At 40.7% G+C, this 72,089-nt stretch overlaps 1 protein-coding gene across 2 annotated transcripts; it reads right to left on the reverse strand.

Moving 5' to 3' along the window:
• Positions 1-4,315: 4,315 nt before the first annotated feature.
• npy2rl (neuropeptide Y receptor Y2, like) lies at positions 4,316-58,413 on the reverse strand. Of its 2 annotated transcripts, XM_016679695.1 has the most exons (7): positions 58,093-58,413; positions 45,804-45,914; positions 28,512-28,759; positions 28,249-28,381; positions 13,901-14,066; positions 8,046-8,199; positions 4,316-6,839 (listed from the first exon to the last, which is right to left on the reverse strand). In XM_016679695.1, the coding sequence occupies exons 3-7, from the start codon at positions 28,698-28,700 to the stop codon at positions 6,264-6,266; spliced, it is 1,218 nt and encodes a 405-aa protein (XP_016535181.1). In that variant the 5' UTR covers positions 28,701-28,759; positions 45,804-45,914; positions 58,093-58,413; the 3' UTR covers positions 4,316-6,263. The 2 variants fall into 2 exon arrangements, with proteins under 2 accessions (XP_016535181.1, XP_007568129.1); XM_007568067.2 differs by lacking the exon at positions 45,804-45,914.
• Positions 58,414-72,089: the final 13,676 nt, after the last annotated feature.

A 72,089-nucleotide genomic window follows, 5' to 3' on the forward strand; every position in this document is an offset into this window, starting at 1 on the left:
ATTAAATCAGATGAAATCAGATGAAAAGCCAGATGGAACCATATTAAACCAGATTAAATCAAATGAAACCAGATGAAACCAGCATTTAGCAAACACAAATGAATTTAATTATTCCAACCAAAAATAGGAGCCATTTAACCTGATTTAATGAACATCCACAGCTTTTATTCTCACCACTCCACTCAACATAAAATAAACCCTGTAAGTTCATGAACTTGATTTAAGACACCAGTTATAAATGTGTGTGTGTGAAAACCAGCCCCACTAAACCCTCCGGTGTTAAATGTAATGAAATGAGTCGGTTCTGCTGGGTTTAAAATGTAAACAGGCTCTGGGATCTGAAATCATCATGAGGTGGAAAACAAACTCAACTGGATCTCAAACACTGTTTGCATGAAAAGTGTCTAGAGAGAGTTTGTTCTACGGGCCTGAGGACTTATCCGTCCTAATTAGGATCTGCTGAGAATGAACCGCAACAGGAAACCATGGAAACGCTCTGAATCCGTCTCACACTCGGTGAGGTTTGGGCTCTTACGTTTTCAGAGCTGCAATAGATTGAAATTTACCCAAATGAATGTTGAGTCCTTCATGTTTTATTCTAGAAATCTCAGACCAGAGAGCAGCTCAAACCACCTGACATGAACGTTAGGAGCCAGAGTACCTGGAGAAAACCCAGCTGCAGACGAGGAGACATGCTACCTGCTAACACAACCAGCTCTCCATTTGTGACTTTGCTGGTAAAATAAATATTTCTGTTCTATTCTATTGTCTTTGTTAATATTAAACTGTTTAATGCATCCCTTCTTGTTATTTATTTTGTAGATCAATACCTCTTTTTCCTTTTTCTTAGTCTGTTATGTTTGTTGTATATTCACTAATTTGTGAATTAAACATTTGAAACCATTTTTAATTTGGCCTTCATGTTTTTCTTGAAGGACAAAAGTTTGGCTTTGAGGAAAACATCAGAAATTAGCCAGCAGATTGTCACAACAGATGCATTTGAACGTTTTCAGGCATATTTACAGAGTCCTAAAAGAAGCAGTGCATTATGGGTAATCATCCTTAAACTTCCAAGTCATTCAAAAGTGTCCTTTAGACGTATTTTAATTAACCGTTTTCCACCACAATGGATGATTTTCATACAGAACAAAGACTTTATGATTAATGACCAGAATCGTTCGGCGTTTCAGTCATAATAATTCGGGGCTCATGAAGCAGCGTCCTGCTGCACTTCGTCAAAGTCAGCCCACTTTTCTGCTTTTGATTTCCATCAGCTCAGAATGACTTTCAGCTTGTGAGGAGAAAAGTGGAAGGATTTGTGTCCAACTGTGAAGGTTGAATTATTACAAAGTGAGTCAAGAAGGTCAAGAAGTAATAAAGTAACTAACGGTTCTTAATGGTTCCACACAAAGCTTCTGGTCTCGATGGCTGGAATCCAGCTCCAGTTCTGAGATGAGACCCTGAATGATGCGACACCGCCGTGTTTTAAACCGCTAACTGTAAAACTAGATAGTGACAAAACCAGCAACAACTTTAATTCAAAAACACTTTTTGCTGCTACATTATTGAATAAATTGACATGTGAGCTCAATGACAAATATATTTATTGTTTTTAATGTTATTTAGGTCCTTCAACCATCATATTGGTGCAGAGTGTTTATCAACCCATTAGAAATGTTGGCATTAGCGTTAGCATGTTTAGCATTGAGATGCTTCACTGATTAGCTAACTCCTTTTAGCACAACTTCAACACCATAGTAATCTTTCCCAGCATCCAATCAGATGGAAGCAGAAATTAACCCCCAGTGTGCCAAGAAAAGCCGCTCTGCCGTCCATCGCAGCTTGTGGATGTTATGTGTGCATCAGGTTTACCGGCGTACCAGAAACACGTAAATACAAAGGTTCCCTCCTGATGTCTTGTATGTTTGAGAAATGCAATTAATTGTATTAAAATTTTTAATGTTTTAAAGTCTTTGTAATGTCAAAATTAATGTTAAAAATTCCAGTCCTACTGAACACATTAATATATTTAAAAAACAAATTTTGTCACTATTTTCAGAAAGCGAAACTCATTTATTAATATTTCAAGCCTTTGTGTCTTTTAATTTTGATGATTATGGCTCATGGATGATGAAACGAAGTGTTTTAGAAGTTTTAATCTACCAAAAGATAAATAAAAACAGGATATTTTAATCAGATCTAGTTTAAAAAGACTGGACAGATTGATGGACTCTGGTATACATCTACTTTTGTTTAATATTTCTTTTTGTTTTTTCATGCATTGTTGCATCTTGGGTGGTTGTATTAACTTATTACGAAGCATTTTGTGATTTTATGTCTTGGAAGGTGTGAAATTTATAAAGCTTTAGTTACAATAACTCCAGAAAATGTCAATAAAAGAGCCGAACGCAGAAAGAAAGAGCCAGGAGACGATGCTGTGCTTGACAATAGTACATCTGTTGTTGGACACAAGTAAAGGCCAACAGGTTGTGCTTGATTACAGTCGCTCACACAGTTCATATTTACACACAACTTTACAATAATGAACTTTACAACGTTACAGCCATGTTACAAAGCGGTTTACATTCACGTCTGGTAGAAGGTCAAGCAGCATCTGTGGTCATCCTGCCACAAACCTCCGAATATTTCACATCTGCAGAGACAAGATGAAACGTTTCACTTTAAAAACAAGAGCAAAAACAGCAATAAAAAAGAAATTATAAAAGTTTGACTTCCAGTCCTGATCCAAAAGAAGGTTTAGAAGTCCAACAAAAAAGAGAGGATGTTTATTTATAGCAACATGAAATAAAAATACAATAATTAAATGTACTGCATTATTTACGGTGGCCCAGAAGGGTCAACAAAATGCAAAAGCCACAATGAAACAACAACAGCCAAAAGTCACAACCAAGGTGATGCTAAATTTACTAGCACAGCTTTTATTTTAGCATCACTTCTGTTGCAGCTCTTGCGTTTTCTTGACCCTTCTGAGCCACCGTAAATGTTTCCATACAGAAAGCATAAAACAAAGCAGAGAAACGTGGTTAACGTGTTATTATGGACCCAATAACCTGCATCAGGTTGGCTTGACAGGTCACTTTTACAGTTTTCTAACTGGAATCGTTAAAAGGATAAAAGGATTTTATCTTAACTTCAGTAAATCCTAAAATAAAGAGAAAAATCTGACCAAATTCTCCTGCTTTCAGACACAACAGGCAAACTTTACAGATTTAACCATCAAGGTTTCAAGAGTTAAACATTTTATCAGTATTTAATTAAAAAAAGGTTTTCAGATTTCTGTCAAATCAGATTTTATTTTTCATATAATCCTAATGTGAACATTCATCAGATAAAATTTTACTTTTGAGTTTCAACACTAAATGTCTTTGCTGGAGATGGAGATTTATTGCATCCTTTACTATTATCATAAAAGTAAAAGATTGTTATTTTCAGTACGTTCTAAAATATTTGTCTGATGAAAGTATCAATAAATCTGTTAAATTCAGTCGCTGTGCAGCTGGGTGTCCTGAAGATGCCTGTTTAAAATGTTTTATTTAAACTTGGTTGGCGTCATGCAGTCACAGCCATGCAGCTACTTAAAAACACTAAAAATACATAATAAATAGTTTCATTATCATGATATTACAAAATATTGTGATGCAATTTTAAGTCGATATCACCAACTTATAGTTGCTGCTTTCTTTAACTTTTATTTAACATTTTAGAGACAATTAGGAAAAAGGAAACAAAAAATCCAAACATAATTATTTCTATAAATGGTTGATGAGATTTTTAGATTTTTTCTAAAGATAGTTTATATCTGGGAAATATTTTTTTTTGCATTTTGCAGTAATAAATCATCTAAACATTACATAGAGTATAAGTAAATGCTTTGGCAGTCTCTTTTGAAATTATTTTTTAATAATATTCATAGTAAATATTAATGTCCCCACAGGGTTTCCTCCTTTTTCTGTGAAATTGTGCTTTAAAGTATTCCAAAAAAACAATATATTAAAAAGATAATGTAACATCAAAGGCTCAAGGAACTAAAAATGAGCAAAAAATGTAAAAACTTTTTATTTTATTAAATTAAAAAAGAAAATTGTTTTATTTTTTTAAAAGTAAATTTTAAACTAAAGCACTTTGTGGTACAGTATAATTATTTCAGCCAAGAAGACTCTTTACTTTCCATAAAAATAATTTCTAAAACACAAAGGAGTGAAAATGAAAAGACGAGTTCAGGAAAATCAGATTTTTTCTCTTTTGTTCTGGTCGCCTGAACTTTTCTTTTATTTCCCTTTTCTGTTTCTGATTAGTTTATCTCCTGAAACGCTGATTTCACTCATTCATGTTTCTATTTTACATCCATTCATGATGAATGAAGCAATTAACGCTTCAACTCATAATTAAATCCGTCTGTTAACATTTGGAACAATGGAGCCATTTAGAGATTAAAACTCAGGCAGGGAGCCGTGTTTCTGTGTTCAGCAGTGATGAAGACCGTTAAGGAAAACATCCTCATCATCCTCATCATCCTCATCGTCACACAGCAGGTTGGATTCAAACCCATTAAAATCCTCCCGACGTCTCGTCTGAACAAACGAATGAAGGTCACATTCGTTAATATTTTACATTATCATCTATCTTGATATTAAGATTTTTTTTTTTTTAATTTAATCTCTTTTTTTTTTGCAATAATTTATCTGTGCTTGTAGATATAATGATGGCCAAGAACCTGGATCGATAAAAATATTTTTATTATTTTAATACTTTGTGGTGTTTCAAAAAAATATCTGCATCTGAGATTATTTACATATTTGTGTTACTATTTTCTGAAATAATTTATTTTAGTTGTTCTTGTGGGTGTAATTTCTGCCAAGTTAGAAACTTTAACTGGTGAAATATTTTCAAAAAACACGTCAGCTTTGAAACAAAAAGCTAATTTAACTCGTATTCATACCCACTGCTCAGCAGGGTGGAGGATGTGTGATGCTGCGGGCCTGCTTCTCTTTTAAAGGGACTTTTCAGTGCAAGAAATTACTACATAAAATAAAACAAACCTATTTAAAGATTTCTTACACATCCTGACACTACTTTAATATTTTCTTGGAATAAATAGAAAACTGATCAGACGTTATTTTGAAATGTTGCAAATCAGGAGTTCTTGATCGATGCAACGGGAAAAATATCAATAAGCTGCAGAGAATGCAAGAGGATAATATTGTCCAACCATGTAGGTGTGTTGGGGAAAAAAACAAAATGTTGTTCCTCTGCCTCACCTGAATGCTTCAACCGCAGGATCAAAACAGGAAGTAGAAAAAATAACTGAAAATGGACAGAAATGATCGTGTAAGATCAGAGACGTTTGGTTGCTTCCTGTCCCTCATCCAGCTGCCTGCGTCTCGGCCACATGAGGGTCGGCCAGCCATGCATATCAATCAGCTCTGCACCAAAAGCACAAACCTTTTCAAAAACTGGAAATAATAAAAAACACTCCGGCGCTCACGTTTCTTTAACAAGCCGGACCGAATCACAAATTTACAGCAGAAATTAGCAAAACATTTTATCAAAAATAACGAAGCTGCGACTGGATCAGCCGCGTAAGCGACAGTCTGGTTGAACATTCATGTGTTGGCGGAAAGCAGGGATCGTTTCCAGCTCATTTGATGCAAAACACATTTTTCTAAATGACACAAACCTTTTGTTTCTCCTCCTCCGTCTAAAAACCAAAACCCTTCTCCCTCAACGTAATCCGTCTAAATTTGACCAGCTTTCACGTATCAAGCGCAGAGATTCGTGTTTCCTCCTGCGGCGGGAAGCAGCCTGGTTGCTGCGGGACTTTAATAAGCCACTCGAGGTTAAATGAATGCTTCACAGGCAGAGTTCAGCCCTGTTCCCAGAATGCATCACCAAGCTGAACTGTTTCACTCATGATCTTGTCTGATGGAGATGAATTTGACTTGAACCGACGCCCCAGAGGACGCCTCTTCCTCCTCCTCCTCCTCTTCCTCCTCCTCCTCCTCGTCGTTTGGGAGTTCTCCATCATGTCGAGGTCACGTCTTCAAAGAGACGCCGCTTCAGTTGTTCCACAACTCGGAGTCATTCATTCACTCTCTGTTCTTCTGTCTCTCTAATCCTCCATCATTTCCATGTCCTCCTCTGTTTCCAGATAATAAAATCTTCTAATCCCTCGTCCTCCCCGGCTTGAGGAACTCCCTCCATCATCTCCGTCCGTTTCTCCTCCGTCCTCCAGCGAGCGGTCGTCACACGTCGGTGGCGTTCAGGTGCGTGGAGACCGGGTCCTGCGTCTCCAGGACGATCTTCTTGGCCCTCGCCGCGCCGGCTGCCCCGCCGCCGACGGGGTGGATGCTGTCCAGCCGGCCGCCCCGCCCGCGGTCCCTGCGACACTTAAAGACGGCGAGGAAGGCGGCGCGGTAGTTGCGGTTCATCCAGCCGTACAGCAGCGGGTTGGCGAAGGTGGAGCACATGGCGATGACGTGGAAGATGGTGTAGAGCAGGCGGTAGTCGCGCATGTCCAGCACGGAGCTGTCGATGTCGGTGGCCAGCTGGAAGGCGTGGATGGGCAGCCAGCAGACGGCGAACACCACCACCATGGTCACCAGCATCTTGGTGGTCTTGCGGCGGCGGCGGTGTCGCTCGGAGCTGGCGCTGCTGTTGACGCCGCTCTCCGCCGGGCTGACGTGGCCGCGCAGCTTGGACCAGATGCGGGCGTAGGCGAAGGAGATGATGGACAGCGGCAGGAAGTACTGCAGGATCAGCATGGAGATGCTGTAGAGCGTGCCGTCCGTTCCTTTACCGGGCCACTTCTCCCGACAGAACTGAGGAAACAGAACCACACGTTCAGTTCAGAAGGTTCAAAGACAAACAGGAAAAATCTGTAGCAAAGTCTGGAGAAGCAAAACACTTCATTTGACATCATTTAGACATTCTAGGTTTTTTAAATCTTTGGTGAACTTCTGAATACTTGTGGTAAACAATGTAAAAAAATTAGAAAAGTTTTAAAGTTCCTTCTAAGCCTAACAGACTCGTGTCCCTGGTCTTTGTCACTTTGTTTCAGTGAAAACCAACAGAGACATTTTTGACAAATATCTGAGTATTAAAAGCATAAAAGATGTTCAAAAAGTGTTGATAATGTAGATGAAAACCAAAGAATGTCCGTCTGTTTGGCAGGAGAATATACAGAAATGAAGGTTTGATAGAGATTCTCATTCCTAATCAAGCCGCTCTGTGCAGCTGCTACGATCGTTACATATTTCACACTTTGATGAGGAAAGTGACACACGGCAGTTCCTTTTTCCAGGAAGATGAAAGGAAAACGTGAAAAAGTGATGCTCTGCAGCATCCAGGTGCAGGAATTACGCTAAGTGCAGAAATCCACGGTAAAAAAGATAAAAGCGAGACAAAAGGAGGCAGCAGCTGAGAAGAGGAGAAAAAGTCAGAAAGGGAGAAACGGAGGAAGAGAAGGAGCAGCAGGATCAAAGCACAGGGTTGAGGGGAAATGTTTGCTGCTTAAGCGTGTGTGTGTGTGTGTGTGTGTGTGTGTGTGTGTGAGGGGAATCACTGGCAGAGTTGGATAGTAACTAGTTAAATTTACTCAATTACATTTACTTCAGTAACTTTTTTTATTTACTTTTAGGAGTATTTTTACTACGCTGCACCTTTTTCTTTTACTTGAGTCATTTAACTCTGAAGTATTTCTGCTCTTACTTGAGTTAAATTACTGGATTTTCTACCCACTGAATGAAGAACAAACATGTTTTAACCAAAAACTCACCACACAGACACACAGCTGCAGTTTTTGTTAAAGTTTCTTAACTTTTTTATTGATAGAAACTGATTTGGAAACATTTTCTTTTGCCTGATTTTGTAATTTTTTTTGTTACACGCATGTCTTACATGTTGGTCTGTCTGATGATGTAATTTTTAAATATTAAATGATTTGATCAGTTACTCAGAGCTTGAGTCTTTTCTTGTACGGCTACAGTTTACTGAGTAAACCCTCTGCCCTCCTGGGCTGACGGTACCTGTAAGGTGTGGCCCGGGTCCAGCACAAACGAGCCGTACTCTCTGAAGATGGCCATGGGGCTGGCCAGCACGGCGCTCAGCACCCAGGTCAGCGCTATCACCCCGAAGCACACATCCTTCCTCATCCTGGTCTCCAGGTGGTACACGATGCACCTGAAACACACACACACACAGGGCTGAGTCCAGCTTGTAAAACACACACTGACACTAATGATGGCCTCAGATTAATAATGGATGCTGGAGCTGATAGGAATTTCATGAACAAGCAGCAGGAAAGCGCTCCACCCTTGTAATGTTGTCACTTAACCTCCGGCCCGCACCGGGAGAGCAGCAACAAAAGCGGTATGGATTATTCAGGCTGATGTCTCTGTGGGAGCAGTTTGTTATTTAAAATGCATCCCAGCGGTTTTATAATCCAGAGCGGAGCCCAGGAACAGCTCACAACTCACTGTGTGGTTTTATTTAAAGCACAACGAAGACCAGAAGATGTCAGATCAAAATGATGGAACATCAACTTTCTTCATGTTCCACAATCTTAACCCTTTCAACAAACACTCAGAACCACATAACCTGAAATTAATAATATGGATTCTAAGATTTCAATGATGTCAAGTACATGGAACAAAAAATAAGTTCTTTATTTCCAAGGGTTGTGTGCAGTAATAACAATTTACTTGTAATTTAGAAACACAGTTAAAGAAAAATAGACTTGACTTGATTTGGCAGAAATAAAAATCATCTTCTGAGCTAAAAATGATCCACCCATTTCTACCTAAGGTATTTATTTGCCAATCAAATAATTTCTAATTAAATAAAAATAATAGTAGCTGTTGACGTGCTAGCAGAGCATCATTAGCGAGCAAACTCCTAAAAATCAGATCAGTTCTCACCAACTGAGACTAGTTTCAGTACAGCAGGTCTGACTCAGCTTCCTCTGATCATATAAATATTTCTGCTGTTGTTTTCTTTCCACCGGTGTGGAAGCCATTTATCCATTATTATTTTTTTAATACAATCCTTTGGTAAGCTAGCTGTAGCGTCGCGCTTTGAGCTGACGTCACGGCAAATAAACGGTCGTTTACATGCAGTACCTCGCGAACCACTAGGGGCGCCCACGAACCATCAGCAAGGCTGTTCCAGAAGAAGCAGACTCCAGCTGCTGAGTCACTGGTTGCCATGGAGACTTCTGCCTTTTCTGGTGCAGTTGTTTTCAAAGTTCAAACCTCAGTCACAGTGTAAAAAACCATAAGTCCTATCAAAGCCATTGGAAGAAATATGTGGTGGTTGAAAATGTGAATTTTCACGTCTTTACAGACTTTAATTCAGCAGATAGAGGAGGTTAAAGACGCCTGAGGAAATCAATTACTGATCACCGATCACAGAGTTTCCAGTAAGAAAATGGTTCCCCTCTTTCCTTCCAGTTTTTAGTTTTGTGTTGGACGGTTCTCAACCCATTTTAGAGGAGTCCAGTTGGCAGTGTTTGTTGGGGATAGTTAGTGTTCATTCAGTCAGTTAATCAGCTTTTTGTGACTCATTGAAACTTTAATTTTGCCAAAAGATCATTAGTCTGGTTAGAAGGTAATTTATATGACCAACAGTAACAGTCACATCTATAACAAGGTTTCTAAAATATCAACTTTAATCTCTAAATGTAACATTTTTCCTCATTCAGCCAAAACCCTTTCCACTTAAGCTCAGATCGTCCTGCAGACTCCAATTATCACCAACTTGGGAAAACTAATGAAGCTCAACTATTAAAAAATATTACTATATCATTATATTGAGCCAGAGCTGCAGGTCTGAGCTGATGATGTGATTCCAGCTGCAGCCTCATCAGGAATGCCAAGTCATTCACTGTCAGCGTTTCTGCGAAAGGTTGGGACTCTGATGCATACATAAAGAGCAGATGAAGAGGTGCAGGTGAAAAGCTAATGAAGGACTTTAATGCAACTCAGTTCCACTCACAGCTGGAATCGTGACTCCATGACATGTAATGGAAAACCAACAGGAAATCCGGTAATGGGAAGACGATTGGACGCATTTCAGTGAACTGATGCCTGCTTGGATTAACAGTTTGGTATTTTTATAAGTTATAAATTAAAGAACAATCCTGGAAGAAAAACATGTTAACAACTGGAAAACATCAAGACTGGCCAGGTCTCAATTCACCATGACAACGACCTGAAGGGTAACCACGACAACGACCTGAACCGTAACCATGACAACGACCTGAACCGTCAAACAACAGGGACATTTTTTCTACCCCTGTTGTTTTTGAATTTTTGTACTAATGTAAGTGATAATTAATAAATTCATTCATTCATTCATAAAAGGGACAAAGACTCCAAAATCATCCTGTGATCAGTAAAAGCTTCTTCCTTTGCAGTGGTGCTTCTTTCTGCTAATGCGCTAATAGCAGCGCTAATTTTTCATTTAGTGCTTTTGCTAGCTTTGAAAAGCGCACTTCATTTCCTCTACAACAATTTTCACAGATAAATTTGAAAACCTCTCAATTACTTGGCTGTTTTTGTAAAAGTTCGACATCATTGTTGAAGTTTTAGTTGTCAGTTAAGATTTATTCCATTTCTACTTATGCTCTTATTTTGAAGTATGTCCTCATCTTTTCTCTCCTCTTCCCCAATTAACTGGACAGCAAAGAAGAACAGAACAAAATTAAATTGGTGCTCGAGGTTTGTAGGTTTTCTATAGCAGATATGAATTGAAGTTAGCAATTTAGCATTAGCTTCTACTAAATACTGTGTTTCGCTTCAGCTTTAGCAGAACTAATATTTATGATTAGTGCTTTACAGTTAATGCAGCTAACATTTTGGTTCACGTTCTCACCACTGCTCCTTATTGAAACATAAACAATTTCAAGATCAGATCTCTTTGATAGTACCTGTCTGACAACATGAAGTAGGCTAAAAGATCTTTAAAAGGCCCAAATGATGCCCCAATCTCAGGAAACTTAAAAATTAGTTTTCAGATTTGAGTTTTTCATATAAGTCCTGGTTGATTTTGGCTTATTAAATGAAATCAGAGCTGAATCTTGTTTCTATCTGGTATATTTTTATAATCTGTCATATTTAAATGGGTCAGAAAGCAAAAACAAATTAAATCCATTAGATAACTTCATCACAATGCTGCAGAAGTCTAAAGCAGGAACAAACTTCAACATTTGCTGCTTTAATATACTTTATTTTGACAAAATAATGTCAAGCAGATACATTTAAGTAAACGATTCCCAGCGATCTTTCAGGTCATTTCAGTCAATCAGCCTCTTTGTCATATTACTCAGAACCAACTGCTGACACAATCATTTAAAATCCCACAAAGTGAGAAAACAAAACATTTCGTCCCAGTTTGAGTTTTCTGTGTCGGTAATTTGGGAAGAAATCCAACAACAACCCTGGTTATGCCGTCCCCCGAGGCGAGAGAGAGAGTGCAGCAGGTAAACTGAAGCCAACATGGCAGCTCCTCCCTCTGATGGCTAATTAACCGCCTGACTGAGAAAACTCGTTTAATCTGCCTGATTAACAGCCTAACTGGATCAATTCAATGCCATCAGAAAGTCTTTTAGTCTGAGGTGACAAAGTCTCATTCTGTGAAAATGCTCAAGAATTTCCAGTCATTAAATTATTAAACTGCTGGACTGGATCTAAAGGCAACAAAATCAAAGCCTGAACCCTTCAGTAAACGTGTCCGGCTGCTGCTTATTTTGGAGGTGAAACAAAGACAAACTGACTTTGTTGTCCTGATTTTTAGTTGTTGCCTCCAGTGAGCAGTAAAGATTAACACCCGGAGTCGTAATCGTCTCCGCCGCTCTTTTTCTGTCTTTCTTTTTATTTATATTCGGTGAACGCACCGTTCGTCAGCCAAGTGCACCTCTGCGGTCTTCTGGCAGCCATCTGTTTGCTGAGGATTAAAAGCTAGCGCCGCTCCCTTTGGAGCCAAAGCTGAAGCACAAACGCGCGACAACACCTGAGCAGTGGCCAGAGTTTAACCTGTGCAAAGGTGAGATTAAAAGTTTCCTCTGGCCTCCGGAGCTGGAAACGGTTTAAAGCTCAACAGAAACGATTCGGCTGGTGGAGCAGGTGCTGGACATCCACAGCATATGGTCACACAAGAGAAAAGCTTCCATTTTTGGACAGATTTAAATCATTCTGCACGCAAATCGTTAAAATATGTTTTGATTAAGAATTAGAGAAAGTTAATGGGCTGTGCATCAGAAGCGTTTCTTGGCCAGCTGGTGAACCTTCTGCAGCATCGCTGGGAACGAACAACGTCCCAGCCAACTAAACCGAATCCATTTTATTCAGTTCAAAGCATTTTTCTTCCAAACAAGCAGCCACACTAAATACAGGCTCAAATTAAATAGAACTAGAATGTTTTTATTTTCCCGATCTCAATCCAATAAAACAGAACTCAATAGCTTTGTGTTAAAAAAGCCAAACCAACTTAATTAAGTTAAATTACTTCTCTTTTTACCTATTATGCCACTTAAAAGGCAATTCTGCCAGATGAAGAAAGTAAAATATAAAACAAAAATATGTCTCAAGTTACTCAGAATACAAATACTTTTAATTCTCATAGTTTCCTAGAAAAGCAAGAAGTTGTGTTTTAATGCAATGCATGTAAATCTGGTTTTAACTGATGATGGAGATTTAAAAACATAAGGAATGTAATGGATGTGAGACTAAACCCTTCAGAAGCGCCACTTTTATTGAGCAGAACTCAAAACTGCAAAAAACTGAATGAATTTAAGAATATTTAACACATTAATTCAACAAAATATGATGTTATAAAACCTAATTTGAGTAAACTTCAGATTACATCTAGCAGGATTTTCATTTACTGGTTGAATCTCTGCCAATATCTGTCCATTTTCTCAGTCTACATGCTTATTAATAAAACTTTTATTTGTGGTTATGTTCTAAATATCACAGCAAGGAAATAGAGAAAAGTAAAACTAGCAAATCATACAAGATGAAAAGAAGAAATATGTGAAAAAACAAAAGAAAACAAAGAATAATATGCATATATCTCATAAAAATGTAAGTAAGGCCTGACTCAGAAACAGGAACACCAGGGATTTCTCCCGACCAGAAAGAAGAGAAGAAAACTCGTCATGACACTGCCGAGGCCCTCAGGAGAATCTCAATGGACTAAATGTAATATAACAGTGTTTAAAGTTTAATCCTTTGCTGTTTCCAGGATTAAAATTTAACTCTGGATGCAAATCATGCAGCCTGCAGCGCTCCACATGTCCGGCAGGTCAAAATCCTCCATAAGGTAGAACAGATTTAAATTATGAAAATCAGATCTTGTTCAGATTTTTAAGTCAAAATGAGTAAAATATGTTTCCAGGTTTCCTGCTGTTCTGAATAATTTATTATTGTGACCAGAGTTCAGCCAATCAGACGAAGGAATGCAGACGACAACCAGGAAAAACGATGAAATTCAAAATATTTATGTTTCACCTCTGTTTTTAAAATGAAAAATAACTTAAATAAAATTATTATTAAAAGTAAAATTCTGAAAATAAATGTATCTATATTTGTTTCATACCAGATCAGATTTTAATATAATTTTCTAGATTTAAAAAAAAAATCATTCTTTTCTTTTCTACAAAAGACATAAGGTATTTTCAAAAAGTGGATTTTATTCTAATCATCTGATCTGCGAGACGATGGAGAATTCACTCCATGATTTTAGATAATTGATCTAAAATCAATGAACAGGTTTATTGAACCTTTGGAGGTTTTCAGGTCTGAATTAGGCATAAAGGTTTGAAGAATAATTTTAAAACCAAAGCAGACGACGACGTCTGACTGATGCTTTAAGCTCCACCCACCTGTGGCGGTCCAGGGCGATGACGTTGAGCGTCACCGTGGAGACGTGCACGGCGAGGACCTGGGCGTAGGGCAGCAGGAAGCAGAGCGTGCTGCCGAACTTCCACTCGCCCTGCAGCGTGTAGACCAGCGTGAAGGGCAGGCACAGCGTGTTGACCAGCAGGTCGGCTGCAGGACCAGAACACACAGGTCCACCGTTAGTTCAGTCACAAAACAGCACAGAACCACAGGATCTGGACTTTGACTAGGTCAACATGGCATCTCGATCAGTCAGTCTGTTGTGGATCTGCTGCTGTGATCATAGTTCTGTTGACCCGGTTTGGTAAACAGACTCATATTTAACTCTGCAGAACTTCAGACGAGTTCACTGCTGCTGGACCAGCTCAGATCATCACTCCTCCAGGTGTCTTACTGGTGGCCCAACGGGTCGGTTCTGATGTTAATGCAGCTAAAATAATCATAAGGAAAGATTACATTTCATTAGACTTGGATAACACTGATGTTTTTTGTCAGAAAATTCAATTCTGACATATTTTAGGCTAAAAAATATCTGATATCATCCACGTATCTTCCTCCAGTCGTTCTGGTGATGCAGGAAAACTCTCCAGTAGCAGTCAGTCCTACAGTGAATCTGAAGTAACCTCTGACTGAAGACTTGCTGTGCGACAGTCTCTGGCTCTTGACATGATAACAGCTCAATATCCAGGCAGCAGAGACGATGTTCCTGGATGCCACCATCATTTGTTCTCAAGCTCTGCTAATCCACCTCATTTGTTTTTGCTGCTCCTCTTCAAATCTCCATCTGGTCTTATGGTTAGAAAACCTGGCAGAGACTCTGGAGTGAAGGAAATGTTCTGTTTTCCTGCTGAAGCCTCATTTTAACTCCTCTGAGATCCAGGGCTGTATTTGGGGTATTATCTAAGCTGTTGAGAACCTAATTAGCTGCTCCCAGTTGTAAAAACAATGCCGTGTTGCCACGGTTACACATCACAACAACCATCCAAAAGTAAAAATGTAAGAGGAAAAATCCTTCCAGCTCCACAGCATCCAAAACCAGAGAGTAAATGTCCAAACATGGAATCTATCAACCAACAAAACAATGAACAAATCAGAGAACGTTGCTGCTCCAGTGATGGAACCAGGAGCAGCTGGAGGAGCAGAAAAGCAGCTCAGTCACATTTATTCATTCAGATAGTATCACTGGTTCAGTATGCATCTATTGTCATGAACTTTAACTTTTAGGATTCTTACTGCAGTCTGAACGGCTGTCAGAAATGTTTTCTACTACAGTGTAAAAGTATCTTTATTAGCCTCTGGCTGCTTTACTGCCTTCATGGATTTGATCCCTCCTGGTTGCTGCAGCTCTTCGAGCAAAGCTCAATGGACAAAAGGCCGGCTAGCAGCCATTAGTCTAATTCTGTCTGATTTGGGAAGGATCAGATATCTAAATAGTTTACAAAGCATAATCAGACATTCTGCTCTGAAGTAGCTCATCTTGCCGTCATTGGAAACGTCTCTCATCCTCCTCCAGTTAATGTTTTCTGAAAGAGCAGCAGAAGTCGCTGAGCATCAATCCTCCACCAGACCTCTCTGGGATTTGCATCTTTCCTTCATGGCGGATAATTAATCGTTTCAGCTGGGCGAGGATGATTGCTCTGATCGCTACGCAAACTGCATCCATCCTGGTAACAACGAGGCCAACGCAGCTCAACAAGCCAAACGAATCATTTCTCAAGCGCTTAAATCCGAGACGCAGACTCGTTTTTTCAGATAAATAGAAACGCTCGTTAAAGATTTATGAGCCTCCATGAAGAGGAAGAAGTGTGAGTCGGATGACGCAACATTCTTATTTCAATGTGGATATAGTAGGTCACAACTTTAAATGTTTGAACAGGAATGTAACTGAAATGGACCCAAATCACCACAAAAAACAAAAACAAAGCAGTTTCCTGTTATTTCCAAACAGGCAAAGTTAAAACAGCCAAATCCTTTAAGCTGATGTGGTTTTATTCCACATCAGGTTGAATTTGTCTGTTGTGCTTTTAAATCCCAAATTATTTCCCCCCTGATCTTTATTTATCATGACGCTCCTTCAGGCCTGCTCTTATGTCACGATCCAGAGATTGTTGTTGAGTCAGCTGAGGACGCGCAGAGGCAGAACCGGGCCTCAGAGTCCAGCCCGACTCGGCCGGGGAACCGTGACACCATCTGCCCAGAGACAGCAGGTCACATGACCTCTGAAGCCCCCATGAAGCCAAACATCATCTGCAGCCCAAACCAACAATCAGCTCATGACTCAATGATGCAAACTTCAGATTTTCCTCGGTTCCTGTAACTGAGTGCAGCCCGGTCCAGCGGTCCAGTCCATACGCTGCTCTTATGTTTTAAGCCATGAAAGTAATCCTCTTGGATATGTTTTAAAATAATCCCGATACTGGGAAGCAAAAAGATTAGCTGGAAGACGAAGCGGACAAGACAAAAACTCAGTGTTGCTATGGAGACAACAGCTGAGCGCTCCGAGTTTTAATTCACCACTGGTCCTGAAGTCCATCCTGTCCATTTGTCTCCGTGTCTTCGTCCAGTGTTGGAGACAGTGAGACTGGACTTTGTAGTAATGGAGTTAATTGCAGAATCTGTAATTAATTGCAATCGATCATATTTTAATCAAAAGACATATAACTGACAAAATAAACATTTTCAATCTGAAAGCAACACAGATATTGTTTTATTTATCTGTTATTTAGGTTATTAAACCATCAGACTGGTGCAAAGTGCTGCTCTATTCATTCAGCTTCACGTCATGAGACGTTTTTAAAGATGTGGATGTCTGTGAGCTGCTACTTTTGTCCTAAACTTTGAACCATGCGGCTTGTAGCCCGGTGCGGCTTTTCTGTGGATTTTTCTTCAACCACCAGGGGGCTCTCTAGCAGGAAGTGAATCATTGGAAGTCAAAATTGTAAATCAAAGAAGAACGCACTGATTTTCATTTAGAACAACCACATGCTAGCAGCACGACGGATAAATGTTTTCAAACTCGTATGATGCAGCTTCTAAGTTGAGGAGTGTCGATCTGACAGCACAGGAGGGAAATAAAGCCGCTGCACGTAAACTCGGCGTGATCAAAACCGGATTTGGAGACGGAGAACTGCGTCCTTAATATATCCAGCAGTTATTAGGACGCAGCTCTCTGCTGCCCTCTGCTGGGTCCTTATGGGAAACAGAGAGCGGCAGAGATACCAGCGGCCTGCAGCCCGGTGCGGCTGATGTATGTAAGTTTCTGTAAGTTTCCAGGGGGAGTTTCAAAAAATTTGAACATACGGTTTATAGCATGGTGCGCTCGTAGTCCGGAAAATACGGTAATTGGTCTTAAAAGATTTTTTTTGAAAACGAATTAATTATCTGCAAATGATGCCATCTTTGAGTGTCTTTGCTGTGGTAGTGACTAGTGGCGTAATCATGTAATTTTCTTACCACTAGATGGCAGTAGGTACAGAGCATTTTACATTAAAACAGGAGAATTAGGACTGGACAGTGTTGTGGCTGTTCAGGTGTTCAGGTGTATTTCTGAAGGGGACATGTTACGTGCAATTTGAAATAAGAAATGTAAAATATGATCAAAATAAATGTTTGTGTTTATTTGATTCCTATTCAAGACACTTTGATCAGAATGACTATATATGTAATATATAGTCAGAGTATCTTTGTTTACATTTTTGGTTGGTGGTGTGCCTCCAGATTTTTTCAATTAAAACAATGTACCTTGGCTCAAAAAAGGTTGAAAAACGCTGCTGTAAACTGAAAACATACGACGTCTGGTCCAAAGTAAATTCAGCATTTAAAGGCACAAACAAACAGAAACAGATGTTTCTGAAGACGCTACAGATTCACAGCATCAGGACTCGTTCAGACTCCTTTCTCATCAGTAACAGCAGCTGCAGCTGAACTTTTCCTCTGACGAGACATTAAATCTGCGGTTCAGAAGGTCCAGTGAAACCGCTTCTCCACAAGGCGGGTCGGGTCAAACCCTGCAGAACACAAGGACTTTAGATGACTAAGTTTTCGATAAGCGCATTCTGTCGGGGCGGATTAGACCAGAACCGAAGCTCTGCACCGAGTCGGCTGCAGTTTGGCTTCCCCTGTTTTTAATGCGGCGCCTCGAGGCGAAGACTGATGGAAACAGCAGGAGGAGAGAAACCAAGAAATTAGAAGAGACAAACCAGGATGGAGAGGAAAAATCAGCCTAATAACACAAACACCTTATGAGGAAACACATTTCACATTTATAACTAGCAACTGGTGAAAAGGTATTTTCTGGTTTTGCATTTTTTTGGCTCACTTGTATTTTTCAAACTAAATCAATTGTAGTATCAGGAAAAACTTTACATAGGAGATCCAAACTAACCTGATATTACATGTTTTGGTTCTACTTCATAAAATAAAATAAAAAAAATCACAAAGAAGAAGGACAGAAACATTTTTTATCAGGATGGAAAAAGTTACACTGCGATTTTTGAAGATTTGGACTCGACTGACCAACTCTGAGAGCTTTTATCTACAAATAAAGAAAACATTCAACCTTCCCAGGAGCCACCAAACTACCGAAAATTACTCCAGGAGTAACAATCCAGCACAAGAGCTTTGTGAAAGATTGCTGCAACTCTGGGCAGAAAAAACGTGGCATTGTCACAACAAAGGAAGCCATAATCAAAATGTTTGACTCTTTTTGCCAGGCAGGTGCGTTACAGTACAGGAGGAAGCAGCAGCAGCAGATGTCGACTATAAATGCAAAACTTTTATTGATTTAAAGAAGAAGAAGCATCTGCTCTGTGTCCAGGCTTCCTAAGTCATGACAGAAAGGAATCTTTTGAATATGTGAACCTTTCTCTCTGTTTCATGTTCCTTATTTAACCTTCAGCTGAAAAGAAAAACCAAGACTCTGTCAAATAAAAGTAGATCAGACGGAGCATGATGTTCCTTCAGCTTCATCCAGAAACTTTTAGCAGCAACAACAAATCAAGTCGTGTGTCTGGCTGACAGAAAGCTCCTCTAACGGCGTGTTTACTTCCACAGAGGACGGCAGGAAGGGACTCTTCACGTCAATTTCTCCACAAGCTGAACAAACAAATCAGATGAATATTTGGGGCTGCATGAGCTGAAACCTCCAAAACAGAACCAGCAACATCAAACGGCAGCAGTTCAAAAGAATCCAACCTGCCACCAAATAAACTGAGAAAAACTCAAAAACACAAGCTGAGCTCAAATCAAAGTCCCAGCAGGAAGCGCTAGTTTCATCACTGAGCCAAACCCAAATAAGTCTCCTTCATCCTCCATCATTCTTATAATTTGATAAAATGCCAAATGCTGGGCTGGACAGATTTACTCCAGAAGTTGATCCTTGTTTTAAGGAAGAGCAGATCTGAGGGTCAGAAACAAAGTGCTGGGATCCGTCTGCCTTAGTTATCGGGGTGCTAAATATACGCCTCATAGATAAACAGAAATATTCAAGGTTAAACTTTTCAAACGTGCATCAGCAGATTTTCACAGGTTAAAAAACGAGTTAGTTCTCCTGAGGAGGCAGCGTTTCCAGAGCAGAAGGTTCCTACACGTCATTTCAAACTTTTCAGTCTTTTTACCAAAACAGGCCTGGACGGGCGAACGATCTGCTAAATCAACCGTTTTCTGTGCAGAGCCTCAGATGACTCCAGTCTATAAAGCAGTTGTTGACTTTCACTGAGTCGTATTTCTCCCTTCATTCCTTCAGATGTTGCCTCTGCTGCTGCTTTTCAAACGTCTCCTTTTTCCTCCTTCCTATTCAGCTCTCAGAAGAAAAATGAAAGGCAAGAAGTGCCAGTTGTTTTAATACTTCAGCCTTGTGATAGCAGGTGAAATGGCATCATTTGTTCAGGTTCATTTGACAGCCGTGCACTGGACTGATTTCCATTTCAAACTCAACCCTGCAGTCGTTGCTTCAGCCCCACTTCTGGGATCGTCCTCTGAAACCGGGCCTGTGGCACAAAAGGCTCACGGCCTCGTTCACATTATGTACCTCTCAGCAGCATTGTTGCCTTTTGTCATTATGCAAGAAGTGCTGAAAAAGTACAAAATGGACGTCTGCCACTTCTTCTCCATTACGGTTTGTTCACTCGGCCAGAAAAGATGACATTCTGGTTTCCTCAGACGACTCTGACAGAGAGAGAGAGAGAGAGAGAGAGAGANAGAGAGAGAGAGACAGAGAGAGAGAGAGAGAGGGAGGGAGAGAGAGAGAGAGAGAGAGAGAGACAGAGAGAGAGACAGAGAGAGAGAGAGAGAGAGAGAGAGAGAGAGAGAGGGAGAGAGAAAGAGAGAGAGAGAGAGAGAGAGAGAGAGAGAGAGACAGAGAGAGAGAGAGAGAAAGAGAGAGAGAAAGAGAGAGAGACAGAGAGAGAGAGAGAGAGACAGAGAGAGAGAGAGAGTGAGAGAGAAAGAGAGAGAGCGAGAGAGACAGAGAGAGAGCGAGAGAGACAGAGAGAGAGACAGAGAGAGAGAGAGAGAGACAAAGAGAGAGAGAAAGAGAGAGAGAGAAAGAGAGAGAGAGAAAGAAAGAGAGAGACAGAGAGAGTAAATGGAGACAGAGAGAGAGAAAGAGAGACAGAGAGAGAGAAAGAGAGACAGAGAGAGAGAAAGAGAGACAGAGAGAGAGAGCGGCACGCTCAGCGCAGACATGGGGAAAATACTTCAAAAGGGAAGAAGCTGCGTTACGCAGCGGGACGGGATGTGGGGACGGAGACACAAAGCAAACATGACGAGCCACTCGTCTCATGTCTCGGGTTAAAGCAGCTGGAAGCAACGATGTTTAAAGAAGTCACATTACAGTTTTCTGTAATTCAGCTGGAATCTGACCTAAACATCATGGAGAGACACAAGAGGAAGGAGTTTAACAAACACAGGAAGTGTTCAGCTGCACAATGACTGAATAAATGTCAAACATACGAGGAGAAGCAGCAATCAGGATCAGTGAAACAGCAGAAACGTTACTGAACGTTTCAGGACTAAAGACTGAGACCAGAGAAACTCATCCAGGGTTTAGTGGCTCAGACTGACGACCCAGAAGCTGCAGCTGGAGATCTGACTAGAACCAGGAGGGTAGAGACACCACCTGGTTCTACACCATCTGGTTCTACACCATCTGGTTCTACACCACCCGGTTCTACACCACCTGGTTCTACACCACCCGGTTCTACAGTTCTTCACTGAGAGAAGAAACTTTAAACTACTGCTAGCAGTTCAGAAATCACTGAACAGATTAAAGATCTGCTGCTTCTGGACCTGCTGACCTCTCAGGTTCTGGTTCTGCTCTGCATCCAGAACCAGAACCAAACATGGAGAAGTAGCATTCAGCTTCTAGGCACTGCAAATCTGGAACAAACTTCCAGAAAACTGTAAATCTGTCCCTCCGTAGCTTCTCGTTGGCTCTCTAGACTCCAGATTACATCTAAAGTCCTTTCAGTTTTTCACAAATCTGCAAAATTCACACAAAATCAGCAAATCTCCACATTTTATTCTAGTTTTACTGCAAAGTTTCTCAAATTGTTAAAAAACATTGAGTTAAGTGACCGCTCCCACAGCCTGAGACTGTTACTGATGCAGCAAGTAATAAAAAGTCAGATTTATTATCAAACATTACCACAAATATAAAATTCCTTACAAACATTCCTAATTTGAACCACAAAATCTGTCATTTTGATTGCAAAACCCACTAAAACAATCATAAAATCCTGGAGGAACAGTTATTTATTTATTTATTTATTGATATTTTAACAGTTTAATTGATTTAATCACTATATTCTGGCACACCGGCCCTTTAAGAACATTCGGATTGTTGATATGGCCCAAAATGAAAATGAGTTTGACAGCCCTGACCTTCGCCATCAACCCATAACTGGGGGTCAAATCTGAAGCAGCAGTTCACCGGCGGCTGAGAACGCTGCAGGAAGTCAGGCAGCACAGGCATGTCGCCCTACAGAGGACCTACAGCGATCTGCACACCTTCCAAAAACATCAGCTTTTGTCCTCAGATGGTCACAATCTGAGTCCTGAGGCGTTTTGTAAAACCCAGAATCCTCCAGAATATGCTGACATATCACAGGACATGGATTAAGTTCCTCTTTAGTGAATCTTGCCTTGCAGCTTTCATGCAGTCTGTGCAGAGACGGATTAAACCCAAACTGTAAATGGGTCATTGCATTGCTGAGTTGTTTTTGGTTAAAATGGATCCGTCTATTTTGAATAAAACGCTCAATAAACAAAAAGAGTTTCTTAATTTGACAACTTGGACGTGGAATAATCCCGAGTCTGGCTTTGACCCTGGGATGAACCGACTCAAACACCTTCTGTCAACACATGCAGGTTGGGGATGGGGTGAAATTAAACATCGGTGAAGAAATGCCACATGAATCAGACAAAGCGCAGGAGGAAACGTGAACAAAGTGAAGGCGGGAAACAACCGGGTCCTTCAGGCAGAAGCTGTGAATCCACCGCCGCTGCAGGAGCTTCTTCTGCATGACGTCCGGCTGGCACACAGACGAGGATGACAAAAACATTTGATACGGTGAAGACATTTTTCACACCAGCTGGTCATTTACAGAGGCATGTTTTCTTCGCTGACCAACCTTAATCTGACCTGTGAATCACTGAGGGGAGAGAAAAACTCCAACACCTCAGGAACGAACCAACTGCACCATCCACATCCTCTAATACAGAAAACTGATGACAGTCAAAGGAGACCAGATTATGGCTTCCTTCGGTTTGATCTTCAGTGATGATCCTTTGGTCATGAAGAGCTAATGTTGCACCCAGTTGAGTCTTATTGTCAATAAATTCAACTAAATGCCCAGATATGGCACATTGTGCATGTATCTCTTTCAAATTGGTGTTACTAGAAGAAAAACTTTCATTTTTGTCTTTAAAACTGTTTTTTGGATGGTAAAGGAAACAAGCCCAATGAATTGAAGATGATCTTTTTCTGCACTTACAACATGGAAACATGTTTCCTTTCATAAATCCTTATTTCTAAGATATTTGCACTAGAAACTAAACAAAACATACTTGGTAAGATCTTGTGTTTTAATGAGCTCGCCAACTCAACTGCCCCTTGTTGAAACCCAGCCGAGGTCGTTCAAACTCCGGATCCGTCCCGATTACTTTTCTTTCTGGGTTTTCCAGGTAAATGCTACTGGAAGGAGGACCGAGGGAGAATATATCCCCTGTGGCATCCGATCAGACAAATGAAAAGCAGTGAAAACTAACCGGGAACCGAAACCAAAGTGGCCTGCTGGCATCATCCCAGCGATCTTATCTTTAGATCCGTGTTGAAGCCAGCAGTTCATTTCACATGAATCAGAAAGGCAACTTTCAACGGCGCCGATTCCTGAAATCATTCCTCTGTCAACCGTAGTTTCCTTCAAGAAAACAGACTGTCAATGTGACTTTGCATCAAAAAGGCAAGAAAACTGCTGCAAGCCAGAAAATCCCAACCAACCAGTAACTGAATTACCAACACAAAGTGAATTCAGCTGAAGGATTGGAGCCACCAGTGAAGAGCTTGATAAAAAGGTCAGCAGGTCAAAGAGTTTCTGCAGGGACAGCAGGGATAACAGAGGAAAACACTTTCCTTACAGAAAAACACACTGTCCTTGAGGAGGCGGCACAGAGAACTGAGGGAGTTTATTTTCTGAGATGAAGCATCCTAAGAAATCCTGATAATGAGAAGAAACGGTGAGTGCTGCGCTGAAAGCATCCTGAGACCATTCAGGTTTGGAGTGTGCTCACTATTCTACCTAAAAACATCAGAGTGAACAAAGAGCGGGACCAAAACACAACCCACCACAAAATGCACCCAATGTTTCAGCAGCACTTTGGACACGGCATGGAGAAAGGAAAATAATGAAATCTGAATATTCAAATCATGGTTCCAAACTTTAAGAACCTTCAAAAAGGCATAAGATTTACCGTAAATAGTCTCTGATTTCATTAATTACAGCCAGCAGTGAGGTTTGCTTTGCATCTCATTTTCTTAACATGTCTCAGAACAACACACACTGGAGGCCATGAAAATATGTCGTTCATTTCACACACACACACAGATAAACTCCTACTTGGGGAAAACAATGACGACTCCATGTGATTTCTTGTTTCTGCGGCTCGTTAGCTCGGTGCGACAGATGGAGCCGGCCGGCCGGCTGCAGAGCGGGTCGGGACGCAGCAATCCGCTCGCCTCCTTTCCTTTTGTTTTCCTCCAGTTTGGTGAAAAGATCATCCTGATTTCTGCTGGTTGCTCAGCCACAGTTGAAACAATCTTAGTTGATCTTTCTGTTGCACGGAGACGTGGAACGAATGTTTTAACTTTAAACAACATTTAGAAACTTTTTGCTGCTCCTTCCTGCTCTGCTGGAGGTCGGGGTTTTCTGACTTGCCTCCTGCAGTTTTTCTTATTTCTAATCACATCGTTAGCAAAGAATAATTAATCTTCCTGATTAAAAGCTCACATACCAAAGCATTACTCTGCACCTCATTACAACTCATTATCTGTGCTACATCGTCAAACTCCTGGTGCAAATTTATGCTTCGTCTTACAATTTTTATTGTTTAGGCGCTAATTACTAAGTACTGGGATTTAGTTTGGCAGGTTTTAATCAATTAGTTTCAACTTCAAAATCTAATTTTATAAATTACCGTCATGTCTATTGTTCAGAAACACTTGTGAATTGTCTTGAGATGAGTCAGACTCTAGTGTCACCAAAATATGTGGGTCTTTATAGAGACTTTAAATTTAGGCGGTTACATGCGAGCATCAGATGTAGAGGTGTGGGATGTGCGAATCACTCCTGTTCACACTCAGATAAATAAAGTGGAGGTGAGATCGCCCGCCATGTGCTGCAGCAGATGACGGGGAAAGTGTTTGCAGCTCTGAGGTTCTGGTGGCGTTTCTGAATATTTAAAGGTTTTCAGCCTGAAGACTCAGTGGTGACTTCACTCCTCTGCCCTTTCACGGATTCGGAGTTGTAGGCAGTGCAGGCTGATCACTTTGAATCTGAAGGCACTTTGTTCAAAATGTAATAGTTACACAACAAATTACAATTACTGACTAGGTAATTACTCTTCTAAACACAATATTAACTATTCTAAAACTGTGGAGCAACTAAAAGCAGCATTTATTAGTAATTACAAAAGAGGGAAGGAGGCATCAGCTGACTCAGGAAGCAAAGGAACAAAATAACAAAGAGGAGAAATAACAACCTGACCACAGGGTTCAGTCTTTGGTGCATTTTCCCCTTTGACCAAATAATGCTCTATGCTGATGACATTCAGCTCTTCTCAAATTTTAGGAAAACTGAGTATTTAAAGCTGTTCTTCTTGATTAAATGTATCAAACATACAAACAGTGGCTCTGTGAAAACTACTTGCTTGTGAACGATGAAACTGAAACTCTAATTATTGCCTCTGAGACCCGAATAACTTATATCAAGCATCGTCTTGGTTTATTGGCCTCTTCTGACTCTGTCATGTCATTTTAGTGCCAGTCTCATGGATTAATCAGAAACATTATAACAAGGTAAACGGGGCACCGGTAGTGCCACCGGTGCTACAGCCACCGAGCTCCGTTAGCATTTAAAGAGCTTCCAGCGCTCTGGTGGCAGCGGGGTTTAGGCGCTTTGTGGATAAAAACTGTCAGCTCGGCATTTGGTTTTAGCTCGTTAAGGTAACTATAACCTGTTAGAGCCTTTGTTTTGCTCATACAAATGACAAAGTCTTCTGGAGAGAAATGTTGAGGCCACAAATGTAGGTCCTTTGGAAGTTGTGTTCGGTTTTCTCACTGCGCTCCTTTTTCTTTCATGTGGGAAATTATCACTTTTTTTGGCTACCTCCATGGGTGGAAAATATAACAAAATACAAACATTTTTGAAGTAGTTATGAGTTTTGGATTATCACAAACATATTTTTTTTAGTTGATAGGAAAACAACATATTTAGGCCAACATGTTGAACTAATCCTGAATCCCTTTAAGGGCTGGTGAATGGTAATGAAGGCCCAGGTTGCTTTATGACAACCTTCTGCATTGCTCTCTCATCTCCGTATGTTCTCCATGGCGTTCTGGTCAGGCCAGTTTTCTGTCCAATCAACCACCGTAGCACGACGGTCAGTGGACCAGCGTTTGTTACGTTTGGTAGTGCGGTAAAGTACCAAGCCCTCCTGGAAAATGAAATCAGCATCACTTAATTGTGAGGTTTTTCTGTAACAGTTTCTCCCTCCTCTCGGCTCTCTGGTAATTTGCTCAGATTGAGCGCTCGGTGTGCAGCCAGCTTCGGTAACAATGACACTTTGTGCCTCTGTATTACCTCTTAAATTTGAAAATCAGATCAAATTACGTGAAATTTCCTGCATCGTATTTGAATCTAAACCCATGTACCCAACCAACACTCTGGTGTATTGTTACACCCTAATGGGGTTGTTTTTAATCATATTTACCGTATAAAACATTTTCTGTTGGTTTAACCTTTAAGGGTCCGGATGGAGACGGAGTTCTGTTTCTTGGCAGAAAACCTATTTAACGCACATTTCTGTCACCTTTTGTTAGCTCCCGCTTCACTTCTTTGGCGATTTTTTCTTTAATCACATTTGATCTGATGCCATTATGATCCGACTTTGAAGTTCAAAGCGAGAAACGAACTGCAATTATAATCAACACACAGACTGTATTTTAGTGGTAATGACCACTCTGTGTCCTCCTGGCAGCAGGAGTCAGCGGAACGACGGCTTCCCGTTCCCTGAGCCGCATCCAGGAAGCCTCAAACACAGTCCAACAGAAATCTGTATATTAAAAGCTTTAGCAACAACAAACGATAAAATTCAAATTCAGAAATACTTTATTTATCCCTAAGGGAAGGCAAATGTCATAAACTGTCATCATATGGATAAGCATTAGAGTCCTGATGCATGTAGGCAGATGTTCATGTTAATCCATGATAAAATGCTGATAAAATGACTTATTTTCCTCATACAATGCATCTGGTTACCATTTTAAAGCCCACAGTGAGTCACTTTTTATCTTTGTCTTACATATTTTTCTTTTGTTCATATTAAACATGAATGTGGCTCATTAAAAAGAAGCAATCAGGTTTGTTTGACCAAACAAAAACAGAAAAGTGAGGTTTAAAATTTCAAATTCAAGTCAAAGATCTTTTTCCACGTCTCTCTCATTTGTGTTTTCGGTTAAAAGAACAAGTCAGATCATGTCATCATGCAGCTTTGCCTGCAGTAAAGCTCATCTTCATCTGTTTTAATACCTTCATCACCATCGGAGCAGAAATCTGGTTCATCGCTGCTGACAGAGTTTTATTTCAAACCAGCAGATCCGTCAAACGGCTCAAAGGTTTCATTCTTTCAAACACAAGAGAGCGAACATTCATTTAGATTTCTGTCACCATACCACGACTTAATCAAGTCCAACATGTTTCAGATTAGCTCAGAGCACATTACGCACACTTACATCAGTCTCCTCTAAAGCCATCTCATCACACATATATACATATATAGTTAATGAACATGGGGACCTTTTGTCCCAGGAGGAAATGAAAGAGTTTCCACAAACAGAAAATTCAACACGCAATCCCCGGCATGCAACATGAAAACCCACTTCTGATGGGATTTTAATTCAACTCTTCCGTTTAGAGGGAGAAAACACAGAAATCATCGGAGAAAAACTTCAGATCTTCAACAGAAACTTTTGGTTTTTAAAGGCTTTCAAAACTTAAACTAAATTTAAGCTCCCCTTTACTTAAAAACAATAAACTTAATCCAACATTGAGCCTAACTTCTGACAGATCGGATTGTTTACAGTAAAAAACTTTAGTTTGTTGGGATTTGTTAAAGTTTTGAGCCATTTTTCCCTTATTTATAAGAAATACAAGCGCTCATACTGGTAGTTCACATTTTTAAGTTTATTAGCTGTTAGCTTCCTCATGCAGACTATTGACCAATTTGACTGCTGTCACCAACATTGCATAAACTATTAATTTTTTCCTCTAAACCAAACTTGACCTTAACAAGCTATTAACTGAGACGCTAACACAGTTGATGTCATGACCCGTTACGTCAAACCCAATAAAAACAGACGTTAAGAGAATAAAATCACCATTCTGCTGTTACTGGAGCGTCGACTGAGCTGCTGTCTGCACTTCCTGTCTGATCCTCTGATGTATTTCTATCATGTTTACGTCCAGATAGAAATAAAACACATGGAAGTGTTTAACGATGACTGACAAGCAGCTAATTTAGCGCTGAGCTGTGTGTGTGTGTGTGTGTCTAAACATACCGACGGCCAGATTAGCGATGAAGAAGTTGGTGACGGTCCGCAGCGTCTTGAAGCGATAGATGACGTAGATGACCAGCGAGTTACCCAGAACCCCCAGCCCGATGATGGTGCTGTAGGCCAAGATCAACACCACCTTCAAACAAACAAAAGCAAACAGCTGTCAGACGTATTCACGCTAATGTGAAGTGAAATGTGACCTTTAACCTTTTCTTTGCTCCAGTTAAAGATGGAGGCTGCTCTGGGAGCAGAAACGCGGCCCGTACCTGAACGCTCAGCAGTCGGATGGGGTCTTCTGGAAAATTCACCCCCTCGAATCCGGCTGGCAGAACCGGGGGGAGGATGCCGATGTTTGGGGGGTAGTCATGGTAACCGAGGTTGTTGGGGTCGCTGTCAGGCGAGGGCAGGAAGCGGAGCTCCTCCTGCGTGGCGTTGACTTCTCCGAAAGCCTCCATGTCCGGTCAAACGTGTCCGGCCAGCAGCTCCATTTCACTCCTGCAGCTCGCTGCGCCGGCTGGACGGAGGAGGAGAAGAAGAAGATGATGAATGACGGGTAAACGGCTCTATTTACAGCCCGGGCTCTGATCTGGGTAATTACTGATGAAGGATACTCTCTGGGTTTTCAAGAGCCACTTGGGAAAATTTGTTCAGCTCGGCTGTATTTGTGGCTATTGACATGTTATGAAAAAAACTCAGCAGCCGCTGATGCTCATTGCATGAGAAGAGGCAAAGCACACAGCATCCTGCATGCAGATGATTCTGGCCTGAAGTGGATCATAACTAGTGACGGACGAATCAGGTGACTGAGAGCGACAGCAGCCTCTTCCTGGATTAAATACGCCACTAAATTACCAACCGGTTCACACTTCACACCAAGGATCGCTAATAAAACATTACTGCACTCCATTTTTTATTACATTAATTTGTCCTTTCATCCAGTCTGCTTTTAAATTCATTATATTCATTTGCAACTCTATTCTTCTCTGAAAAAGCTTCAGCAGCCAAACGACTCCAAACTTCATCTTACTGATAATCTGATCTGCATGATGTGAACAATGAGATTAACATGCAGCCAGTTCAGTGAAGCGTAAAAAACTTTAGTAAACACTTCATTCCTCTTAATTCCTTTAAACATAAACTGAAAAATTTGTTATTTCTTATTTTTTTAAATTTCTTCCTTTTTATGAATAATTTACATCATTTTTTGCATTTTCTTCTAAAATTATTCAGATAGATTAAATCCAGCAGCAACTCTAACCTTTAGCTTTAATCTGCCTGCATGGATGAATCCATGTACAACTGCAGGTGAAAAGACTGAAAACATGTATGATGAACATAAATGTAGGTTTTTAGTATGCAAAAGAGCAAATTTTAGCATAACTGTTCATAACTGCTTCATGCCGGCGAAGTTTCAACACGGTAATTGGTGAGAGAGGAATATGTTAAAACAAGTACGGCTCAAAAGAATCTGAATTTCATATAAAAAAGTTCAGATTTTTATTTATATCTCATTCCAGAATGTGAAAATTTCTTATTATATAAACTGATCAGACACAGAATTAAATAGACACAAATTCAAATTTGTGTCTCATAAAATGTGAATATTGTGAAAAAGGTGAGTGGAAGGAGAATCTGTTTTTTACTGTATGAAACTGTCATTATTGCCATGGATAACTCTTTGCTACAAATTAGCCGGATGGTTATGGATTATACTAATCTGATCAGATTATGTGCAGGTTGTTCCTCTCGGTCAGTAGAGCAGGACGTTTAATTTCAGTGATGAAAAGGAGAAATCCTAAATTAGAGTGAATGTTAGCTTCTCCATCTCATCTACACTCCCAGTTCCCAGATTATCTGACAATGTCGTGTGAGCGGTAATCTGATATTCCATGTTGCTTTCTAGGTCAACGGATTAAGAACAGAACAGGTAGACTTGACCTGCTTTTTGTTCACGTGCATTGGAAATAAAAGAAACGAAAGAAATGGGTTTCATCTTTAAAAATAGAACTGGTTTGACATTTCAGTCAATAATCTTTTACTGTTGAATCAATCTGAAGGATTATTGAACAGACGCTTCAGGATGAAGTTCAGCCATTTGTGATTTTTCTTTGAAACATAAAACCTCATTATTCTGGGATAAGCTGATTTAGGGACTCTGTCACTTTAAATCCAAATAAGCTTCTGCTGGCCACGCCCCCAAGTTCAGCGCTTACACTCAAATGTGAAAATGGCTGGAAACACATCCACAAATATACAACTGTACATTTCGAAAAGCAGAAGTGGAGCCTGCTGCACAACCAACCAGAGCGCAGAAAGTGGTTTCTGGATGGTAAGGCAACAACAAAACACTTTGTCTTTTCCAGCAGCCATTGTACAGAGAATACCGTGGTAAAACCAGCTGGTCAAATGTGCTGGAGCTCAGCTTGGGTTGCTAGGTGACGACGTGCTCGGCTGGGGTTGCTAGGTAACAGGAAAGTTCCTGCTGATTTGTGACGTTTCATTTTCAAGACCCCAGAAAATATAAAGTCATTGCCAAAAACTGGCTGGGTGTTTTGATTTTTTTAAAGCGTTTGGGTTGTTTTTAGGAGCAGCAGAGATTTAAAGGAAGCAGAAACAAGCAAAATGTGAATTTTTCCTTAAAACTTGAGGATAAATACATCATCCAAAAAGTCAATGACTCAAAGCACACGGCCAAATTAATTACAAATTAGCTTAAGGGCAACAAAGTCAATGCTCCGGAGAAAACGGCATTCAGTTTTCTTCTGGTGAAGTCGGTCTGTTACTGATTGATCAGCCTGATATTGAAAAGCGGAGCTGCACCGTCTCTCTGTGCGTCCGGCAGCAGTTCAGTCACACGTCTTTCTAGATGTAAACCTTCCAGTTTATCGGCGCCCTGAGGCGTCTCAGCGGATCTCTGAGTCTCCATGAGGCAGAGCAACAGCAGATGGCGGCCATGCTGGGCAGCTCCCCGCGGCCCCCCCACCCTCAGGCTGCTAACATCTACAAAGAAAACACAAACAAGGCGTTAAATAAGCTTCTACTGCCTGTGGGCAGAGGGAAAGATACCTCGAAGATTTGTCTCATTTACTCAGCAAACACAGAAACCGTTAAAATGTGAACTGAAGTTTAACTTGAAGGAGTAGAAAAGAGACTCCAGTGTGTCTGTCAGTCATTACAGCTCAAAGTTCGGAGCTGAAGCTCAGAGGAGGGAAAGCAGCAGCCAGGTGACAACAGCAGGTCTGGAAATCAAAGACAGGAACACATCTGCTAAAACTGTAAGAAGCAACGCCATCCATCAGTCTGGAAACGGACAAGTTGGCAGAAAACAGTTTAAAGAAGTCAAAGTTTTTATTTGTCTTGACCTCAGTCGGACAGAACGTCTGTGGGCGGAGCTAAAATTTAAAAACGGCCTGCAAACCCGATTCTGCTGCACCAGTTCATGTCAAAATATCTGCAAACTGTTTGGAGAAGTTAGAAACAAAAAATTATTGATCCAAGTCGTTTATATGCTGATTCAACCAAATGTTAATAAAAAAAACACAGTTTTCACATCTGACAGGTTCTGCTCTAAACCCGTCACATTAATCAGTTAATCACAGAATTTCCCTCCTGATTATTAATAATGTTTGAAGGGAAAGAGAGACATCATAATCCATTGTATTTATGGTTTCAGTTGTAACTGGTTTTTATTTCTTTTATATTTATTGTTTTTGTTTTTATTTTGGATATTTAAAACGTCTTCCAGGTCCAGTGTGGAGCATTCTTTACTAAATTAAAGTTTATTAGTCTTTGTGAAGTGGCATTACTGTGCATTTAGTAATATGTGACAATGGTCTCAAAACAATAACATCATTTATAGCAATAATATTGTAGAATAATATTTAATTTTACCAACATGTTTCCTCCTGTGATCTCCAGCTTTTCAACTTCTTTCACAAGAGTGAAAAAAAAGACAAGTAGACAAAAAGAGACAATTTATCAACGTTTCTTATAATTTCTTAAATAAAACAGGCCAGTAGTTAAATAAGAGCATAAAATAAAAGATCTGTTCATGTTTAGAAGCAGATGAATGTTGGTGCTGGACGTGTCGGGTGCTGATCCGCTGCAGCAGAACCGACTCGCCTCTTCAGACGGTTTGTTGCCTCAAACGCAGAGACTGAAAGTTAATCTGCAGTTTACAGGTGGGAGGACGTCTCACCAGCCGGGAAAGCTTTTAACAATCGTCTGCACGTACAGATGTGACCTCTCCGATTGGCTGCTGCGCAATGTAGGCCAGATAAGACCTCCCACCACACACACACACACACACACACACACACACACACACACACACACACGATGCAGCATCGTTAAAGTGAATGCGGCCGCGCTGGCAGACGGACCCACGTGGGATTAAACCCTCCCATCGACGCTCTGCGCCGAGCCGCTTCACTGAGCAAGTTGTCCGAGGGCGTTCAGCTCGCGCTCGGCTGACGGGATCAGTGGCGGCGCCCAAATCGCCACAAAAGGCAGCAAAGACACTTTTACAGGCTCACCTCATAAAAGGTCTCACAGCTCTGTAAACAGAAAGAGAAGAAATACAAATATCCTCCTACATACGGCTTCGTCTTCAGGCTCCTTCACAGGTTTTTACTGGGTTTTCAACAACTGGGTTTATATTTTAATGAATTTAAATACCATCAAAAACATAATTAAATACAGGAAATGTTTCTTTTAAGGTCTTTTTATTAAACTGCCTTCTGCCTCAACGCTTCTGGTATAAATTCATCAAGGTGTCGTAAACCTCCAGAGGGTCGGTCCATATTGAAGTGATGACATCATAAAAATCCTGCAGATTTATTGGCTGGATTTCTATGATGTAAATCTGTTCACCCTCATCCAAAGTGAGTTCAGGATATTTGAGCTTAAATAAAGTTAAAACCATCCGGTGTGGTGCAGGAACTGGGTTTTTAGCTGGTTTTTACCTGTTAATAAGCTTTATTCTCATGGTTAATAATATTAGTAGATTATTATTTATCGCATCATCAACCATTTCTTGTCTTGATAAGAAATTTTATTTATTAATGTCACAATAAATTCAGTTAATGTTAAAAAACTCACTAAAATGTATTTTTTTTTATTTTCTGCACTGTAATGATGACATGATTTTAAAATTATTAAAAGTTATTTATGGGCCTATAAATGCTGTTCTATGTGGTCAGTTACCAAAACTAGAAGTAATCAATAGTTTTTTGATAATTTTTAATCATCACTTCATATCGTTCACCTCTAATCCTTATGATGTAAAATCAGTCACACTAAGGCTATTTATGATGCTACTTTATATTATCCAATAATGAATAAAGTTTGTAAAAATGTGAATCAGTCGTTCAGCTGTGAGAGTAAAACCTATAATTAGACGCAGAAACGTTTAGCTTTAAAGAGCCGACATGAAGCAGCTGTCAGACCTTCAGTTTTTCTCTTAATGCTCAAACGTTTGTTTACTCTAAAGAGCCAGAAATTTTCTCCGCTCTGCTCTAAAAATACGAGCCATCAGCTGCTTCTGCAGGCCACCAAACTCGGTTCTCCCAGTTTGACCCAAACTCAGGCTGACGCTTCGGTTCGGTGGCGGTTTGGCCTCCTGAGTCGCTTCTTCCAGGAATCGTCTTGTTTTTTCTGCTGCAGACATTAAAGCTGCATCGACATGAGGGATCAGAATCAGACTGATGTTTGAGCTCCATGTTCCACTTCTTTGTCTCGTTCTTACAAACCCTCTGAGTGCAGCAGAGTATCAAACCAGCTGCAGCTCAGCCTCCTGCACTTGAATCTGTCCGTCTGCTGCAGGACTGATGAGTGCAGAGAAGCAGGAGGGTTGAAGTCAACCTGACATTCCTACGGCTCAGGATAAAAGAGCTTCACTGCTTTGTGGAGTATGAATTATGTGAAAGCAGAATACATTTAAAGTGGCTGTTTTGTCTTTAAAACTTAATTTTTTCCCATTTCTGGCAACCAATCAAATAAGATAAATGAATTAAAGTGTTTGCCTTCATTATTTTCTTTAGAAATCCAATTGTTAGCATGTGGTTAGCAGTGATGCACCACTAGTTTATACAAACCTGTTTTCTTAAGACGCATCGATGCTTTAAAGCAGGTGTTTTCAAAGCGCAGGTCAAAGGTCATTTCAGGGCCTCTGAATGATTTTGTGATGCAGATGAATGTGTGTCTTTCTGATGTTCAGGGTGACATTCACACAGATGAACAAAATTTATTAAAAATAGAAGAAAAACAAGGAGTGACCTGGCTGATTACTGGTCTTTTAAAAAGATAGATTTTTGTTTTACATGTCACAATACACCTTCAATATTCCAATTGTATTTTATTGAAAAACATTTAACAATAGGAGTCTAAAAAGTCACTAAATATAGCAACAAAGCCCAGGCAGATCAAACGTCTGATTGTCAGATGAGATCGCTGGAAAAGATCAGCTTCACATGTAAGGAACAGCCGATCACCGATCACCCAAAATGAAGAAAATCTAATAAAAATCTGAGGAGCAGCAGAAATGATTTCTCATTTATTAACAAAGTTTCTGTATTCACTTTAATTTCATAGTTTATAGAATCAAAAATGTTCACTTGGGTCAAACAGCTGCTCAGATAATATAATATACTTTATAAATTACAGTTTTGTTGTTTTTTGTCAGACAGAAATTCAACTCTACAGTTGGATTTCAGACTAGAACTAATTTCAAATAGGTGAGTAAAAAACTCACCTTTTGGTCTAATGTGAAAACCCTGCACTCATGTTCCTTTTTCTTTTCACTTTGAAACTTAAACTTGTGTGAAGAAGTCTCATTTTCATACATTTTAATGCTAAAATATAGAGGAAAATGTACAAGATTATTTCTTAATTTGTTGCATCCAAGTTAGTTTTGAACACAAATTAGTTGTGTTACTGTGGAAACAACCTGGTTTAAGTTAATCTATTGAAGCGAGTGAGTAAAGAAGGATTTTCTGGCCTTTGATCCAAGTTTATACTTTAACTGTTGAACTGAAGATGAGGAATAAAAATAATAATAAAGGGTGTAAAGTGAGGCCATGAATCGACCTGCTTAAACTAATTCATTGTCATTCTGAGCTCCTGAGTCTTCAGTGATAACAGGAAATGACATTTTATCCATTCAGAAGGGAAGCAGCTGCAGGAACGAAGTCTGCACAAAAAGAAGAAACAGTTTCTAACTTCAGAGGATTCATTTCCCAACAAAAGCCTGGTGAGTCTTAAGCCTCTTTTTGAGAGTCAGAGCTGGAGCTACAGGCTGCAAACATAATCCCTCCAACCAGAACCGCTGCTGCTAATGTTTCCTCTGGATAAAAGTCTTTAAAATAAACTAATGTGACTTCACTTAACGGCGGCTCCGTCTCTTCTCACCTTAAAGTTTCCTCCAGAACAAATCCTCTTAATGGTTTTCTCCTGCTAATCCTCTCCTCACACCTTCTACACTTGTTGACTTTGACTCAGATTTCACATTTCAAGTCATCTCCTGACACCGATATGCACGTTTTCTAATTCTCACCAAGCAAACAGACGGCCGGCTTCATTAGTTTTACTCAAGTGTCTCCACAGACACTCAGCAGATGGTGGATCTGGTCAGATTTGCTGCGGACGATTATTTCTTCGCTCGAGCTTCACGGGGTCAAACCGAAGAGATGAACTCATTCTGACTCATCATGACAGGGACCATGTAGCGATTCAGAGCCAACAAACAGTCTGCGCCGGTTCTGCAGGCCAAATGGTTTGGATTCTGCATGGAAGAAAGAGATTCCACCAAGCAGAAGTCAGTCGCTTCGGTTTTTACTGCTCAGAACAAAACGACGTTTCTGCTGAAGAATTAAACAAAATACCAAAACTTAAACCAGCTTCAGTAAATCCTGCTTTCTATTTAGGCCTGGACTCTGTTTACCATTACTGTAGGCATGAAAAACATGTATTTTTTAAATTAAGTTTCACCCAAATAATAGGAAAAACATTGAAGTTAAAGACGGCGATCGGCATGTTGATTAGAAAGAAAGAAGCAGAATTGAGTCGAAATAAATCCTCAGAGGGAAAAACCATTTCCTTACACTCTGTAGTACAGTGCAACATGGAATGAAATGATATCCTCTCATATTTAATTGCAGTGGCTGACAGATGCAAACACAGTAAATGACACCTGAATGTTGTAAACTCCAAAACACAAAAACCCAAATGCAACAAAAGAATCCTGCATCTGCAGGAAAAATGCAAATGGAAACAGAAGCAAAAAGGAAAATGCCACAAATATAAAGCAAGTATAAAACGCTGCAAACTTGCTGCATGAAATGGAAACCCTCCAGACCACCAGGGGGAGTCTGGAGTACGAAAGATTATTGATGCAAATACGCTGCTGTTCTATAATGTGATGTGAGTTTCAAGGTTTTGCTGTGTTTTTCTGCTGCGCTTGTTTTGTTTTGGAGTTTGCATCATTCATGTGTTTGCAGTTCGTTTTGCCTTGCCTGCAAAATGCTGAAGGAAGAACCCAAATCCCAAAATGTTCTCGCAGAAATCTCACAGTTGAAAGAACAAGATGGTTGAACTAGAAAGAGGTTTAACTTTAGACAAAGATGATTCTTCTGGACAGATGAGTCAAAAACTGAATTATCTGAACCAGAACAGAGGAAATGTTTACAAAACCAACCAGCATTCTAGTATGAAGCATGGAGGTGGAGGTGTCATGCTTTGGGAATGTTTTGCTGCATCAGGAGCATCAGAAACTGAAGCAGAGCTGGGATCACTGGAAATGACCCAAAACAAACCAATAACAAAAAGCTGAAAATTAAGACAAGTGACATCCTCAGCATAATCAAAGGTCAGAGGTCAAACCTTGACCTCATGAGACCCTGTGTGGGGACTGGAAACAGACTGAACATAAAAAAAAACCTCCTCCAACATTCCTGAGACCAGAAACGGTTTGATTAGAAACTGAAAATCAAAATGCCTTTCCTGGAAACAAACATCTGACGGATCCGAAGAAATGAAAAACGGCAACAATTAAAAACAAAACGCTTTACAAAGTTCAAATCGATTCTTATCCTGCTTTTAGTCTCAGAGGTTTTTATTCTGAAGACGAATCATTCAAGAACATGAACACTGAATGTCAGACAAGACCTTCCTGTTTCCACCAGATACATTTTATTCTTAAAAACTCCTAAGAAGTCAGTTTGACTGATGCTGCTGAGGAGAAACGAGTAAAGCTGCTCCAAGTAACGACTGAAGCATTAAACAAATTAAAGTCGCTCTTTTCATGGCCGATTCCAAATCGAAACTTTGAAACCTTTCAGAGTAAAACTCCCTGAGATTCTTGTTGGTAGTTTGGGAAAAATCAATGAGCCAAAATACATTAAGGAACTTTTTCAGTTCCTGAAAATAACACCGGCAGAGACTTAAGAGCTTAATTACCACTGGATGAAGTATGGAGTCCCTGCTAATAAGCCAATTAAAGAAGGGCAGAAAAGCCTCGTTAAATAAAACTGAGACATTTCATCTCCACTGACTGAATAAAAACAGAGAAAACCAGGAAGGGAGGAGATGAATTCAACCAGATTCAGTCCAAACTTTAACTTCTGAAAACAGTCACAACAATTTCCATCAGAGTTTGGCTCCAACAAACTCAACATACACTTTATTTAAATGAAATGTTAAATAACATTTAACTGCATTGTATATATGTGGCAGCAGCTATAAAAGATCCAACACACTGGGCTGCTCGGTAAGCTCCAACTAGGAATTTATTATAATTATATAGCTTTAATTCACAGGAAAACCATCATAAATAAGTTTGCAAAAAGATTCTTCAATTAAAAAAAACTGACAAATGATTCCTTCTGAAAATCAGTAAGAATATCCTTAAAGATATTTTATGACGACAGCAACTTTAAGTTCATGTTTTTCTGTAACTAGATGAAGCAAAAAGCTAAAAAGATTTCTTACCAAGTTCAGTCCAAGTTCTTTTAGGCACCAAAAGGAAAAATAAGTCTTCACTAGAGAATATCCTCTCTTTTCTATTTAAGCAGGAAAATAAATACAGAGGAAGAAGTCAAAGTACGGCCCTGTAAATAAAAATATCCCAACGATGGAGCCTACAGATGGCCGAGGTCGTCCATGTGGAACCGGTCTTTGCCTCAGGTCCAGTAGGTCCAGTAGGTTGAATTCATGACAGACACACTGAGGTTCGCTGAATTTATTCTAACAAAAGAGGAAATCAAGTTGGTTAACATCAGTCCAGCAGCTTCTGCCTCTATACGTTACATAAAATGCAATAAATAAATATAAACTACAAGTAATAGCTTCCAATGAGCAGCTAGCAGCAGCTAGCAGCAGAAAACAGAAATTAAACACAGCTAAAATGGACAACATTAATATTGATAACAGCTAAAAACATACACAAAACATAGCAGAATTACTCATGAAACACTGTATGTGATTAAATGTGTCTAAAATATGTGTTAAAATATAATACTTGTAATGGAAACAGAGCTAATCCTAGTAAATACCATAGTTACCAACGGCAACAGAAAAAGGGGGGAACAACGGTCTGTTCCGGGTTGCTATGGTAACCACCAACTGTCCAGAGCAACAATAGTCAATAAATGTTTAGAGAAACAACTTCCAGATTCAACAAAATAAATTCAAAGATTAAAAAACTTAAGATCTATAATATTGTTGAAATAAAACCGTTACACATATATTATGGGCTAAAACGTATAAAACCATTTAAACCCGTTTAAGAAAATGTCACCATATTCCAGACATAAAAGTGGCATCAAGTTGCTTTTTCAGCAGCTCTAGAATGTCTGAAAGATAAATAATCAACTACAAATCCTTAATAATTATAATGTAACACAACTTTCAGACCTCCAGCTGTAGTAATGATTCTTATCATCAAATCTCCAAATAGAAAACAGCATCACTTTTAATTTATCTGCATTTAAAACAAGGTTAAGGTGAAAATGATTTGTCTGCTGGAACTGCAGTGCTGGGCGAGAGACCAGAACGATATAAAACAGCATCAGCAGCATAAAAATTTAATTTCGCATATGGCACATTTAAGTAGAGACCATTTCTATAGAGAGTAAGCAAAAGCAGCCCCAGAACTGACCCCTGAGGAACACCATTGAGTATTATAGAAGAGGAAGTGGCTTGAACACACTGCCACCTGGTGGTCAGATAGTTTTCAAACCAACAAAGTTTCTTCAGACAATCCAGTGTTGTGATGCCTCTGTATTAAAACTTCATGATTAACTGAATCAAATGTCTTAGAGAAGAGAGACTGATAAATTATTATCCGAAAAAGTTAATAAGATCATAACCAACTTTTAGGACTGAGGTAGCATTTTCTGAAGAGCAGTGTTCCTCCACAACATTGACCTAAACCCATTGTGAATTAGATCATTTACCTCCCAGTCTTTGCTCTTCAAACTTCAAACCAAACTACAGCAGCTCATTCTGGCGCTAACCCCGAATCGGCTAATCGATTGTCCTAAAGAGAGCCTGGTTGGCCCAGTCCAAAAGGTCCATTTGGATCCTGATCAATGGTGGAGCTCAATCCCAGCTGACCCAGTTTTGACTCTCGTTCTGTTGGCTGTTAAATATGAGAAACGGTTATTTAACGCCGAATGTTTGGAGCCCAGAATGAAGCAGTGATGATCCCAGTCGATGGTGCAGAGCGCCTCCTGTGGAGGGGTAATGATGCAGTAACGTGATTTGAGACGGGCCACTGAACCTCAGTCCCGTCAGCCAAACAACAACAAGCTGCTGAGAGGTTTTCCCATTGAGAACTCAACTTTCATTAAAATCTACACCAATCTGTGGAATGACTCAGGAAACATCGTGTTTGTTCTCCTGATGAGTTTTGAGAACATTTTGTTTTGTTTGTGTTAGTTTGAGGCGTTTGGATTATTTTCTCCTGTAATTAAGAACCTGTTGTTTGGTTTGTGTTGGTTTTTGAAGGTTGAAGTTCATCTGCAGGGTTTTTCCAGACCACTTTTAATTGATTGGTTTATCTCCTTCTCTCTGATGAATAAAAGATAATGATTGTGTTTTCACCTTCCATGTAAATCTGCTCTTCATCTTAGAAAAACCGTGTTGTGAAAACCCCCTGTCATGCGATTGCTATTATGTCAACTATGTTGGAAACCAAGAGGTCTTTGTCTCTTACTGAAAATCCGTTTTTTCATTTATTTACTTAGTTTTCACATTTGTCAAACTCCGTCTCCGACCGGCTAATTAGTCTCTTGTGATTCGTCCCAAGTCTCTAAAGTTTGAGATGAAAAGTCTTTAACGTTGAACTCCAGATGCACCGATATGAAAACTTGGTCCAATATTGATATTCAATATCCATATTACTGCGATAGTCAACATTTACCAATATTATAGATATATTTGACCCATTTGTCACTCAATCTTTGACATTGCTGACATTTTCTCTCTACATCAGTTATAAAACCAAACCTTCTAAGTTTATAGAGCCAAAAACATCTATCAAAGGTTGCCGTGGCAACAGGTGGTTGGTTCATTCACACACTTCCGACTTGATTGTTTAAAGAACAATATGCTTTATTTCATATAAAAATAGAGACAAAACAATAACTAAAAATCTGTTACTACTGAGTTGAAAACTAAAGTTAACTTAATCTGATGTTTCAAGTTCAAAAAGTAGTAAATAATAAATAAATAAAAAAACAATCAGACATTTTTCAAACAAAAAGTCCTTCCACCATATTTTCCTGTATAATAAAATTATGTTGGTAACAATTTTTACCCTGATTACAAATTTAAAGTCTCCATCTGCATCTACAGGCCACATTTGCATCATTTTTGAACTGAAGATGACCTCAAAAAAATCAGCCTGAGGGCCACAAATGGCCCCCGAGCCGCACTTTGAGAATGGTGGATCAATTGTCATGTTTGCCCACCTGAATCCACCTTTCCTAACAAACCTTCCTCCAGGTTTTCCATCAGCCCTCAGCTTTCCTCTATGTCAGTATGAAGCCCAGCATTTTGTGTGTTTGAATGTAAACATGGAAGGTCAGATCTGCTATTGTTTCCTGAAACGATAAACGCGTCCAACAGCTTCGTCCTCTGCCATCACAGCGCGCCGTCAGATGCTGGAGCAAGGAGAAAAGAGTCAGACGGAGGCGACAGCGGCCCCGCGGCCCCGCGGCCCCGCGCTGCTCTCACGCAGGAAGTCTCACCATCAGCATCGACCGCTGAACGAACGCAGAATCCAGAACCACAGAGGTCAGCTCCTGTTAAATCTGACGGGGGGAAAACCTCTCTGGGAGAAATATCTGAGCGGGGCCAACCAGGAGGGGCAAAACGCAAAGGAGGACGGATGATCATCGTCTGCAGCCTGCTGTGTCGGGCCTCTGTGGGCCGAGCGTATCACAGCTGCAGCAGCGAAACGGGACCGATCCCCTCCGAGAGCGGCTCATTAGGAGGATTTAATGAAATTGCATCAGTGTGCATCATTCAGAGCCGCCGGACCGGAGGCCGCGGATCCACTTCAGCTCAGATTAGTCCGGAGGAGCCAACGCTGGGCACGAAGAGCTGGAGACTTCTCCGGCAGAGGAAATGATAGCAGCACAACATGCTGGAGTTAAACAATCATCAGCAAAGAGTCAAATTATGTCATGAAAGAGGAATCGGATCAGGCTGGGTCTGCTGTGGAGCCCGTTCTGGTGTCCGAACCGTCAGAAGGTAAAGAGAACAGGTTTGGTTCAAAACATTCGATGACTCAACGCTCCTCTAAAATGGTGAAGGACAAACTGACCAGAGGAAGAATGCAGAAGAGCGAGCAGCACATTTTACTGAAATATCATAAATGGAAACAAAGGTTTGTTTAGGAACCATTCCTGGGTGGGTTGAGTTGATGCAATGCGGACTCTGAAATACACCAAAATGACCTATGACCTCATATTTTTTAAATATTTGAGTGTAGTTTATCTTGACTTAAGTCCAACAAAAATTAAAAACACGTCACTTTATGTGTGCATATCTATTTAACATATAAAGTTACAATACTGCTAAATATGCATTCATTTAAATAACCAAAAATCTTTGTGGACCCCAAAACATGCCGCCCTGGGCTAGTGCCGATCAGATTAAAAGAAGCTTTAATAAAACAGATAAATGATAAATATTATAGTTTTAAAAACATAAATGACAAAAATAATAGCCTTAAAAATAATAAAACAATAGTTTTAAAAGAATAATGATAAAATTGGTGGTTTTAAAAAATAGAAATTATGTCTTTGGAAAAATTATAAAAATTGCTTTAAAAGAAATTAATAATGATAGCTTTAAAAAATAAATAATTAAAATTATATATTTAAAAACTGTTTACGTTCAGTCTGATGTCAGACAGAGTAAACGTTGTCAATATTTGGTTTCGGCTTTTCCAGGCGTCACAAACGTCTTAAAAAGCCTCGACGACCAGAGGAAGCATCTCTGTGACGTCAGCAGGCAACAGAACATCAGTTTCCTCCAACACCAGCAGCCCAGAGACGGGCTGGAGGGTCATACTGGGAACCAGGAAGTGACCTCTGGATGCCACAACGGCTCCACCCTTCAACACGAATCACATTCCTGCTCAGAATCCTCCATGATTTCTGACCTCCGTTAAGAGAAAGGCTCATATTTCAGCCTTCAGGCGGCTTTTAAAAAACAACTTTGGTTCCTTTCAGGATGAAGACTGAACACAAAGTCAGAGGAAATGAAACAAAGATCCGACAGAAACACCAGAAGGAGCGATCGATCGATAAATCGATCTGCCCAACAGGAGCAGCTGCGCCTCCTGCTGCTTTCGCTAAATGAACGGCCAATTAAAAGCAAGCAGGTGAAACCAATGAGAGGTTCTGGATGCGGTCGGTCCCGCTCCATACGGCTCAGATTAATGTTTGCTTCTCAGGATCTGAGATTTCAAATGCCAAATTTATTGAAATGTCAGAAAACAGCTGCGGGAGGAGAAATGATCGCTGACATTTTAATGCCACTGAGTAAATGACTCCGGCTTTTTCCTTTAGTTTATTGGCACAGCTTGAAGTTTCAGACATTTAGTAAATCGTTGCTTTTCCTAAAAATAAAAAAAATGGTGGTTTATTCACATGTTAGTGAATTATCCGAACCGTTTTTCATCATGGATGATGACAGTGACCTCACAAAGATGGCGGCCAGAACACGGATGCTGTTTGCAGGATTATCTGGAGGTCCTGACAGGTTTGAATCCTGAATGTGTTCGGGTTAAGAGCAGAACGTTTTAATTTATCTCTAAAATGTTCTGCTGCTCTGTGGAAACTCATAATAAAACATTTAAATTGTCAGTGTTTCAGCAGATTTATGTTTTTTTCTTCTCAAGCATTTTATGCTTCAGCTTCCTCTGTGAGCCGCCTTCGATCCTTTATGATTTTTAAGCATTTTTAGAAACAGAAAACAATCTAATATTTAATAAAAAATATAGAAAATGGAAATAACAGAACCAAAGCTGTCAGATAAATCAGATCTGGTGTCTCTCTGCCTTCAGCTCTACCCAGATTTAACGAGACGCACTCCTTCAAAAAAACGTGTCTCTCATCAGTCGGCAGAATATTTTCACAAAAGTCATCGTTTTTATCAAGACATTTTTTGGTGGACAGTCATTTTTCCTCTGGGATTCTTTCTGATGGACTTCCTGGATGAGTTGGACTCTTTTTATTGACGGCGTTTCTGGGAAGAATCACCAGTTACACATTTTTCTCATGTGAGCAGCAGCAGCTTGGTTTATGGGATCTTTTAGCCTACTTCATGCTGTCAGACGGATCCTTTTTATGCTGCTTCTTGGAGTACATCTTTGTACACTTGGAGTTTGATTTAATTATCCATCTTAACCGATTTCTGAAGTAAAAGAAGCCTGGCGGGGTTTCACTCAGGCAGACCTTCATCAAGAGCAGGATTTATTTTGGGGAGAGAAAGATGATATCTTCTTTTTCAGATTTTCTGCACACAGGTGGTAAACAAGCAGCTGCTGGAGGTGAAACAAATCCTCCAATCATCTGTGCTCATCAGGTTTTAAGCTTCATGAGCAGTACATCATCTGATTACCATTTCAGCTCCACTTTGTTCAAACCGCCTCAATGCTGCATGTCATTTAAGATAGTTATCATGTCAGCAGCATATGTGCTAACGCTCTGTTCAGAGACTCTGCTGCCATTTTGGGCCAGGATGACTCTGTTTGTAGATACTGGAGCTGCAGCTTTAAATGCTCACCTCCTGAAGTTCTGCATATCCTTAATACTCATTGGAAACCTTATAAGCAGCAGCTAAACTCGGCCTTATCTCAGGTTTTGGGTTACAGCCAATCACTGCCAAGGTATATAAATGCAGCTCCTGGATTGGTTGGAATATTTTAAATATGCTCTTTTAAAAAAATCCGAATATGTGAATTTGTGGGGCTCCATCAGACTTTGTTCATGACTATCACATAAAAACTGTATAAATGCAGCATCAGTGATGTCTTCAATGTCTTACATTTGGCTTGGAACCCTAAAAATCTGCTTGTTATTCTGGTTTGGTACTGTAGTTCAATACAAACAGCTAGCTAGACATGCTGCTTGTACAGCTAGCTAACAAATGTAGCTCGCTCCCTCCAACTGTGAAGGTTCAAACTTTAAAACAAGACAATTTTTCCGCTCCGTCCAACCGGCTCAACCAGGTCCAGTATCCCTCACATTACCAGACTGGTTTACAAGAAGTCTAACACAACTTCCTGTCAACATAACCAAACTACAGCCATGTGCCCAGAATCTCACAGTCTTTGTTGACACTGAACTGCTGTAATCATAAGTCAAAACACAAGAGGAGAATATGATGTAATTCATTTGAGTGCCATTTCAAATTTAAATCTCATTTAATTGGGCAGAAAATGAACCCTAAACACTTTTTGTCAGAAAAGAAAAAAACATTTTTTTATGCAGTTTTTCAATGCAACACTTATTGAAGTCCACAATATCTGTGAGATATAACTCCTTTGAGTGATTCATGCAGAAATTACATTTCACTGGGCAGAAAAAGATAAACAAGACAAATGTTTGTCATTGTTGTGAACATAGCTTGTCTAAAAAACTAAATGTCTGATAAAAACATTCGAAACGACTCGATGAGGCGCTCAGTCAGGCTGAATGCACTCCGGGGTTTATGGTGCAACACCTGGTTGGCTCCCGCTGTCGGCAGCATTTCTTATAAAGTTAGTGACAGAATGTGGAGAGGAACAGGAGTGTTTTTAAAATTATTATACTAAAAAAAAAAAACGGTATCATACTAATATGGGAGGAAGGCAGGAAAGGAGTAAAATAGGTTATTTTAATGTTGGTTAAAGCACAAATCATGTAATTGGGTGAAAGATTTCAAAGTTTGTCCCAAAAGCTAATTAAGGTCCATGTAATAAGGTTGCTTTCCCAGACATGAGGAGCACAGAACAAATAAGTGACTCTGCTTGAGGTTATTTAGCTACTTAATGAGGAGGGTTTCACCTGCAGGCCTGATGAGCAGCGAAAGCAGCAAAAAACATCTTGAATCTCACAGTTGGTGCTTCAAACGCTCAGCTCAGTGACACGCGCCGCAGCCAGGCCTCTCTCTGCTCCCTGGGACAAAAATAGAGGTGCTGCAAGTTACAGGAGAGTGAAAAAAAAATGGAGTGATGAATAAATCAGCGGACAGAGATGCAGATTTAAATGAAGACAGAAAGAGAATGCATTAGAGAGGGAAGAGGCGGCGGGACGGAGCCGATCCCGGGGAGAAGAGTAAATAAAAGGAGCATGTTGAACATTAATCAGCTCAGCTGGCTGAGGGATTTTTTAGCTGTAAAGGTATGAAAAGAGAAGCTGAAATATTCAGAGGTTAAAAGCAGAGTAATCTTCATACCGTCAGTGGTAAAGCAGCAGATTTACTGCTTCGTGCTTAAATAAAGGACAGACAGACGGCAAGCTGGACGGTGAAAGGTTCAGACTGATAGCTGCTCGCCATGTTTCCACTAAAAAGCTCAGATCAAACCTCATCTGTGGAATTCATGCTGAATTTATCGAAGATAAATATAGTCTGACACTGTAAAGTAAACGGACTGTCAAAGTTTATCTTCCTAAGCAGGAGCAGAGAGGAGATTTAAGACCCAAAATGGTCAGTCAGACGGCAGGACGCGGCGCACGGCGCAGACAGGAAGCCGCTTCCATGAAACCACAGGAAGTCCATGGATAACGGAGGAAATTATTAATCTGACATCACAAACTAACAGATGAACGTTTTACTGCACATGTTGGAGCAGAGAGGTCTGAACTCTGATTATTTTAATGATATTTTAATGAAAACCTACAAAAAAAATCAGGTGCAACACCAAAGGTTGAGTTATGGACTCTATTTCCAAAGAGTTGGTAAACTGCACAAGTTTGAATTACAAAAAATTAACTTTCTCAATGGAAACGCCAAAATTTTGAGTTTTTCAATATAAAGTTTTTGCGCTGGGATGAAGCGTTGTTATTCAGCTGCATCTAAATGGGTTTCTTTCAAAAAAATGCAATGAAACACTTTTTTCACATCACACGAGTCACATGATGAACAACCAGATGTTACTACTGGCAGAAACGACAAAGAAGACGACAGGAAGAAGATGGCATCGCATGTTTTTTAATAACTTATTCATATGCGATTTTAATTGTGTTTCCAACATTATCAGAGTATCTATAAAGTTTTGTGCAGGTTTGTGATGGAAAAGCAGCTCATTAGGGTTCATTTCTGTCCTAAGATGGAGTCACACAATTTAGACAGGAGCTTCATCTGTCTGGTTTGTTGTAGTAATTAGGTGAAATTATCAATAAATCTACTTGTTTATGTTCAACTTTCACATTCAGTCATCAGCTCAGGCAGAAAGTGAACACAAGTGGATAAAATTAGCTTCTTCTGCAGAGCAGTTAGACTCACAGGGTTAGGTTGGAAAATGATCTGCACTGAATCAGGTGATATAAACGATGAGGGTGAACAGGTTAAAGGTTCCTACTGGCCCTCAGCAGCGGCTCCCCCTGCAGGCCACCTGGCTGACGGTTTGTGTTGCTGCGTCGCTTAAAGCTGAGGTGGACTGAAGTGAAATTAATTGGAGGAAGGAGGGAGAGGAGCCGTGACTCAGCCTGCTCACTGTAAATGTCAATACCGGCTGGCAGGTGAACGGCTTGGAGCTCCGCTCAGCCGGGTCCAAACGGATCAACGAGATTTTATACAATATGTACGAAGAGGCGCAAAGACAGGAGCAGATTTACACATCAGAACCGATCAAAACCCTCAAACCATCCAGGACCAGGCTGGTTTTCAACAGACGACCAGATTCTTCATTAAATATAAAAAACCTGTCATAATAACACGTTTAGCTGGACGATAAACTGCAATAAACGATAGCACTGCAGTTTTGGGACCTTTTTTAAGTAACATCATGGTAATAATAGCATAATAACAACAAGAACTTATTCTCAGATCATTAAACATTAAACTCTAATGAACATTTAACACTGGAGCTGGAAGACATTTTAAATATCCAACAAAACAACAGAAACAACAAATAAAATGAAGAATAAAGTCTCTGTAACCAAAACTGTCCTTCAAAGAAAGAGTCAGTTGAGACCAAAACACAAAAGAATAAATCATGCAAATTGAATCATTGAGTTTGTTTTAATTCATCATGTGATCAATTGATTTATTGCGGCAGACATACATAAAAGCAGATCTTTCCTTTCTTGTTATGTTTTTGTAAATTCCCAGTTTACTACAAACATAAAACATCCAGTAGATCACGCTAAAACATTCAGACACACTGGCAGTATAAGATCCGCCGACTGCAGGTCCAGACTGCAAATTATTTTCTCCAAATTCAATTAAGTAGCAAATTTATGGGCTAGAATGCAAAACTATCACAATAGCACGCCGCAAACTGGTTTCACACGACGAGGAAACATGAAAACCCAGAACCCTGAGGGTGGAAAAACCGAACAAATGGACTAAGAGCGTCAATAAAAGAGGAAAACATCTTTAACCTACATTAACCAGGCAAGGCAGCGTGCAGAGAGACAACAGAGCCACTGGCCATCTGGCTAATAGAGCACTCATAACCTCCGTGAACGTGGGCGGTAATAGGTTGTTGATAAGGAGACAAACAAGGCATTTTATGGCTTTATGTTCCCACCAAATTGTCTGTAACCTCGATCACAAAATCGGCTTTAATTAATTCCCCTGATAGATCCAGGAGGAGCGGGAAGATTGGCGCAGCAAGGATTAATGTGAAGCCGTGGAGAGGACAAGATAACGGAAAGGTGGGTCACAAATGAGAAGGGGAGAGAATTTTGATGAAGTGGAAATGTTGAGGTCTGAGCCGGTGAGTCATCCCAGTTCCCTGCTACATGTTTGACCTCTGCGGCTGGAAACCATTTACTCACAGCATTTGTTGCTCTTCACACGTCTAAAGAGACGGCGAACGATTGCCAAGAGCAGCTAATGAGAAAAGGTTGAAGCAGAACTGAAGGTAAAGCTGCACAGCCTGAATAAATGGGGCTCTTTGTGTTGGTTGACACGGCGGACGTTAAGCGCGACCTTAATTAACCCCTTCCACCTCGTCTCCAGCTCTGGGTTCGCTCTGACTGACAACACGCTCCAACGGGCGCCACACCTCGCCGCGCCGCCACACCGCGCCGCGCCGCCACACCGCGCCGCCACACCGCGCCGCGCCGAGCATCAGGAAAACCACGTCAGTGAACATAAACATTTAAACGCAGAGCAGAACCAGCCACCCAACACCTAATGCAGCAGACATTATGTAAGCTGATTACGCAACAAGCAGTGTAAAACTTTTTAGGAGAATATTTAAAGTGATCAGGTGTTTGGTTCAGGCAGAGGCTCTTTCTGTTCCAGACCATCTCACCTCTAACACCTGAAACTGAGGACTGAACACACCTGAGGCAGCGAGGAGGAAGGTGAGACGCGCCTGAATCGACTCTCCGCCTGGGAAATGTTCGCTTGAAAAGAACTGAATAAAAAAGCTTCAACCTGAGAGGACATCTGGCTCCAACACCCCACTGTAACCAGAACATTTTACAGTTTCCTCCAGTACTTTGGTTTTATGTTCAGCTGCAGAAATAAACTCTCAAAATTGACAAGATCCAGCTGAGAAAATTTTATGATTTATTTTCATATTTAGTTTCAAACCTTTCACAGCTTTTGTTAAATAACATCTAAATGACTTTCCTTTTTCTCCTCATTTTCTGCCATTTAATTAATAATTCACTCTTCCTCGTTCATGTTTACACTCAACAGTTTGCTGCATTAGCGCCCCCTGCTGGTCCTGGATTTTGTGTTGCTTTCTTAAATCCAAACTCTCAGTAAAAACGTATCAAGAACGCCCACTACAGATGGTTTTCCCACTCAGAAAGTCGGATTTCACCCAGTAAACTCAGAAATATCTACCGTATTTTCCGCACTATAAGGCGCACCTAAAAACCTTCAATTTCCTCAAAAGCCGACAGTGCACCTTATAATCCGGTCCTCATATATGGACAATATTGAGCCACAACAGGTCTAGAAACTACGGTAAGCAGCCACCGACGTCATTTTCCCCCGTAGAAGAAGAAGCGCGCGGTGCATGCTGGGATAGTTGTCAGAACGCTGGTTTGTTAATAAAGTTTGACCTATTTACCCATAGACATAGTTATAATGCTTATATTATGTCTATGTATTTACCTACCGACCGTCTATAATCAGGTCATCTGCAGGTCATTTAGCACCACGTTCTCCACCAACACGCTGTGCGCCAACGGAGAAGGGTGACCATCGTCCGGCCACGCCCCGGCCCAGGAAGGCTCTCCTCGCTGACCGGAGTCGGACTGTTTTGTTGACATTCTTTATGTCAACAAAGTGGCTTTAGACATTCATCGGTGCTTCGACTGGGGTTACCAAGGGACCAGCCCCGAAACATTTAAAGCCGGGAGGAGACAGAGACTGTGGCGGCAGCGTGTCGGTTGGTCTGTGTTACCCAGAAAGCAGTTGGGTACAATATTGCAACACCGTGAGTGAAGCAATGACTGGGGCAGCCGACTATATAATGTACTCGGGGACCATGTTTTTATTATTACACATCCACAACTGTAGAGTACGTAGAGTGGCAACAGTAACTAGCATAATGCGGTGTGCCTTATATATGACAAAAGCTTTAAAATAGGCCATTCATTGAAGGTGCGGAAAATACGGTTCAGCTCCTTTCTTTAAGTGTGAATCCCATTAAACCAGCAAAATACAAAGAACTAAAATTAGTCAATAACTAAGTATTTAAATAAAAAAAGTATATTTTTATAGAGAGAGAGAGAGCACTTCCACAATCCCAGCAGTTTTCTAACTCCTAGTTTAAACGTAATTCCCAAATCAGCGCTCCGACTTCAGCATTACTGTCGCTCCTGCTTTTACTTAATCCGCCTCAGTGGATGGCTGCTCCGCATTTCCCTCGACGTGAAGACGGCCTGCTCACTTCTCAGCCTTACTGATGTTATTAAAGCGCCTGCTGATAATAATAACATCAACACATCAAGATTTTTAACCAAAATGTAACTGTTGTATATACTGCTATTGATGCTAGTAACTGTGAGCCATGTGCACTGCAAAAACACTAAATATTACCAACTCATTTTGGTCTAGTTTCTAATGTAAATAAGACAAAATCAACTGATAAGTAACTTTTCAGGAAGATATATAAGCTTGTTTTAAGTCAATAATTCCTTAATATCGATGAAAATGTTCCAGTAGCAGATTATTTCACTTATAACAAAATATTTTTCATGTTATAAATACAATAATCTGCCAATAAAAGCAGAACTTTTTCATTAATATTAAGGAATTGTTGACTTAAAACAAACATACATACTGACAAATAGTTACTTATCAGTTTTGTCTTATTTAAATGTAGCGAGATATTTGCTCTAGAAAATAGACCAACATTTGTTTATTAAAACCTAAATAATTAATTCCTGGAGGTTTTATCTCTAATTAGTTTAAAGAATATTCATATTTCAGATGCGTTGGCAACGCACGTCTAATTTAATTAAAGGTTCCTTCCTTTAGCCTGTCAGTTTCCAGCTCCGACTCTTTCCCAGGAGAACTTCGATGCTGTGAAATCCTCCTCCCTGCGTTTGGGTTTTCTCTAAGGAAACGGTAACAGGGTTAGCAAGAAGAAAACTCTGACGGAAAGCAGCAGGAAAGCCATAAAAGCAGCAGAACTGTGTGACATTTTGTCATGTTGCAGCCACGCAGCGGCTTGGTGAACAGCAGAGATGCATGTGGCAGCCTGCTGTGTGAAGGTGTTCGCGTCACTGATGCTGCCGTCTACAAGCCGTCATGCCTCCCACCTCCTGATGCCGCCGTGAACAGCAGCACAAACTTCCCTTACAGGAGCAGAGGAAGATTACTGTGAGGCCATGTTGTTTCTCAGAGTGGAGCCATTAAAGGAAAAGAAATGACGCGTTCTCAGCAGTGTGGAACCAAACGATCCAATGACCGGCACAAATTTGCTTAATGTTCTGAAAAAACTCACATTTCCCAATAAAAAGTTTTGTGCTAGAATGAAGTGGTTTTTCAGTCAAATTAAAATAGATGGATTTTGTAAAATTTCAATGGAAACACTTTTTTCAAGTCACATCATGAGCAGATGTTACTACTGGCGAAAACTACGAAGAAGAAAACAGGAAGTAGAAGGAGGAAGATGCTTTGTTTTTATTTTTGTATTCAGAAAAAGTTCAGTTTGACTTTTGAAAGCTTTACTGTAAAATCGCCAACTACAATTTACCCTAAACAACACAAAGGTAAACACTCCCAGGTAGGCGGGGCTTATAGCGCCAACGCCTGAATAAGACACCAACGTCTCCTCTGATTGGCTGAATTATGAATATAAATATCATAACTGCAGAGGTGGCAGAGAACCCAAAAATTATACTCAAGAAAAAGCAAAAAGTATTTCGTAAAAAGTCAAACTGAAGTACTGGGTAACTGATCAAATTAATAATTACTTTATATTTAAGAATTACATAATCAGACGGATCAAAACATCAAATTAAGTGAAAATTTAAATGACAATAATTTGTATAAGTAACAAAAAATAAAATCAGGCTAAATATTTTTTTTCCAAATCAGTTTCTTTCAATAAAAACGTATAAATCATTAACAAAAGCTGAAGGTGTTTGTGTTTGGTGGATTTCTGTTTTACGCCTGAATTTCAGATGTCTGCCTACATATTTCGTCCTAATTTTAATTATAAGTAGTTCTTTAAATGTCCTGTGAGATGATATACTTACCCATTTATCCATAACAACTGGAACTTTCAATATCCAGCCAGTTATTTTCGCAATTTACGTCTATTAAACGAGTGCCTCCCAGATTAATTTCACTCTCTGCAGCTGCAGTTGTGAAATTACCGTAATAACCTGATAGTGGCTGGAAAGCGCAACGTCTCCCCTTTCAGAAACCGTTGGAATTTTTCAGATAGCGCCAAGTGTGGCGGAATTACGGTACTGCAAATTTGGATGTGTCACCGGCGACACGTTCCGCTCTAGAAGGGTTAAAACATGTTTGTTCAGTAATTTACTCAAGTAAGAGAAGAAATACTTCGTAATAAAATCACTCAAGTAAATGTAACAAGTACAGCGTAGTAAAAATACTCAAACTGAGTAAATGTTTAACTGTCGCTGTTTTTAGTAAAAAGTAGTAAAAAATTAGATTTTTTTAGTAAAAATCACATGTGAACAAGCTTATTCACATGCGATTTTAATTTCTTATTTAATGAAAACACTGAAATTGTGAAATTGGTTTTTTCTATGTTAGCAGGATACTGAAAGATTTGTGCATATTTGTAATGGATTAGCAGCGATTGTTAATCTATTAAAGCCGTCTGAGTTAGACTGCAGGTAACAACCTTTGGGTTTCACTGAGCCAAGCCGCTCCGTTTGGAACCAGCAGAAACTGGAATCCGTTTGTGTTTCAGTCGATTCCCTGAGACCTGCCGCGCCAACGTCTCCTTTAAGGAAATGGTGAATTGTGTCCTGTGACGCGAGTAGTCGGTGTTGACAGTTGGAGGACACAGAAAAAGGAAGAAAAAGAAGACAGCCAGAGGAAAGAGGGCGATGAAGACAAGCCCAGATCTGGCTCCCTCCTCTTCATCACCATGCTAACAAGCTAGCAGCTACGGAGAACTAATCCTCATATCTCATCTTTCTCTCTTCCTGTCTTCCCTTGTTGTGTTTGTTGTGAGCCTTAGAGGATAAATATCCAGACCGTCCAAACGCGGCGCGGCCTTCAACATATGATGAGACAGAAACGAAAAAAAAACTCCGGAGAATCTTTTAGACGGCGACTTTGATGGCAATATGTGCCGCTGTCGCCCGGGGCAGCCGAGGGACGCGACGTCGGATAACGTGCGTGGTGACGGGGTCCGCGGGGTTACACGCCCTCCGGGGCAGGGGCGAAGCCTCCCACTGACAGACGGGAGATTGAGATGTGGCGGGGGGCGGGGCTAAAGCAGAACGCCGGCCGCCGCGAGGGGAAGCGTGGGGATGAAGCACAGCTGCCAGCAGTCATCAGATCACTCTCGCTTTGTTTGTGTCCGTGTGTGTGTGTGTGTGTGTGTGTGTGTGTGGGGTGATAAACCGCTCACACTGAGGCCTGTGACTTTAACTCCCTGACATCTGTATCCCAGATCCAGTCGTTACGTGGTGAAAGAACAGAATAAAGTAAATAAGTGTCAGTGCAGGCTCGCCTCAGCTCTCCAGGCGTTCGGATGTGGATGTGTGTGTTGGTATCTGACAGCCCGCGGTAACAGGAGGTGGGTGGGGGGCGGCGGGACCCCGGCGCAGCAGGAGCGCTGCAGGCTTTCTCCTGATTATGTAACCATGTGAACAGATGCAGCAGTCGCCGCGGGGCGCCGCGCCGGAGGGGGACGGCGGTCCGGCAGGACGAGGCGGCGCCGACCACCAGTCACTCTCTGATCCGTCACATGTCAGGCCTCTGGGTGGGAGAACACCTGGATGCAGGAAGCCGCCACTAGTTTGTCACGCTTTGTTTTAGTTTAACAGCAGAAACTCAGATCAGTTTAAACGAGATGAAGATGAAGCGTTTAAAAAATAAATCATGTCCCTCAGTTCTTTTAATGAAAGGAAAACACAGCAGAACAGTTAAACACAGACGCCTCAGCGGCCATGATGGAATTTATCCACCAGGACAAAAGAATTTGCTGAGTCACTGGTTGCTATGACGATTCCCGCCTTTTCTGGGAAGCTTCTATTGGACGACACAAGTTGTCTGGATAGGAAGTTATTCTTTAACATCCAGACATAAACATAGACATCTTCTCCGGACTGGACTGTAAACAAACCGACTTCCTAAAACTCAACCAGAGTCAGACTGACATGAATTTTTCAGCAGATATCGATTATCTGAACAAATATCAGGAGTCAGGATTAAAAACCTCAGGGTTTGAGTAGATGTAGGTCTTATATTTTATTTTATGAGCGGTGCTAACCCACCTTCACTACGACTCAGCTGGATCACTGTCCTGCGCTTCCTGTGGCTGGTCGAGTTTTTACCCTCTCTGCTGCCCAGCGCATCGTAAACATGAGCTCAGCCCCGTTTTAGCTTCACTCCGCTGGACTCCCAGACATTACAAGCTTCTCCTTCTCATTTCTCTGATCTGCCGCACCGTTAAGCTCTCCACCCACCAAACCGCCCCGCCCTCCATCAGCAGAGGATCAAACTGGATCATATTGATCAACTGCGAGTCTGGATGTTTGATTGGATTGAATTAAATCTGTATTTCTGTTGATGAAAAGTTTTCTGTTCTATTTAAAGAAACTACATTTGTTGTAAATTCATAAATAAACTCAACTGAATGAATGAATGAATTTAATCTCAGATGATGACCAGAATAAATGGACTCTGGCTACATAAACCTGCATCGCTACAGACAAGAATGGAGATAAAATTAAGTAAAATGTCTGTATTGACTTGATGTTTACTAAGTTTTGAACCACTGATGTCACATTAGATGTATTTGAGTGTTTTTAAAACGTGATTTTCTGTTGTAGCTGAAAAGTAGGCCAAAAATAGAAAGACAAGGACTTCATGCACTAAGACATTACTCATCTTAAACGATTAAACTGCTTTACTGGTTGTATCTAAAATCATGAACAATCGCTTTCATGGCTGCTTTAAATTTTGGATTTTTTAGCCGCAGTTGTCTTGATTGATCATTTATGAGTTACCAATAGGAAATAATCCACTTTCTGCAGAATAAGCCCGTCTTACGGCTCCTATAGACTAGCGGCAGCAGCAATTAGCAAAAACCTGGTGGAACTGCGAACCTGCTGAGCTCATCATATGAATCAGCGTTTTCAGTCCAACGCTCCTGAAAATGGTTTTAAACAGCAAAATGAAAGAGCAGGAGCTTCTTAAAGAGACTGACTAAACAGACGGACATGGCCAGACATTTTCTGAAGGACGGTTCTGTTTCAAACTACGAGCTTAACTTCAAAATTACGTCTCTGTACAAAAGATGTTTTTTTTCTTAACTCTTATCTTTAAACCACAAGACATCAACAGACGTCTTTGTTGGTTTTCTCTGTGAAGAACATTTTCACCTTTTAGCCGCACAAAGCAACAAAAAGACAAAAGAGCTGCATGTTTAGTCTGTTTTCAGTGAAGATGTTGATCAGGTTGCCTCCGCCTGCATGTTGCCTGGTTTGTCCTGAGAAGCAATCAGAGCTCAACCTGCAGCATCCTTCATCGTCACTGAATCACAGGAATATCTTTAGTGCAAATCAGCTAATTAACACTGCTAATTTAAAAAGGTGTGAAACGGAGACTTTGGCATTTCAAACCCGTTGACGAATGATTTCAAACTGTTTCCAGGTAATGTGGATCTGATAAACCCCTTGGCTGACGGAGGCCCCGTTGGCTCGGGGCGTCAAGGGAAATAACGCAGCCCGTTAAGATGCACCAAGGATTTTTCTCTTCCCTCCGGCGCCTCTGGAGGTCAATGCAACTGGGATTAAAGGCATTTTTCATGAGGAGACACAAGACGGCTGCGAGTTCAAGTGCAGGGGATGTAAATTACTGCAAACCGACTGGAAGAAACGGAAAACTCCATATTTCTTCCCTATCTGGTCCAACAGCAGTGCAGGAGGACATCAGCAGGCTGCACCACAAATCCCTGATATTAAACTGAATAAATGAGAAATTTGAGAGATTAATGGACTCAACGGTTCCACAAAGCAAACCCAGCCTCACCAAAACTGCTGCTGCTGCAGAAAAGATGGAGAGAAAAATGGCTTCCTGCACAGAGACCAGCAGCGCTCACTCTGCTTTCCAATCTGGATTACCTCGGATTGGTTGTTTATAATTATTAGATTAATTTCCAAATCAGATTAGGTCACACAGATCAAGCAGCGGGATTACAAACCAAACCCAGAGTGAGCTGGAGCTGCTGTAAAATAACCCAGCAGATCAGTGATCCGGAGTGATCCGCTGATCCAGGTGTGACTGTATCAGCGCCGCGCCTCATTACGCCTGCGCTGATGCGATGCTGGGTGAGATAAGGAGCTGCAGGAGCGCAGCCTTCGGATGCGCTGCACCGCTCTGTCTCCAGCCGCGCAGCAGAGGCGGCGTTCCAGCTGGAAGTGATGGCTTAATAATTAAACCGCAGCTCTTCTTATCTGGGAGCGGATAAGAGCAGCAGCAAACATCTCTGGCAATCGCAGCCTGTTGTTTCTCTCTCATTTAACAGCAAATCAGCTCTGGGTCCAGCCCTGCAGCTCCAGCCCTGCAGCTCCAGCCCTGCAGCTCCAGCCCTGCAGCTCCAGCCCTGCTGGTTGTTTGCCCAGAACTCAGAGTCTGAACACAAACCGCAGCTTTGACACCAACATGCAGCACAAACGCACACAACTCCCAAAAACCCAACATAAACTACTCCATAAAACCATGACAACTGGGAGTTTCTACAACAGTTTCACTTGTTTTCCAAGGTGAAATAAAATACAACCCATAAAAATACAGTGATAATAAACCTATTCATTTGATGATGCATCTGAAAAAGAGCATCACATAATAATTCATTAGGTTTTCTTGTAAAAAAAAATTCACCATCTTCTCTCAGCTGCAAAATATTAAAGTTCTATTGCTAAGTAAAATTTTTTTTCAATTAACTAATGAAAAATTATTTCATGCTAATTACTTATGACAATAAGATACCTTAAAAGTTGAAGTGGAGATACAGTTCAAGAAAAATGAGAAACTAAAAGAAATTAACTTGGTTTAAATGTCATATTTAAATTAAATTAAATAAAAACTTATGGTTAAATGTTTCAAAATAAAATCCTAATTGATGGTTTTAGCCGTTAAACACCGAGATTTTGTCATATTGGCAGCAATTAAATCAAAATTATATTTTTTAAAAAAATATAAAGAATAAACTTTTGATTTAATGTTTATCCAACAGGGGAAATATATCATTTAATTTAAAGAAAAATTATCAGAAGCTTTCAGGAAACATTTTTTTTCTTCTGTAGTTGCATTACGCACGTGCGTTCTTTTCCTGCCGTGCACGCGCGTGCTGTCAAATACTTGGAAAACGCGCGCGCGCATCCAAATTTGAGCACGTGTGTGTTTTAGCGCCTCAGTGTGATATCGTGTGTGTGTGTGTGTGTGTGTGTGTGTGTATGAACACATGAAGCCCGTGGTGTGGTGCGCGCGCGGCCCACTGACCTCCGCGTGTCTCCGGGGGCAGCCACGCCACGAACCGCTGCCATCAGAAATCACAGGACAGGATGAGTTAAAATCAACGCGCCGCCGTGTCTCCCACTCAGTCCCAGTCACAGTGACTTCCGCCGCGCGTTTCCTCCCTCATGTCCGTCACCGGCTCCTGGTCCCGGACCTCAGGGCGCGCGGACTCACCCACCGACCCACGCGGGGGGGGAACCGGCCGCAGTCAGGCTGAAGTTGTGGAGTTAAACCATCCCCGCTGCTGCCGCCGCTGCTGCTGCTGCCACGGATTCGCCTCTGTCAGCTCTGGACACACAAACGCAACTGAAGCGCTTTTACGCACAGCGCGTCAGAGCCGAGGGGGGCAGGGGGGAGGGGTTTCATTCCGAAAAGGGGAGAGAGAGAGAGAGAGAGAGAGAGAGAGAGAGAGAATGGAGATGAATAAAAAGGAGAACTGTTCTGGGTGAGAATATTTAGACAGAATATGACCATATTTGTATTTCAGTTTCATCTGGTTCCAGATTCCCGGAACAGAACCGAACTCAGAACATGTGTAGCTCCATCCATCTTCATATTCTCTCAGTATTCCCTCAGCATGACGCAGCAACCACCGTGTCAGGTTGATAAATGGTGCGTTCAGGTGATGCTCAGAGCAGATTCTTCTGCCATGAATTATGATTTATGGAAACTGTAAGTGATGAAATCCACGAAACTGACCTAATCTTTACTCATATCAAACTCCTTGGTTTCTACTGCAATTAACACATTTTAACCAACAAACTGGATCCACATCATCCCCACAGCGGCACATGGTGGTGGCAGTGTTATGCTGTGGAGAGGCTTTTCTTCGAGAAGAGGGACGGAGCTAAAAATGCTGCTAATTTTAGGACAAACAGCTGCTATGAAATGGTTTAGAATGGTCCAGTCAAAGTTCAGACCTGATTCAAATTGATCATCTGTGGAAAAACTTGATGTTCTCCATCCAGTCTCCCTGACTTTCAGCTTCTTTCCAAAAACCAAAGGACAGAAACTTCAACTCTAATTCCTGTCAGAACTTCACTTCTCTTCATATTTTTGTCCCTTCAGGAAAATAAACGCCACCAAATAAAACGCTGCTCCTCCAGAAAGCGTCCGTCTGTCCTCACAGCTTCCTGCTGCTGAGAGCGAATCGGTTTTTCTGTCCGCAGCTCGGAGGAGCTCCGTCCGTCCTGCTGATTATTTAGAAAGCTTTGAAGTTTTGCATCACCTCGCTGTTTCCTAACGAGTTTGTGAAGAAACCATCAACCTAACGAGCTCATCAGGGTCTGAGACCTCGGCAGAAATGAGCCCAAAGCTCAAACTGATCCAGCTAAACTCCCTTCACTCTATTTACATATTAAAAGAAAATACAAATGTTTATTTATGTTTTAAATTGTGATAATCATTGCAGATTAATTGCACATGAATTCAAGGTTTTTAGTTTTTTTGTCATTGGTTTGTGAAATCACGTTAAGCTGCCTTCTGCTTTGGTCCTTGTAGATTTTTAAGCTCAGTTTATTTGAGAAAAAAGGGGGAATTTTTTAAAAAATTCAATGATTATTTGGGGATTTAGGTTAATCTTGATCAATAAACAGCTGTAGGTCCGTTTAATTAGCTCTCTGAGCAGAGATTACTTTTAAAGATGAATAAAACCAATTTAACAAACTAATATTTCCTGAGGAAAATGAAGCAATAAACCTACATGTGGCTCAGTCCTTTGAGTTTTAATTTGAAAGCTCTGTATTCTTTCAAATCATTGGAGCAAATATGTCTGAAAAAGATCTAGATGGATAAAACCACAGCTGCACTATTTCGCAATTGGTGCTTCAGTTAAGTAAGTAATGTAATTAAAATCACACATGAATAAGTTTGTGCACCTGATAAATCACTGCTGCTCCCCCCCATCATCCTCCAATCACTTCCTGTCGCCTTCTTCGTATTTTCCATCAGTAGTAACATCCATTGTTGATCACATGACTGTTACGAAACAATTGTTTCTACTGCAGTTTTGCGAAATACGCAAATTTCAATGCAGACGAAAAAACATCTGATCCTACCACAAAAAACCTTTCTGGAAAAACGTGTTCTTTTTTAAACTGCCGTGTTTCTAAAAAGCTCATTTATTTTCACAATTCCAATTTGTGCAATTATAAAGTCAGTGGAGACACAGATAGTGGTAAACCAGAATCTTAAATCTTAGTTACCCGAACCAAAAGACTTTTGGTTTGTACTCACATCAGAACTGGTTAGTCCACTTTAATCCAACTCCAGTCCGTTTGCATAGAAAGTCCGGTTCCGGTTGGGGAGGTGAGAACGCGTATTCAAACCAAACCAAAAACTTTTCCATAAACCTCGATCTGGTTTCTGTTGAGGTGAACTCTGGCGCAGTTTGAACAAAGATGTAAACACCAAACGCACCGGAGGTCGCTCAAAAAGCAGGAAGTGGACTACAGAACAGGGCATTCTGGGTAAATACAACCAAAGCAAAGCGCCAGCATAAGAAATTTCTCGTGTTTTTTTGCCAGACATAAAATCCTCCAACTGCTAAAATCTGACCCTATTCCATTCTTGACATCTCATGAAGAAGAAAATTGCGCTCAGGGTCTTCTTCTGAGGTTTTCATGTTGTTTTCTTCAGTAGTTCAAGGTGCAGCGCCCCCACAGGCGAGCAGGGGAACAGTTTGCTCGAAATGTTTGGTATGTTTTATACAGAGCAGCGAGAAAGAGAAGCACAGCAACAGGAAATGTAACAAATGTTTCAGCTCTAGTCCTGAATCAAACCGAGTCTGCTGGACTATCAGGTGTGTCAACACAAATTTAAGATTCAATAAACCTTCTGACATATACAGAGTTTTGAATTGTTCTGGTCTGTTCTCATAAGAATAATAAAATAACAGCTGGAACAGCCCTAAAATAATTACACTGCAACATTTCGGTCCAGAACCAGCTGAATATGTTCACCAGGTTAAATCAGAACCTGTCAGTCATGTTTAGTAAATCTGCTGAAGCTCATTAAACGCTGGAAACCTGATAATTTATTCAAACCTCCATCAGAGCGAAATGTTAGTTTAGTTTTATTACAGAATGACTCTCCTCATCATTGCCATCCTGTTTTGGGTTCTTGGAGAGATAATTGGACTCAAAGAAACTTCCTGCTTCCTTCCTGTTTAGAAGATTTAAATTAGAGGAAAAACTCCAGCTTAACGTGCAGCTCAGACAGAAGATGAGCAGGCGGCGAGGCGCGTCACGTTCTCAAGGTTTTCAGCTTTTCTATCTCAGCAGAAACCAATAATCTGATTCATGTCATGGAATAAAGTTTACTCTTTAGCTGTGGGCAAGAAGACTGAAAAGGAAGAAAAGTTAAGAAAGAGCATAAAGGTGAAGCAGGAGTTCAGTTTATTCCTTCTGACCAAATGAACCGGATCAACTTTCACTTCAAACGGTTTTAAACTTTCAGGCGATGCAGAAAAATCTGGTCAAGCTTTCAAACTGCTTTATTCCATTTATTGTCTCATGAAAACATAACATCCTTGACAGGCCCTTTTCTCCCAGCAGCCATTGTAAAATTGATGCAGTCTTTTCACAATAAAAGCATGGTGCTGATGGAAGTGGGAGTTTTTCTGCTTGTAAAGAGAGCTGAGGAATGTGGCGACCACCAGCCGCCGCCATCGCCGCCGGTCTCCGTTTAGATCAATCAGCCATGCGTGAGCGGCGCTGGGTGGCCCGGTTCCGATCCGCTGCTCCCACATGTGACCAGGATGCTGCTTGTTGCCTGTGTGAGTTTGGTTTGCTGGAGCAGAAACATGCCTCAGCCAGTGTGTGTGTGTGAGACGTGGCAGATATGTGTTAGTGTGTGTGTGAAGGCAGGGAGCTAATTTAAAGTGAAATGTGGAGTTTGCTGGAGTGTGACTGTTGGTCTGAAGATGCAGACAACACAGCATCAACATTCAACACATATTTTATTCAAATCAAACTGCATGACGGCACAGAAGAAGAAAATAAAACTGAACATTGTGACCCTGATTAAACAATGTTTTCATACGGTGTTAATTAGTTCATCATTTACTGTGATAACCAGGAAACATGTCAACCATTTTCCATGTTTTCATTAATGATTCTTCATGCACTTTTTACGTTTACTGAATAAGTTCTGATGTAGAAAACCTCCTCATCCACCGCTGAGTCTGTGCCTTACCAGAGGCATGAAACTTGGAAAAATGACAAAGTCCAAACCTCCAGCTTGACTGATGCAGTTTATGCTAGTTTGCAATGTCTACTTCCTGTTTAACATCTACTTTCTGTTTAACGTCTACTTCCTGTTTAACGTCTACTTCCTGTGTGTCTACTTCCTGTTTAACGACGTCTGATAAAGTCACGTTTTGAGTATCCTGGTTGATTCGCTCCAAGCCAGTAGATGGAAACAAATCTAATCCACATTTTCTTTTTTGCAACATTTTAAAGGTTTGCTCAAATTTCACAAAATTGGAAATTTATAGACAATCATAAGAACATTTATAATTCTATTACTGTTTATTGTGAATCAGTTCTAAAAACTCAACACTAAACAACAGCAGCAAACTGATAAATTATGCTTTCATGTGCTAAATAAACCTTGAATCGTTCTGTAATGCTATTTATGACCTTTGACCCCTGCAGGCATCCATCCTGGTTCCTCTGCAGCTGATTACCAAGGAGCGTTAAGGTCGACCTGATTAAGATGCTCGTTACGTTGATTTATGGTCTGGTTTCAGTCAAAATGGCCGATCATTAATCAGGATGTGGTTCCAGTCACATCGTCCACAGCTGAGTTAATATTAATAATGTTGAGCTGACAGGAAGCTGCATTTGGTTTTTCTACTATTCTCACATCTGGAATTAGTTTTAAAAAATGCTTTTGTAACACGACACTAATTAATGTACGGAAATATTCTGAGAAAAGTTTCTACATTTCTTTTGATGTTAAGAGCTATCAAACACATTGGAGAATAAAATACAGTCAGAAACAAACGCTGAATGATTTTGATCGTGGATCGTTCAAAATTTTTGAAAAATCAAATAAACCACAGGAGAACTGTGGGCTATATTTATTAGTGAAAGTAAAAATGTTTCCAAATAATGTGAAGGGAACTCAAAGGATTGAAAACAAGAAAACTAAAACTAAGTGAAGCTAACTGGAGTAAAAAGGCAACAGTTTGCATGAACTGATACTAAATTATTCACTGCAAAAACACAAAATCTTACCAAGTATTTTGTCTAGTTTGTAGTTAAAATATCTTATTAAACTTTAAATAAAACAAAAACTAAATTACAAGTAACTTTTCAGCAAGATAAAGGAGTTTGTTTTAAAGAAACAATTCTTGATGGAAAATCAGCTGCAGGGGAACCAGAACGATGAGGCTGTAGCTCCTCCAGGGTCCAGTTTCACTGACAGATTATTTCACTGATAACATGGGAAAATGTCAAATAAGTGGAATAATCTGTCAGTGGAGCTGGTTATTTTTCACCATTATTAAAGAATGATTGACCTACAACAAGTTGATATCTTCCTGTAAGGTTTCTTGTTAGTTTTGCTGTATTTCACACATACTAAGATATTGAAACCAGATAAAAAATACTAAAAGTTCTGTTTTTTCAGTGTTGCTTTGGTTATTTAGACAGGAAACAGGAAGTTGTTCAGCAGAATAAGTGAGCAGAGCTGTTGAGGTTTCGTCCTGACAGTGGGATCGATCTGGACCTGTCTGGATCGGGTCTGGATCACTCTGGATCAGTCTGGATCGGGTCTGGATCGATCTGGACCTGTCTGGGTCGGGTCTGGATCGATCGGGTCTGGATCGATCTGGACCTGTCTGGGTCGGGTCTGGATCAGTCTGGATCAGTCTGGGTCGGGTCTGGATTGATCTGGACCTGTCTGGGTCGGGTCTGGATCGATCTGGACCTGTCTGGGTCGGGTCTGTAGGGAACCCCATCAGCCTGTGCTGTGTGTCGTTCCGCCAGCAGACGGATCAGGCCTGTCAGGCCAGCAGCCGAGTGTGAATATCAGACTTATGGCTTCATCTGCCCAACACACACACTCCGTTACGTAACACCGGTCCAGCTCCAGAACCGCCTCGCCCTCCATCACGCTCACAAGATTTTGTGACACTTCAGTCGGACAGAATTACATCTTTCATGGTTAGCATGAAATATAGACGATATGTGGGCAGTGGAGGAGTTCAGGGTCTATATTTGTCACTGCAGATTCGTCTCCTCATCAGCATCTGTGGATGGATATAAAGTCCCTGCCAGTTCCAGACAGACGGTGGGATGAAAACAGAGGAACATGATGACAGCAGGAGGGAGACCTGGAGAACAAAAAGTCTTTTTAAGTTGCTCTATGTGCAGCATTTTACCTCCAGGCTGTAAGCGCTGCTGGGATGCCGCAGCGTCTGACTAGTTGGAGTTTATTTTCTGTTCCCAGAGCCAAGAAGTGTTGCTAAGAGGTTTCTAGATTCTCCTGAGATTCAGTTCGTCAGGTTCTGCTGTACGGAGCCACATTCTAATTAAAAAATCTACCTTTTTAATTTTAATGAAACTCTTCCTACTTCCTGCTCCTGCACATCCATGAAACATAACCGGTGTTATTTTAATCCCTGTCTTTTGATTCTGTTTATTCTCCATTTCTGCAGAGTTTCTCAGTATATATATTTATTATTGTCACGTAGATGTTTTCCCTGCAGGCTGCATTCATGGAAAGAAAATAATTCTTCACAGAAAGTAAAGTTGTGGTTGGTTTGGATGCACCTGCTTTCTTTTGCAGCAGGTTAGATCGATGTTTTTCCACAGGCTGCCAGGTGGAGTTTAGCTTTCATTCATCTGGCAGATGTTTTCCTCAGCATTTACATTTTTCCTCCGTCGGAGCGAGAAGAGGAGGAACCGCGGATGAAGAGCAGAGCACTAACAAACACAATGCTTGTCAGCAGCTAATGCACCATAAAAATGTCAGACGTGTTTCTTTTCCGTAACGCTGAATGTAAGCAGAGCCGTATGTTCCTGAAACATAACGGAGCATTTCCATTCCCCACGGAGATAAACTTCAGATTAACTTTCTGAGTCTCACATGGCGCAGATTAAAAGCAATCAGAGATAATGAGAAGCTTATCTGGTACCAGGCAGATGGTTGACGGAGAAAAACTGCTGCGTCAGCATTTCATCCAGCATCAAAGAAAAGGGGAAAAAACACAAAAAGATGCGAATGATGATGTATCATCCAGGCATTGTCTCGATTCTAGAGCTCAGAAAAGAAAAGCCCAGCTTACTGCTGATCAATCACCAGTACCAGAAAAGCTCTGCTTTCACACCAGAGGAGCCGTTGTCTGCCACGCCAATGTTTCTCCAACAAACCTGAACCTGCCTCAGATTTCCTCATCAGAAAGTCATGCAGCTCTGCAGAGGCCTGGAAACGAGCCGTTCATTAAACTCAGGTGTGGAGAACAACATATGCATCTAAAAATTACAAGATTTATACGTCCCTGCAGAACGTGACAGAGGTTTTCAACTAATCACCGTCAGGATGGATTCAAAACAAGGTTTCTATGTAAACACAAGGAGTTTATGGGGCTTGTCTTCAGTTATGCATGAAATCCATGGAAAATATTTAATATTTCTCCTAAATGGCGACACGTCGGTGAGAAAAATTCATTTGTGGTTTGACCAGCAGGGTTAAGTCCATAAAAATGTTGAGAAGTCTTCTGTGCCAAAGACAAGCAGCTCTTGGCAGAGACGGTGTGATGGAGTGGGCCGTCATCTGGAAAAACGAGGATTATGATCCTGGAGGCCGAATGAATGCAGAGAGATGAGATTTGAATAAATCCCACATGTGTTATAGAAATAAAGCAGGGCTGGAACTATAACCCATCAAATTCAGTTAATTAATCACATGTAAAACATTCTAACAATCAATCACTCGTCCCGAACTGGAACCTTTGTTTTGTGTTTCTGGTACGCCTGTAAATGTGACGCACAAACGTCATGGACGAAGAAGCTGCTTTTTTTGACAAACTGGAGTTACGATCTGATTGGACGTTGGGGAAGACTATTGATTTGGTCAAGTTGTGCTAAAAGGAGTTAGCCTGTCAGTGAAGCTATTCAAGCCTAGAGTAGCATCTCAATGCTAAACGTGTAGCAGCACACAGGCAACCCCAACGCTAACGTCAGCGTCCATATTACTGAAGGTCTGTTCAAATTAAAAACAATAAGTATATTTATTACTGACCTCATGTCTGTTTAATCAATAACTTAGCAGCAACAATTGATTTTAAATTGAAAATGGTTATTTTGTTGATGTAGGTTGTAGAATAACATGTAATTAATTAATTACTGACCCAGCGATTAACTTCATAAAAATCTTTAGTCCCTCCACTAAAATAAACTATTACATTTGCAACATATTCTGTTTCTTCAAACTTTAATAATCAAACCCACTGTGGCTTGTCTTCTTTTATCCCTAAACCAGATTTGGTTTATGTTGGCTTTATTTTATTAAAATCCATTACGCAACAGCAGGAATATGCTAATCTTCCTCGTTAGTGGAGCAAATCTGTCCTCACACCGAGCGGCACCCAGACCCACCTGACATTTTCAGGAGACGCTTAAAATAAATCCATGAAAACACTTTATAAGTATTCAGAATGATATCATTTCCAGCTCTGCGTGTTTTCTACATTTGAATCACATTTTGATACGTAAACATGCTGTAGTTAGATTGTGGAGCTTTAAAAACGGCCTGGTTGTAAATAAATCAGCCTTTCTAGGAACAGAAAGCATTAAAATGTATCAAATAAATGCCCAGTGGTCCACTTAAGCCCACAATCATCCCATCCCTCACTGCTCCTGTCATTTAGCTTCAAAGCTTCACGGCAGCAGAAGCCCACAGGGAAAATATTCCCTCCTAAAATCAGGGGAAGCTGAAGAGCCGCCTGTCTGGAGATGACGCTCACTCACATCTGATAAAAGGACTTAAGCTCGCTTCCCCCGGCAGGCGGACACGCTTTCACAAATCCTCGCTCATCTGTTACATCGAAATGAGGCGAAGATGTTGACATTGTTTTCCAGTGAGACGGCTCACATAAAAGCAGCATCAGTGGCGCGTTGCTGCATTTAAAATTAACATGTTCTGATGTGCCCTTGAGCCAAACTTCACGCGAGTGACGGCGTTAAATAACGACAGCGGCGCGTCCAAACAGAACCCGGGATTAGCCTGATGTTCCCCCGTCATGACGCTCTCTGCTGCGGCGACGCTCAGCTTCATGCTGCTCTTCATCATCGGGAGCAGAGCTGCACTCCAAACGTTTGGAGTGATTCAATTATTTAAAAAGAAAATGAGAATGCTTTAGAAAGCAAAAGTACAGAAACTGCAATTACAGTAAATTTTCTATTTAAAGAAAAAGTCCTTCAAAAAACTCAACAAATCAGCAGTTCTTAAAGGGGCAGTATCACATAAAATCCACTTTTAGCTTTATATCACATGTTACTCTCTCATCATCAAAACATAACTGGAGTGTTGCTTTGATTCTTCCAGACATGTTAGAGTAATCCTATAATCTCCATGGCAACCACTCAGCTCCTTCAGACTAGCAGCAGTAATTAGCAAACACCTGGTGGAACTGCTGAGCTCATTACAGGAGCAACGTCTCAGAGCAGCGCTGGTGAAAACGTTCTTAAAGGGTTAATAAAGGAGCCATGTTGGGATGACTTCCTGAAGGCGGAGCTTCAGAAAGAGCAGGAGCTTCTTAAAGAGACAGAAGCCCAATTTAAACCACAAAGTAAAATCTCTATTGAGTCATATTAACTGCACCATTCAGTCGGTCGGATCAGAACTGAATATGAAGGACGTGACGGGGTAGTCAGAGTTGTTCCCAGTGTCCCAGGGGACAATCTGACCTTAGAAGGTGTTCCAGTTGATTTTAACTGTCAAGTTGGAATTTTCCAGCTAAAACTAGCCTGCAGCATTGCATGGCTTCAATCATTGGTCAGATGAAATCCTGACTGAGTTTAGGCAACGTAACCTGGCCATCAATGTGAGGAGGAAACACTTTCCTAAGCTCCTCACCGCCTGATGACATCACAATACACAACTTCTAGAGGTCCAAACAGTGCCAATATTCTTACAAAAACGCATTTTTATGTTGAATTTTCTGCCTAAACTTCTTTAAAGTTCCATTCTTTTACTAGTTTGCCTTTGTGTCTCTGCAGTAGAGACACAAATCCATCTTTTCTCTCAAGATTACTTTGTGATTTTAGAAAATGGAGCCAATCCAGTTAATTAAGCCCAACAGAAGCAGGAGAGCGGGCCAGAGTTCTGCTGATCTGCTCTGAACTGTCCCACAAGGTTAAAGCTCCTCAAATTATCCTGTGCAACAACACATTTGAGTATTTGCTTTTCAGCCTCCATCATTACATTTCAAAGCCTCTGGTAATGCGTCGCAGCAACATTAAACTCACTGAGGCTTCATGAATAACCAATTCTGCAAACACAAAACAGCGATGATGAGAAAAACGTCTACAAATGGTGTTTTTTTTCCACAAAGATAAAACCTGAAGGATGAGAACATTCACCAGACTTTAAGGAATTCAAGATTTCTACAAATGAAGCTTCTCTCATGTTTCTGTCACGTTAGCTTTTCAAACAAACGATAATGAAAGCAAACCAAGGCCTGGTGTAGAAAGCTTTATGAATCCTCATCCATACAAAATCTTACTAAATATTTTTTTTAGTTTCTAGTGAAAATATTTTACACTTGAATTAAAATGAAACTACTTTACAAACAACTTTTCAGCCAGATATGAGCTTTTCTTAAGTGAATATTGGTTTAAAAATAATAGTTCTAGTAGATTATTTCAGGTACAACAGAAAAAATGTCTGAAACATTTTTATCACTAAAGAGATGTTTATTTAAAACTCATCTTGATGAAAAGTTACTTTTAAGTTATTTTTGCCATATTTAAGCGTACTAAGACATCTGAACTAGAAACTAAACCAAACTTGTTTTGCAGTGACCCACCACACGGCGTTTCCCCATGAACCTCCAGGTTCAGTTTATGGATCATTTCAACCAGAACCAGCATAAAGCATCTGGACCAGCGTGGATCCGAGTCAGAAGCTCTTCAGCTGCTGCTGAGAATCAACTGAAGAGAGAAAGAAGAGGAAAGCATCACAAACATGTGAGCAGATTAAAAATCAACCCAACGCCTCAAACCAACTAAAAACCCAACGCCTGCACACAGACGAGGTTCCTGGCGGTTTTAGTTAATGATTCCTCTGCAGGAAGGTTTTCGGTGACTGACAGCTGATGCTGCTCCTGCCAGCACCGTCTCTGCCTCCTCTCTGCTCCGCTCCCCGCCATGTGTTCAGGTTTGTTCAGCCAGCAGCCATCAGCTTGTTGCTCCTGGCTGCCGCTCTCCTCATTAACTTTGATGCTTATTGATTGACCTCCCAGTTGGTCGCCCAGTTTGAAGCCTGGCTTGCCTCATAAAACCCTGAAGTTGATTACAAAGTTTCACCTGAGATCCGTTCATTAGGGTCCAGCAGGCAGAGCACCGCGAATTCAAGGTTTATTTATTGATCTTATTCACTCAGTTGGGATTTTAACTCGTAATAATAAGTTTCCTCTACTGCATATACACCTGAAAATGAGGTTGAGATTCTGTGCAGTGCAAAATGTTCAATGCATAAACTCTCCAGCTTATTTACGTTGGTTTAACCGACATGACGGTAAACCAGAAGTATTTCAACGTCGGCTGAAACAGTCCAGCTAAATTGGTCATAAATCGACATATTTACATTTTTTAGTATTGTATTTCTAGTATTAGTAAAACACATTCAGATCAGGTAAATTAGATTGTTTATCTTGTACTTGTGCCAAAAAAATGGCTTCAGTTGCAGAAATGAAAACTTTCGAATGACCTGATGACTGAGAGGCTTGGAGTCTTTCAAGGTCTATTTGAACTGAAGCTAGCGTGCTAGCTTTAGCTTCAGCAGAGCTAATGCTTATGATGAGAGCTTTAAGGTTAGCACATGTAACTTTTCAGTTACTGGCTGGTGAAAAACTAGAACTAAACTTGACGGAAAGACACATTCGGTAAAGTTTCTCTGGGCAAAGTTGTCAGATATCATCTATTTCACATCAATATCAGAACCAAAGAACATGAGCAGCTTTGAAAACATCAAACCAAAGCTACAGGAAGTCCAGGCCTCCCTGGTGAGCAGAGCTGCAGGAACAGATATCCCAGGAACAACTTCAGACTTTCAGTCAAAATTCACAGAAAATTGTCAAACGATGCAGAAACAGCCTCAGGTCTGAGGCTTGAACGGTGACCCCTGACCTCCGTTTCTCTGCTCTAACGCTTTCTGACACTTACATCGAAATTATTTGCTCCATTCAAGGGGGCAAATGGCCTCTCATTGCATTCAGAAACACCTCAAACACAATTTTCACATGAACTCCATCCATCATTCGTCTCTTTTTAATTTCATCCCGTCGGGTCTGACAGAGAGCAGAACCAACACGATTTGGATACAAAAGAGGAAGAGAAATGGATGCAAATGTCAAGAGGGAATATAAATGCGGACCAGAAACGCCGTTTGTCACGGTAGCTCTCCAAAAAACGCTGGCTGATGTCTTTCTCATTACACGAGAAGTTAAAGGAAATGGTGTTCCCGAATCAGGAGGCTAATTTGTTCCCCGCTTTGCGTTTGTGACAGCAGCAGGAGGCTGACGGCTCAGAGAGGTGGAGGAACGCAGCCAGGCTGCGTCACGTCTGACGTAGTGAGAGAAATGAATGTTGAAAGGTTGATAATAACCTCAGAGGACAGCGGGGGGATGTGACTCAGTTTCAAATGGAGATCAGGGGGATTGTTCTCACTGCAGCCATTAAAACGACCCGGCAGGAAGTTTCAGCCACATTCAGGTTTATTGTTTGGCTTCAGGTTTGGTTTGTTTGCTTTGATTCTGCAGGAGGAAGGAGTTTACCGCTGAGGCGACCCGACGCAGCCGGGCTTCTGCTCACAACAAAACCCAAACCTGCATGCAGAGATAATCGGTTCTGAGCCGAAGGTTCTGCTGAGGCGAGGTCCGGATTATTAGAAACGCTCCAACCCGACAGGACTTTTAGATTCAGATGGATCTCAAAAATGTAAACATGAAAAAGTCATTTCAGAAAGTGAAACTCATACAGATTCATCACAAAGTTAAAGATTTTAAGTCTCCAGTTTAATCACTGCAGCTTCCAGATAATTAAAAACCCAAAATTACGTCTCAGAAAATTTAATTTAAAAGGAGCTGATTGCAAAACATGTTGCAGGACGGATGTGTCAACGACCAGAAATACTGCTGTTAATATTAAAACTGTATAAATAATTGGACATTCAAGCAGGAGAATGTGAGGTTGATGCTTCATTCAATGTGGGAAGGAAGAGTCTAAATAAGTAGATAAATAAATAAAAAAGTTAAATATTGGAAACTCTCCAGTCAGCTAATTAACTCGTAACACAAGGTGCTGATTGATTTTCCAGTTGGACTTGGTACCCACCCATGATGGTACCAGCCAGTCCGATAACCACTGGCTCGGTTCATGGTCAGCTTCATGTTGATCCGTCCCTTAACAATCAGAGTCGATGCATTAAAACGCTCTTCCTCCATCATTAGATAATAAACTGCCTGACCGTTGGATGCAGATGGAGATGCAGCGAAGCGAGGATTTATTTATGCTGCGTTAGAGAAACAGAAGAAAGGAGCAAATTAAACCTTTTATAAAAGCCTTTTCACTGACAACTCAGAGCATTTACAAGCTACAAATAGACGAGCTAGCAGGCAGTGAGTTATTTCCTCTGATGCCTGTGAAGATGAGCTTCCTATTGTGGTTTGAATCAAAACAACCAGAACTGGAAATGTTGGTCTTTTCATAGGATATTCATCTGGAAACACTGGAGAAACGTCTGGATTCATG

The sequence above is a fragment of the Poecilia formosa genome, unplaced genomic scaffold (genome assembly GCF_000485575.1).
Source record: "Poecilia formosa unplaced genomic scaffold, Poecilia_formosa-5.1.2 Scaffold217, whole genome shotgun sequence".
Lineage (NCBI taxonomy): Eukaryota > Metazoa > Chordata > Actinopteri > Cyprinodontiformes > Poeciliidae > Poecilia > Poecilia formosa.

Excerpts from the sequence above, each read along its gene's own strand:
- npy2rl (XM_007568067.2), bottom strand. The coding sequence starts at position 28,700 with ATGGAGGCTTTCGGAGAAGTCAACGCCACGCAGGAGGAGCTCCGCTTC. Across the intron at positions 8,200-13,900 it reads ATCGCCCTGGACCGCCACAG|GTGCATCGTGTACCACCTGG; the intron begins GTGGGTGGAGCT and ends TGTGTGTTTCAG. Across the intron at positions 6,840-8,045 it reads ACCCGGGCCACACCTTACAG|TTCTGTCGGGAGAAGTGGCC; the intron begins GTACCGTCAGCC and ends CTGTTTCCTCAG.